Genomic DNA, 72,089 nt, shown 5'->3' with positions numbered 1-72,089 from the left:
TAATCAGTGCCCATTAAAGAGATTGTTAAGAGGTTTTCTAAAAAAAAAAACTTATGTTTATCGGGGACATTGATAGCATCAATTTGTACCATTCCAATTTTCAATCAGACGTCTGTTGTTTTGCGATATCACTAAAACTAATCTAAGGGCCCTATTTGATTACAAAAAGTGTCCCCAATACACATAACAAAATTAGAAAACCTCATTACAACTCTTGGAATTAATGAACTGGGCATGATAGCTTTGTAAGGTATGAAATTGAAATGAATGGAGTTTTACGTCCTACTTTTCTGCAGCATGTGAACTAATGAAGACGGGCAACACCATGCAGGGTGCAATAATGGAAATTTTGCCAGGACAGCGGTATTAGCGTCTATGTCGTACGGATGGGACAATAAATCGAGCCACTGTGTGCTACAGGCTGTGCACGTTAAAGATTTCTCGACAGTTGGAAATCGTAAAAGAGTAGACTAATCCCGCTGTCCTGGCATTTCCCTTATAAATTTGGTTGCCAGCACTCTTTCCTGGATCTTTGATTACCGCCAGACATACATGAGTTCCAGGGCAGAGGAATTCTTGGTCCAAATGCCATTCTTGTTGTTTCTGACCAACCGATTCCAACTGAAATAAAAGTTCAATTATACTACCTCTTAGTATGAGCAAAAAATTGAAATTTTTAAACTTGGTTAAAATGAGTCTTTGTTTATCAGTGGACTTACCTGGTGTCATAACTATACAACAGAATCTCTCTATAATCTAATAAATCTATAAAACTAAGTAATTATTCATTATACTAAGTAATTTTAAAACATGTTTAGAAGTGTTTTTCAATAATTATTTAGTTTAATAGATATATCATCTTATATAGAGATTCTATTCTTTAGTCTTGAGTCCTGGTAAGTCTAACTGATGAATATATACTCTCATTGACCAAGTTTAAGATTTTAAATTTTATGCCCATTCTAAGAGGTAGTATAACTTTAATAAGCTATAAATAACATGAAATATATTTCTTAATATCCTTTTGCTCTGTCAATGATAAAAACATTGAGAAATCTCACAATGGAACGCATTTAAAGGGAACAGTCGGCATTTTCGGGGATTGATTTGGGTCTTTATTGTGCTTTAATAGTCTTACGAAGTACTAAAATCGCATAATCCCTTCAAATATACCTCAAACTAGAAATTTCACTATCTATTCCTATATATGTGTTTTCTATATATGGCATATAATCTCACTAAAATTTAACTTTCAACCATGAATAATTCTGGACACACAAGGATTTGAAGGCTCAAAGTTCGGTGATAAGCTGTGAACACTATAACAGATTATATAGGCTAAAAATATTCCTGTTTCTGAAACTAAGGTATGATTGGTCAAACGGATAGTGAAGATGATCCTTTAAATACTATAGATAAACAAAACTTACCATATTGTTCCAAAGGGATAAGGCAGCGGCTCCGTGACCCTTTCCACTAAAATGGAAACAATCTTCGGAGAAGTAGGTCATATCAATATTTCCCTTGCTACCCTGAAACACAGAAGAAGTCCGTTATTCAGTGTGATCTCTACCCTTAAATGTCGCTAAAGGATTACAGAGATCTTTTTCGCCTCAGAAACCGGTTGGCATTAATTTAGTTCCTCCATTGTCCCACCCCTACTGACAGCAGAAGATCCCCCCCCCCCCTCCCAACCACATTTTTAGCAATAATTCCCCCTATATGGTCTTCCAATTTGTCCCTTGCGGAATCCGGTTTATAGAAGATGCGATTTGGAGCGGTTTCATTATACAGTACTTACAGCAGAAGGTGGTAGTGTATTTTTAAAGAATGGTTGAATAACAACTGTAAAGTCATCCCGGGTATCGTATATACCAGTAGCTACTAGATCCTCCAGTTGTATCACATACTGATCAGCTAAACTCTTCAAAACACCAGCATTATTCTTATTATGTCCACAGTCGCACACCATACTGTAATTGGATGAATGAACGAGTTTCATGAATGAATGAACCTACTGATCCATCGCAATGCCTAACAACAAATGAATGAACCTTACAACATGATTTCGAGAATTTCCTTTAAGCTTTTCGTTGTATAAACGAGTGGGAGGAGCCTAGCTGTGTTATAACTAGGTTTCTTTCGGAGGCCCATTTTCATTTTACTCTTTTTCTGAAGGGCGAATGGGTATCATGACCGGGGTCAAATTTTAGAAAAATGGTATAAAAAGACACACGGGCTGTATAGTTTACAATCTGTACTTACATATGGGCAAGACTACACAAGAAACCTGTACTGAGAGCAGCTACAGGTGCGATGTCGAATATTGGTACTAAATTAACAAAGGCTCGGGGTACTTCGTTATGTAACATATCAAGAGCTTGTTTAATATTATTACCGTAGTTAACTGGACTCCATTTATTCTGAAAACAAAAGCTTAATATATGATTGTGATTATTTTGAGAAAAAACCACATTCATTTTGTGAAAAATACTTTGCTACATTTCAGGTCGCTTATTATTAATTGAAATGGGGGCGTATTAAGAACCCAAGAGGGGACAAAAAATGAAAGGCGTCTGTCCGAGGTCAAAGCCTTTTGAGGTCAGGGGTCTGCCAGAGGCTCCCAGAATTTGAGCATTATGAGGGCTTAATTTTCACTTCGAAATAAGACAGATCACAGGCCCGAGGTGAAGGCCATGGCCTATTGGCCCTCCCCAAAACGCAACTGAATTGAGGCTGAATTCAAAAAGCTGTCCTGTCGCCAGTCTCTCATTGGGCGTATTAGATGGGTTCCCTCGAGAAAATTGTCGAAAAATCTATTTATAAAGTATAAAACACAAAAATTTATAAATAAAGTTGTAAAATTGGGGGTGCAAACCATTTTTCACCCCCCCCCCCCTCCCCCCGCTCTGTTCAACCGCTGGTGCCACCACTGGTGTCTATTACAGCCAAGGTATAAGAACTAAGTTCGTAATAGCTTTATATTGTGGAGATGACAATATGAATGAATTATTTATATAGAAAAATACATACCACATCGTGGCACGAGGCACAGAGATCATTTCCACCCACAAACAGCGTGATGACCTTCCAATCTTTTAAAAAGTTGATACTAGTATCTTTCCTCATTCTGTCGATTAACAAACGAGCTTGTTCTGGCATATCACTATAATAAACATAGAGGAATTGGTCGAGGTATTGTTAATTCCTTATTCAGATATCCTGGTCTCTCAAAATATGTTGCAATAAAAATATATTTGTAGCAGACCCGTAGCTAGTAATATACCCGGAAGTTATATATTCGGAAGGGCAAATCGATATTCCCTGAGGGGCAAAGTAATATACCCGGAAGTAATATTACCAGAGGGGCAAAGTAATATACCCGGAGGTAATATACCCAGAGGGGCAAAGTAATATACCCAGAGGGGCAAAGTAATATACCCGGAGGTAATATTCCCAGAGGGGCAAAGTAATATACCCGGAGGTAATATACCCAGAGGGGCAAAGTGATATACCCAGAGGGGCAAAGTGATATACCCAGAGGGGCAAAGTAATATACCCGGAGGTAATATTCCCAGAGGGGCAAAGTAATATACCCAGAGGGGCAAAGTAATATACCCAGAGGGGCAAAGTAATATACCCGGAGGTAATATTCTCAGAGGGGCAAAGTAATATACCCCGAGGGGCAAAGTAATATACCCGGAGGTAATATTCCCAGAGGGTCAAAGTAATATACCCAGAGGTAATATTCCCAGAGGGGCAAAGTAATATACCCAGAGGGGCAAAGTAATATACCCGGAGGGGCAAAGTAATGTACCCGGAGGTAATATTCTCAGAGGGGCAAAGTAATATACCCAGAGGGGCAAAGTAATATACCCGGAGATAATATTCCCAGAGGGGCAAAGTGGATGCGCCCCCCCCCCCCCTCCCCCACATAAAAAATGGTTTGCACTCCTATTGGTACCCCCCACTTCATTTCTCTGCAATATGAATTTCGTATGTTTTTGACCCAAAATATGTGTCAGATTGCCCCAAATCAATTTTGGAACACTTTCCACAAAGGTGCCTTATTTTGAATTCGACCTTGACAGTTGAACCTCCGCCCACTCCCCTCATTATGTCAGACTGCCCAATGTTTGTACCCTCAGTCTCAGGAGCCTCCCATCTAATCCCTCCATTCCCCGTCCCCAGGCAGCACAGTCATACACTTTTGCCGGTGAAGCCATGCAGTACTAAGCTGTTCACTCAATGTTGAAAGATGTTGCCTTACTATGAAGTATCTCCGGGGTCAGCAACGTTAAATTTAGATTTACTTCCGCCACGACCTCCAGTTCCAAGAGAATAGCCATATACCCCGTTAAATTTCTTCAATATGTCTGAAATGAAATGAATTGAGTTCAAGACCTAATGCCAAATGGCAAATTTTTCCAGGACAGTGGCATCAGCCTACTTTTTTTCGATTTTAAACAGAGCGTCCAGCTTTGCCAGGACGAACTAGGTTGAAAGAATCCGAAGGTATTATCTCGGCTCATTCCAGGATTAAACCCTGAACCCCCAGCAAAGATCCATCCAGCTTTACTGCCAAGACGGACTAGGTTGGAAAAATCCGAAGGTATTATCTCGGTTCATTCCAGGATTAAACCCTGAACCCCCAACAAAGATCCATCCAGCTTTACTGCCAGGACGGACTAGGTTGAAAAAATCCGAAAGTATTATCTCGGCTCATTCCAGAATTAAATCCTGAACCCCCAGCAAAGATCCATCCAGCTTCACTGCCAGGACGGACTAGGTTGAAAAAATCCGAAGGTATTATCTCGGCTCATTCCAGAATTAAACCCTGAACCCCCAGCAAAGATCCATCCAGCTTCACTGCCAGGACGAACTAGGTTGAAAAAATCCGAAGGTATTATCTCGGCTCATTCCAGAATTAAATCCTGAACCCCCAGCAAAGATCCATCCAGCTTCACTGCCAGGACGGACTAGGTTGAAAAAATCCGAAGGTATTATCTCGGCTCATTCCAGAATTAAACCCTGAACCCCCAGCAATGGTCTTACCACCGGGTCTATTTCAATCTTATTGAATATACATGTATAGTGTGTAGTCAGAAGAACTTACTAGGTAAAGTGAGCTCTCCGGTATCCAGTGAACCATCGCCTCCAATGCTGAAATATAAAATGGAATTAGAGTTTTATGGGCTATGAGGTTATTGGATATTAAAGGAACATATTAGCTATTTCAGGGGTTGATTTCGGGTCTTGAATATATGTAAATAGTCGTCAGAAGTACTAGAAATGTACGAAAAATAGCAAAATTCCTTCCAACTGAAGGAAATTTCTATATATGGCAGAAAGAAAAGACGAGTTGTTTTTTTAACTTTCAAACGCGGATAATTCTGGAAACACGTGGATTTGAAGGCCAAAAATTCAAAATGGCCGTGAACTACGGTCGTGTGTGTTATTTCCATGTAAGAATCCTACGTTGTTTTGTATACTGTAACTGTAAGACACATATAGAGATAGGGTTTCTTGTATTTAGATTGATGACAAAGAAGAAGACCTATATAATATGAGATACGATTTGCCTGAAAAAAAGGTTTTATAATGAATGGTTCAATTTTCTTTTCTTTCCGATTATAATCTATCATGTTCGGTATTAGCAGTTTAGCCTAGTGACTTATGTCTTTTACAATATTCCAGAATGTCTCACTTATAGTGAAAATTATCCTCTTAAAGGGACGACTCGTCATTTTAAGATACTCTGTGATATATAGAAAATACATATATATAGAAACAGTGAGTAAAATTCCTAGTTCGAGATAGTTTTGAAGGAATTATGAGATTCTCGTACATTTCTAGTACTTCTGAAGACTATTTTCATATATTCAAGACTAAAATCACCCCCTCAAAATGCCGCAACTGTCCCTTTAAAGAGATTGTAAAGAGATTTTCTGAAAAAATTATGTGTATTGGGGACACTGACAGCATCCATTTACAACATTCCAATTTTCAACCAGACGTCTGTGGTTCCTGCAATTCCATTAAAATTATGTATTTGGTGACGTCAAGCCAAGGGTCTCGAGTGATAAAGCATAATATTTTGCGATAAGTGACGTCATCAAAGACGTGGTTTTTATTGGAATTGCAGACGTCTGATCGAAAATGGGAACGGTGCACATTGAGGCTATCAAACCTCTTTACAATCCCTTTAATGTACTGAGTATTTTTTTGGTTGGTGTTTTGAATTAAAGAGATTCTAGGAGAGAATAACTAACCTCCACGATAGACCTCTATATTCTATCAGATCATCTAGAATAAATGTTGCGTCAATTCCATTACCAGCCTGAAATTAAAATCAGAAATCAGCCTCCTTTTATCGGTATCAGCTGTCAGTTGTCGACTGTTTAAAGGGATAATTTCGCCACCCGTTCGACCAATCGTTCCTTGTTATCAGAAACGTGAATTTTTGAGCTAAGCTAATCAGTAATAGTGTTCATAGCTCACCGTCGTAATTTGAGCCATCAAATCCACGTGTGTCAAGAATTAACCGCGTTTGAAAGTTAAAATAACGACTCGTCTTTCTTGAGACTGCCATGGAAATAGCATATTATTATACCAAATACGGGTTTTGACATGGTCTTATTAACCACAGGAATTATGACGAATGGGGTTGTGGTTTGGACACGATGATACCACCTATCTGAACTAAGAGTGTAATTATAGGTCAACGGAATTATAAGTTTTTACCGTTAGAGAGTCGCCAAGGGCGGCAACAACTTTAATATCTCCTGGGTGAAGCTGATGAACTGAAATATTCATAAAACTGAATTAACATTATAAACTATGTGAACTCTCTGAAATGATGTCAAGTTCGAGTTCGAGTGGTTAGCCATGCAGTACTTTTAAAGGGATATTAAGGCGGCGTTTTTTTAAAATTCTGTGTATCGGGGATAACATCAAGTTGCACCATTCCAAATTTCAGCCAGCCCAGACGTGCGTGGTTTCTGCAATTCCACAACTGAGTGTTTGATGACGTCACTAATTGCAAAATATTCTTTATCACATGAGGCGAATAGTGACGTCATCGATCACTTAGTTTTAGTGAAATTGCAGGAACCAGAGAAGTCTGATTAAAATAAAATGGTGTAAATTGATGATGGTATCGGTGTCCTTGATACACATAAAAGATTTAAAAAAAAAAAACATTACAATACCTTTACTTTGAAAAAGAAAACTGCTCATCGCATGAAATGGTGTATATGCACAAAGATTTGAAATTAAAAATATATACCCCAACCCCCGACTCCACCCATCCCAACTTACCCGAAGAAGCTTCTCGGCCACCCCATGGTGTGGTTGTATGACAGTTGAAGTTGGGTACAGGGTAACGGTGGATGGCTCGGGTTTTAGTGTTCTGAAAATTGAAAAAAAGATATGGCTTGTTATATTACGAAAACAACATAATATGTTCAGAATTATCGGTGGGTGTAAAATTATCAATTCATAGACGGCATCATTATAAATTAGATCTGTGTACACGAAAAATAAAGAAAAAAATTATGATTTGACCAAATGAAAGCTTTTAAAAATATTCTTTTTTTGATGTAAAATGTTATGATTCCTGAATTTGTGCACGACCTTTGGCGCAATTTTAGTTTCGATTTTTTTGTCTTTTCTGGTCCTTTTCTGACCCAATTCGGACGTCTCGTCTTTCGTTCATGAAATATGATATGACACAACTCTTTCATCTAATTCCACGAATCGCTTTGCTAGCTGAACTCAAAGAAATATCAAAGACCTCAAAATACTTTTTCTATCAGCAAGGAACAACTTTTGTCTGTCCATTTGAAGAATCTTATGATTCTGTGAATGTGTGTAGGCCTATTTGTATTTGACACCCACCTTATTTGCTGTTTCCACGGCTTTGGTGTAGTTTGCCCGATGTTCCTTCCATAGTTTCATCAGATACGGACTGTTTGGTAGAGTCTCGTTGAAAAACTTGACATATTTTTCATAAAATGGAGCTAAACACGAATAAGAAAGGTAAATACATGAAATTTTGACATCAAGAATTTTGTTCGCTTCACAAAGTCCCTGCGTTGAAGGGGGCAGAAATTTGATTGGCTGGCGGTATAATCAAACTGACGAATGTTTAAGAGGCCCGTCTTTAGACCCTATCTTAAGTGGTTAAATTTAAAATAAAATAAGACGGAACGAGCAGATGAGCTCTGTTCACTGTTCAAATAGCTTTTATAAACCAATTAGTCCCAAATCAACTGTCCTGATGAGGATATCATATCCAAAACAACGACACGAGATGAACTCTGGTGGTTATAAGGGTCATGATAGTCCGATACATCTGCTGCTATTCTAGCCTCTGATAGATATTTTGAAAGTTGAATATCAGCCGACAATTATTTTCAAAATATCTATCAAAGGCTGGACAATCTTAAAGGGCATATTCGCCATTTTCGGGGGTTGATTTGGTTCTTGAATATATGTATATGTAGTCTGCAGAAGTGCTAGAAATGTACGAAAATCGTATAATTCATTTAAAATTACTTCAAACTAGGAATTTCACTTTCTATTCCAATACATGTCTCACTTTTCTACACATGACAGAGTCTCAAGAAAAGACGAGTCGTCATTTTAACTTTTAAACGCGGATAATAATGGACATATTGTATTTCAAGGCTAGCGTTTCGACGGTGAACTGTGAACACTATTACACTTAAAGTGATACTACGTCTTAGAATGAACATAAAATTTAAGTTCTCGAAATGGTCAATAAGAGTATATATTCATCAGTTAGCTTACCTGGTGTCATAAAGTTACAACAGAATCCCTGTAAAATCTAGAAAATTGGAAAATTCATGAAACTAAGTAATTATTGAAAAACGCTTAATCTTGATATTAAGCGTTTTTCAATAGCTAATTGCATATTTATTAAGTTTTTTGGATTTATCGGATTATATAAGGATCCTGTTATGTTATTTATGACACCAGGTATATATAAGAATATATGCTCTTATTGGTCACGTTTAAAATTTTAAAATTTTATGTTCATTCTAAGACGTAGTATCCCTTTAAGTAAACACATTCTGGGGTTTCTGACATTAAGGTGCGATTATTCAAACGGATGGCGAACGCGTCCATGAATGTGCAGTGTGGCATACTTACAAACAGCGGCTGTCGTGGCAATGAAAACCCCTAAAACAATCAAAACCTTCATGTTGATTTGAGATCTAGACCAGAACTGATTGGTACATAAAATCTCGGTAAATTTTTAGGCGTGATGACAATCTTATTTATTTTTTTTTATCTTATCGAGTAATATTTGGTTCATTTGCTCTGAGAAATTTAACAGACGTCGGGGATTAAATTGGTCGAGATTTGTGTCAGGGAAATAGGGTTATATGACTCTATAATGTGTCAGGGTTAATTCTAACAAAACACACTGTAGCCTTGGACGGTTGAACAGCATTGCCTCTGTGCCCTACTTGTTTCAAATAGACAATCCTCATCAGTAAATAGTTTAGAAAACGGAGGTTAACCTTCAAAGATAGCACTTAAGGCAAGGTTTTCAACCTTTTTCTGTTACCTATTTCAGTTGTTGAGAAGCTTCTACAGAGCTGGGAAACTAAGATCAGGTATCTTTGGGATTTTTCGACACCTTTATAGATCCAGTCGAAGATATAAATGTCAGAATAATCTACAATGACTAATCGTTATGACCATACTTCGATCCATCCTATGTCGAATGAACTGTCCCTTTAAAAAGTCCATTCCCATATTTTAGACCCTATTTTGATTATCCAGTATGAACTAGGCCATCGAACCTAAAACTCTCTAAAATGGGAAAACACAAATGTACTTACTTCCGGGGTAAATAATTTACGAAAGAAAAACAAAAAATTAGTCATTATTTTACGAAAAGAAAGGTATTTTATGTCGACTTTTCTGATGAAATGAACTTTGCGACAGCCTGACATTACATTGTAGAAACTGTCAATCGTGTAGGACTCTATTACGACATTTTTTTACTATGATTTCTTTAGACCTCTGATTTTGTACAATAAATATTGTGAAACTGAAAGACAATTGCTTTAAATTAAACGGTTTTCCCATCGACTTAGGTCATACAAGCTGGTGAACGTGACCCCAGCAACTGTTTCTTGTTAGTAGGACTGACTGATAGGCTCTGTTACTGTTCTGTCTCTCCCACTACATAAATTAAAGATGGAAAGAAGCGTTTGAATTATTCAGGACATATAGAACTATAAGTGCCTCTCTGCCAAGTTTCACATTGACAACACAACAGGAAGGTGGGAGGAGCGAAACAGCAACAGTACACATTCGTAGCTAAGGGTGATATTCCCATGGTATCCAGTTAAAACAATAACAAGTCAAAACGGTAACAAATTTTAATAGTCAAAACAGCAACACAAATTTGGTTAAAACGGTTCCTATTCACCTGAAAATATCTTAAAAGTTCCATCTGTCATTCTTATAGTTAAACTACATAGTCATAATTTTTATTCACTATTTCAGCTGAACAGATAGTTACTTGGTGCCAAGTAGAAGTACATTCTACAAACATCAATAACCGACAGGAAGTGGATGACAGATAATGAGTGGTGACCCATATTCAGGGGTCAATGGGGTTATTGTCTCGGAGCTGGAGAAAGATGGGATATCAATGGCTAAACTGGCTGTTCAGTGTGATTTGGCTGGCAAATATGACACAGCTCTCTTTTATTATGTAGTATGTATTGTATTGACTAATTAAAGGGACAGGGTTGCAGATGTTTGACCGATCATTCCAAATCTTCTAAGAAACAGGAAATTTTTAAGCTAAGCTAATCAGTAATAATATAACCAGCAAACTGTATGGAGACAGAGCTTTTGAGGTATATGCACCTACACTGTGGAATAGTCTCCCGCCAAAATTGAGAGCCCCTTGCACATACAACTTTATTAAAGGGCAATTGAAAACATGGATTTTTAGAAATTATTTTAATTAAAAGCAATTATAACTAGATACCATATTATTTTATATAATTCTTAAGTCTTTTCATTTTTATCACTTATTTTTCTTATTAACCTAATCAATGTAAAGACTGTTGAGATATTTTTATGTAACGGTCTATGAAAAATAAACTATTATTATTTTAATAGTGTTCTCAGCTCATTTGAGCCTTGAAATTCATGTGTGTCCAGAATTATCCGTGTTGAATGTTAAAATGACAACTCATCACTTCTGCATTTGCATTTCTTGTACTTCTGAAGACTATCTACATATGTATATTCAAGTTCCAAATCAATCCCCGAAAATGGCAAATGGCGACCATGGCCAATGGGTAGGCTTTTACTCATACTTACAAAACCAAATATTATACTTGATTTATTCCAGGAGGCAGCACAAGCCTTGTTTTTAGCGTCTCAAGCCGGGTCTAAAATTCCCAACATTCTCGGTAAAGTACAGGAATATACCTCTAGAGCTGAACAGCTGAAACAAATGGGTAAGTCATCGTGTTTTATGAGAAATTCTTAGTTTTTTCACTCTCTCAAGCCTACCGGCCACAAAATTATGCAATATATATCTGAGGGGCTGGTCAACTGGTCATTTTTTGTAACATCACACAAAGTACACATCATACGCTTTTACTTATATTATTTGGAGTTTAGGGTATATGACGTTTTATTACATTTACACTCACGGTTCAAAGGGTTGATATTGACCAGATTTGAATTAAAATTTCATTGTTTGATCCTTTCTAGTGTTTTTGTTTTGTAAAATTGACGCCTAATTGTAGAAAATTATGTCTCCTAAGTTTTCTAACTAATGATATCGAGTCATTATAAAACCAAACACCAAAACTAGTCCAAACTGTAGTATTAGTACAAATTCAATTTAAAACAAATTCAGTTCAGATATATATATAGATATGAATAGCATACTTTAGAAATATTTTCAGGTATAATTTACCACGTTTTTGATAATGAAAATTTTGCATACTGCCCTTTTAAAAGAAAATTGCTGTTGTTTCAGTGAATAGTACTCAATCAGCAGCCAGACTCGAACCAGCAGCACCTTTTAAATCAGATGAACAGTTAAATGTAGACCGTGCCAAGTTTTTGTTGAATCAAGGTTTTGATGAAGATGAGGCTGGGAATACAGAAACCGCCATAGATCTTTACAAACAGGCTGTTGAATTGTTTATCAAAATTGTGAGTTTTTTAGCCTTTTTTTCCAGGAGATGAAATGAAACTAATGGAGTCCTACTTTTCTGTACCATGTGGGCTAATGAAGACGGGCAACGCCATGCAGGGTGCAATGAAGGCAATTTTGCCAGGACAGCAGCATTAGCCTGCTCTTTTTCGATTTCCAACTGTCGAGGGATCTTTAACGTGCACAGTCTGTAGCACACAGGACCTCGTTTTCTTGTCCCATCCGAAAGACTAGATGCTTTTTCCATGTCAGCCCCTCTTACCTGCATCACTGATAGGGTGAAACCGGGTTGAAAAATCCAGTGATATTATCTTCACCTATGCCGGGATTGAACCTTGGACCTTCAGGTTAGCGAGAAAGCGTCTTAACTGACTAAGCCACCGCGGTCACTCACATTGGAGTGCCTAATACTTATTGCATCATGTGTTTAGAAACGTCCTAAAAACTTCTAGTTCTGAGGCTCACTGGAAATTTGGTCACAGTAAAAAAGTCACACGGTAATTTGGTCACTTTAAAATGGTCACACAGTAATTTGGTCACAGTAATACAGTCACACAGTAATTTGGTTACAGTAATACAGTCACACGGTAATTTGGTCACTGTAATATGGTAATTTGGTCACAATGATAAGGTCTCAAGGTCACACAGTAATTTAGTGACCTTATTACTGTGACCAAATTAACATGGACCTTTTTACTGTGACCAAATTACCGGGTGACTTTTTTACTGTGACCAAAGTACCATGTGACCTTTTTACTGTGACCAAATTTCAGATGACCCTAGTTACGTCACATCTTTCCCAATGGTTCCAAGTTTGTTGAAATGTACACATGACCTTTTCTTTTCTCAGTATTTCAGTCCAACTGTTTTTTTTTTTCTTCAGAAAAATGGGACCACAGATTCCTCTCTACAGTCTAAAATGACAGAATTGGCCACTCAGGCTTTAGACAGGTGGGTAGGACTTCAGTCTAATTAAGATAAGGCCAAACTTTTGTTCGGTTTTTAATTAACTTTAATTTTTAATATAGCCACTTCAGTTAGAGTCTAATGACTGCCCTCTTGAATGTTCGTCAAATTAACCTTTGTTAAATTTTTTGGTTGGTCTCCATTGTAATCTAACAAGATTTTTACCTAGGTCTGGTACTGGTGATGTTTCAAGCTATTTATAGCAGACAATCACTCGCCACTCTCCCACCAATCAGAATCACATTTACAAGCGAGTATTGGTAGTCATATCGTTCTACTTTGGGTTTCGCTATCCCACAATTCATAGTCGATATTTAGACATGGATTCTGCATGACGCTCTGTGATTGGTTGAAATGAACCTCAACAGTTCACGACCTTGGTATAAATCTACGAAAAAATATTAATAAGATTTGGCCAGACACAAAATGGGATCAAATGCGACAAAAAGTGGCATTACTTGTTTGGCCCAAACCATGAAAAATTACATCCATATATCTTGGGTGACCGCTTGAAACCTTGTATAACGATATATGACGCAGAATTACTTTTCGAAAAAAATGCAAAAAACTATTTGTACGTGTATTTTGTTAACATCTTTTTTATTATTTTTTTTACCGCTATACGTGGTCTTCATTCTTTGAAAATATAAACCTTGTATAACAATTTGAGATCTCAGGCCTATTGAACCAAAAACTCGTATAATAATACAGTATATGAGGTTTTTCATTTTCATCTGCAGAAAAGGAACATTGAACCTCGTATAATAATATATTTTACGAGGTTTTAAATTTGACTGTTTATATACGTGTTATTTAATTAGTGCTTTTTGAGTTATTTACAATCAAGCAAAGAATACAAGGTTTTGATCACAAGATCCGCGCTTTTACAAGCTTTCAAACGGTATCAAAAAGTCAAAATGACCAAATATGGCATGTACGAGGTTTCAAGCGGTCACCCACGACATCACGTCTGAGGAACGAACATGATTGATCAATCTATTGACTCTAAATGTTAAAACTTTTTTTAAATTTTTGATTACCCATTTTAGGGCTGAAGAATTGAAAAAGAAGCCTGATTTAGTCTCTACTATGGCAGCAACAAAAATAAACCCCACCCCTCGTAGGGTCATTCCAGGGCCATTAGGGTTCCTTGACCCTGAGGATGACCCCTCCATATCTCACCCCAGATCTCCGTCCCAACCTAAACAGAGGAACTCAGGAAGTGGAGGCTATACTAAAGATGAAATAGCAGTTTTAAGGTGAGAGGGTTTTGGGTCTATTTCATAAAAACCCACTGAGAGATTCTAGTCTTAAAAGAATTATAAAGAAGTTTTCTTAAAGGGATTGTAAAGAAATTTTCTAAATTTTTTTATGTGTATTTGGAACACTGAAAGAATCAACTTGCACCATTCAAATTTTCAATCAGACATCTGTGGTTCTTGTAATTCCACTACAACTAAGTGGTAGATGACATCACTAATTACATAATATGCTGTATCTTTTGATTAGTGTTGTCATCAAACACTTAGTTTTAGTGGAATTACAAGAACCACAGATGTCTGATTGAAAATTGGAATGGTACAAATTGATGCTATCAGTGTCATGATACACATTAGAAAACAATCTTTACAATCCCTTTAACTTTCTATGTGTCTTGTTATTAAGCAATCAAATTTTTCCTGATTGACCACTGCATGACATTGCCTGTCTTCACAGCTTGGCAATGCAAATGATTTTTATACGCCCACATCTCTCTATGTGGACGTATATTGTCGGCACCCCCGTCCGTCCGTCAACATTTGCTTGTAAACGCTCTAAAAACTAGATTTTTTCATGGAATCAAATGAAATTTGCTTCTATCAACATCAATTACTCGTAAACACTCTAAAAACTAGAGTGTTTGAAGGAATCAAATGAAATTTGGTATGTGCATACATATTCATGAAACGAAGGTCCGTCCGTCAACATTTGCTTGTGAACGCTCTAAAAACTAGATTTTTTCATGGAATCAAATGAAATTAGGTATGTGTATATATATTCATAAAACGAAGATCAAGTTCTAATTTGAGCTATTTTCGACCGTAAGAAGCAGAGTTATTGCCCTTGCCCTAAAATCTTGAATATTTACCATCCAAATGCCGTGGTGGGCGTATATGGCTTGAAGTCTTAAGCAATCGAACACCGATTGATATAAAACACAAGACAGAATTATATTTATTTTAACATTTTATTTCAGAAATACATCTTTTATAAATGGGAGAGAATATGTGCCTTTTATGGATGTGGATACCAAAGATAGATTTGCTCTTCCAGTCACTTTCTCGTAAGTTTATTTGTGTAGTTCTTCTCTACCTGAGATAGGAAAGGGGAATGGTTAAATTTGTTTCTTTTTCATTTTTCGTCTGTTTGTCTCCATTGTAATCTAACAAGATTTATACCAAGGTCGTGTACTATTGATTGTCATTTCAACCAATCACAGCTTATCATGCAGATTCTGTGTCTAAATATTGACTATGAATTATGGGGTTTATTTGTTACTAGAGTAGAGATGTGCATTAAGATTTTTCAACCCAGTTAATTAGGAGAATCCTAGACCCCCTTTGCTACAGGCTGTGCAGGTTTAATAAACCTTGAAAGTTTAAAATGAAACGTAGTCCAAAGCTGAGATTCCATATACGCGTCATGCGGATGCGTCATGCGGACATAAATGGCCCTTGCGGATCCGTCATGTGTCAAATATGATTCCATATGTTGGTCAAACGTATGCGGTATCTTTCATTTGACACACGGACTTCTAGACAGAGGGATGCTTTGGTGCATAAAAAATACAGGGAATCCTCACAATATACGTCACATTAGGGAGATCTCCGCGCGGAAAGGCGTCCAGATGTGTCAAAAATCGCTACACCCGGCAATTTTTTTGACGCATGACGGATACCATTTGACGGATACCACTTCCACATATATGGAATCATACTCCTTAAACCAACCATTTCGATTTTTAACGCATGACGGATCCGCATGACGCGTATATGGAATCTTAGCTTTATGGTACTATCTTTGCTAACTCATGGTATTGCTTTTCTTAAGGGGCTAAACACTAAAATACACAACATCTTTCTTAGTTTTACGCTTCATGAATTTCTTGGCAATGGGGTAAACTTTTCAAGATTTCTTAGCTGATACAGCTAAATTTTGTTTGGGCTAATTTTCAATACCTTTTTTTTTTAGATAATTATGTTTGCAATGAGGTAAACTTTTCAAGACTTCTATGATATCAAAACCAGGTTGTCTGATTACTAATTGTCTTTTTACAGAGATAAAGACGGTAAACTAGCCTTATCACCCAAACAACATCGTGATTTTTCACGCTGGGTTCGACCAGATGAGTTTTGTGATGATCCAAAGATGATTTTTGCTGTTTCAAGTTTTAGTATAAAACAGGTTTGTAAGAAGCCATTTCTTTTTTATACGCCCATATATATATTGTCCCTGTCCGTTGGTCGGTCAACATTTGCTTGTAAACGCTCTAAAAACTAGATTTTTTGATGGAATCAAATGAAATTCGGTATGTGTATACATATTCATAAAACGAAGATCAAGTTCAAATTTGAGCTATTTTCGACCGTTAGAAGCAGAGTTATTGCCCTTGCCCCAAAATCTTGAATATTTACCATCCGCATGCCGTGGTGGGCGTGTATGGCTGTGGTCCATTATCTTTTTGTAATAATTCAGATCTTTTTTCTTAGCTTTTATTTTTAATATAGCCACTTCATTTAGGAATTTTGTGAGAAAGTGGAGGAATTTGATTGGATAAAGCAGAGATCATCTGGTTAGGTCAAAAGGTTATTGTGATGAATGTTGAAGTGGCTATATTAAATATAAAAACTGATAAAAACCGCAATAGAAAAGTAATATTATTAAGAATGTGGACTCTCTGGGAGTAATGTCAAGTTGGCATAATTAGAAAATAAAAAATATTAGCTATTGCTAAATAAAGAATGTCAAGTTATTAAAAATGTGGAGTCTCGGGGGTGTTGATTTGACAAAACCTATTACCAAATAAATGTTGTTAGCTATGTGGACTCTCTGAAAGGGATGCTGAGTTGACAAACCTAAACACCTTATAAGCAAAATAAGAGATATTTGATGGACGGAATTGTCTTGCTTGAACAGATTTTTTATTAAGAATATACTTATATTTATATTATAGACTGTGGTATCAGATTGTAGTTTTGTGGCTTCATTAGCCATTAGTGCTCAATATGAACGCAGATTTAAAAAGAAATTGATAACTAGGTAGGTTTAAAGGTATACTACCTCTTAGAATGAACATAAAATTAAAGTCTTAAACTTGGTCAATAAGTGTATATATTCATCAGTTAGACTTACCAGGTACCATGACTAAAGAATAAAATCTCTATATAAGATGATATATCTATTAAACTAAATAATTATTGAAAAACGCTTCTAAGCATGTTTCAAAATTACTTAGTTTAATGAATTATTACTTAGTTTTATAGATTTATTAGATTATAGAGAGATTCTGTTGTATAGTTATGACACCAGGAAAGTCCACTGATGAACAAAGGCTCATTTTAACAAAGTTTAAAAATTTCAATTATACGTAAGTATGGGTGTATATCGTGGTTGCCCCTGTCGGTTCACATTTACCTCATGCTCACTCTACAGGCTACAATTCTCTATAGATTCTTTTGATCTTTTATATTTGTGTCAATATCATTATGAAGATGTGCACTATTGAATTTGGTGATTTTCCGATGATTTTATCGCATAAAACTCTGATATCGTGTTTTTTCACTTTTTTGGCTCGTGCTCACTCTACAGGCTACAATATAGAGTTTGTTTTACAGTTCACATTTAGCTCTTTATCAAGCTGCTGGTGGGCGTATTCGCTTGCGAGACCTATGTTTTGGTCATCATAAGAGAAGGTCAAAACAAACTGTGTTTTATATTTTCAGCATCATTTACCCTCAAAACAAAAATGGAGAACCAATTTATAATCCATGTGGTAAATATATGGTCAAATTACATATCAATGGAGTTCCTAGAAAGGTGAGTAACTCCTTCCTCCTGTTCAGTGACTTGATGTTGACCTGTGGCGGACTATGCAGATCATGCTTACTCTTTTCCAAACACCTGACGATACTTGTCCTTGGAGGAGTCGACTACTATGCAACGTTTACTCTTGATTTTGACATACTTTGGACAAGATTTTGGTTAACGGAATTGTCTTGCTTGGATTCTTACTTTGTCCATACTTTATCCATACTTTCTTTATACTTTCTTTATACTTTCTCCATACTTTATCCATACTTTATCCATAATTTATCCATACTTTATCCATACTTTGTCAATATTTTGTCCATACTTTCTCCATACTTTCTCCATACTTTATCCATACTTTATCCATGCTTTATCCATACTTTATCCATACTTTATCCATGCTTTGTCCATGCTTTGTCCATACTTTATAAATCCTATCTGTTTAAGCATGTTCTCTTTAACTTCGTTTGTCTTGCTTGTAAGGTTTCTTACTTAATCCATACTTTATCCATACTTTATCCATACTTCATAAGTCCTATCACTTTAAGCATGTTTTCTTTTACTTGGTTGGTCTTGCTTGTATGGATTCTTTCTTTATCCATACTTTATCCATATACTTTATCCATACTTTGTCCATACTTTATCCATACTTTGTCCATACTTTGTCCATACTTTGTCCATACTTTATCCATACTTTGTCCATACTTTGTTCATACTTCATAAGTCCTATCTGTTTAAGCATGTTCTATTTTACTTGGTTGGTCTTGCTTGTATGGATTCTTACTTTATCCATACTTTATCCATATGCTTTATCCATACTTTGTCCATACTTTATCCATACTTTGTCCATACTTTATCCATGCTTTATTTATACTTTGTCCATACTTTGTCCATACTTTATCCATACATTGTCCATACTTTGTCCATACTTTGTCCATACTTTATCCATAATTTATCTCTACTTTATCCATAATTTATCCATAATTCATCCATACTTATCCATACTTGTCCATACTTTATCCATAATTTATCCATAATTTATCCATAATTTATCCGTACTTTGTTTGTACTTTGTCCATACTTTATCCATAATTTATCCATACTTTATCCATACTTTATCCATACTTTATCTGTACTTTATCCATACTTTATCCATACTTTGTTTATACTTTATCCATACTTTATAAGTCCTATCTGTTTAAGCATGTTCACTTTTACTTGGTTTGTGATATTTCTACATCTTTTTTTATTTCTACGAAATTTCACAATCTTTCTTAGTTAAAGGGATTGTAAAGAGAGTTTTTAATCGCAAAATATGCTTTATCACATAAGACCCTTGGCGATTAGTGACGTCACCAAACACTTAGTTTTAGTAGAATCGCAGGAACCACAGACGTTTGATTAAAAATTGGAATAATGAAAATTAATGCTATTAGTGTCCCCAATACACATACAAAATTTCGAAAACCTCTTTACAATCCCTTTAATTGTGCCCTCTTATTCCAATATTTTATAGATTATTTCTCTAAATAAATTTTAGGTTGTGATAGATGATTTTTTACCAATGGGAAAACGTGGAGAATTATTGTGCTCCTTCTCGAATAATAAAAATGAATTATGGGTATCGCTCCTAGAGAAGGCTTACATGAAAGTAATGGGAGGTTACGATTTTCCTGGTTCAAATTCTGTAAGTTATGCACAAATTTCTTCAGAGTCAGATACTAGACACTAGATGCATCTTTTGTTTGTGTCATAAAATCCCAGTGTTGAAGAGGGCAGGAATTCGATTGGCTGTATCATCAAACTGACGAATGTTCAAGAGGCCAGTCTTTAGACCCTAACTGAAGTGATTGAATTAGAAATAAAAGGTAAAAAAGGGGTGCACATTGTACATGGGTAAATGGATTTTTCCTGATTTTAATGGGAAAAGGAAGGAGTGCGCATTATACACAGGTGTGCATTATATTCGGAAATATACGGTAGTAAAAATGGAATTTTATCTTATTTTAATAAGACTGGGTCATGTTCTTATGTTGAATAATTTGAATGAACCAAAACCATAGAGATTGAACAGCCTTTAATTGTCAGACATTTTATTTTTAGAATATAGATCTGAATGCTTTAACGGGTTGGATTCCAGAACGTGTGGCTATTAGACTAAATTCACCAGAATTCGACAAAGAGAAGGAATTCAAGCGTCTGTTAGACAGATTCCATAAAGGACATTGCCTGGTTTCTGTGGCAACTGGTGAAATATCAGAAGCAGAAGGTGAAAGAGCTGGTCTAGTACCGACTCATGCGTACGCCATGTTGGATATACGAGAGGTCAAGGTACTGTTATTTCTTTAAAAATTTGAAATTAGTTTTCATAGAGTTTCATTTTATTTTTTGTAACTAAGGGCCGCTCGATTGATGGGTTCTGTATGTTCAAGATTTATGGAATCAACAGAACGTTAAGTAAAAGTTTGAACATGTGTGCTGAAAAATTAGTAGTTGTAGACAGAATTCAAAATGGCAGAGAAGGAAATAGTTGGAACATTTTGAAGGTGACGTATTCGCTCTCAAAAAGTTCGATTGTAGGCAGAATTGGAACAGATGGAACCTGTCCAGAACTCACCAATCGAGTGCCACCATTGAGAGTATATTTGTGCAAATTAGCTGTCATTTTGGCAATTCCAGTACTAACTTGCTGTTTGTTCCAGGGCAAGAAATTATTTATGTTAAAAAACCCTTGGAATCATTTACGATGGAAAGGAAGATACAGTGAAAACGATGATACAAGTTGGACACCAGAATTACAAAAAACTTTAAATTATGATCCCAAATCTGCCCAACTCTATGACAATGGTAGGTCCTTCATCTATATATATGCGACTTCTTTTCAGGTAGTGATGGTGCCAGCCTCCCGAGACATGGGGTACAAAAAGGGGGCAGACTGATTTATGGGGAGACAACTGGCGCGGTTGAAATTCAAAAGATGGCTACTCCGTGGAGGTGTCATAGTCACACACCTCTCCTGAAGTGTCTGAGAGAGTTCTCCAAAGAAAATTTGAACTGAATTGAATAAGGAATTGTGGGATATCAAAACCTAAAGTAGAGCGATATGACAGTCTCTTTGGGTTTTTGCTATCCCATAATTCCTTATTCTATCAAATGATCAAGATTTACATGACAACCTGTGTTGAAATGAACTTCAACAATATGTGACCTTTTAAGTTAACAATGGAGACAGCCCAAAAATAATGACCAAATGAAATTGTGATCTAATTTTGATTAGATTGGTCTTTACTAAAATGATTTATATTTTGTCTTGATACAGGTGTATTTTGGATAGATTATGAATCTATATGTCGGTTTTATGACGTATTTTATATTAACTGGAATCCAGATCTATTTTCACACACAACCTGTTTACACAAGTAAGCCATTTTGTTTTGTTTTTTTCTCAATGTCAACCTCAGTCGACCTTTGGCGTAGAAGTATTCACAGTGCAATCTTGCACAAAAAAATATTGTTTGGAAGTTAAAGATTGTAAAGAGTTTTCTAAATTCTTTATGTGCAAATTGATGCTATCAGTGTCTTCGATACACATAAAAAATTTAGAAAACTCTTTACAATCTCTTTAATATTAATTCGTTTATTTTTCAAGTACCTGGTCGGCGAAATCGGGACCTAAAAAAGATTCGTACAATATCAGTGACAATCCTCAATACAGACTTGAGATCAAATCACCTGAGTCTTCAGCTGTCTGGATATTATTGACTAGACATATTACAGATAAGGTAGAGTTATATTTCTTTAATCTCTAGAGTCGTAAGCAGTGTGGATAAAGACTTATGTTGCATTCGATACCTGCCGTGAAAATAGTGTTAACGACTTTCTTGCAATTCCGTAACTCAAGCACAAAAGTTTGGGCAATATTCACAACTTTATAAGTAAGGTGAAGGTTGTAGTAGTTGTGAAAATCAGTGTCCACAATTTTTCTCGATAACTAACATTAACCCTGTAAACACAGTAATCATGAAAGGTATCGAACAAGGTATATCAAAGCATTTTCAGTTATAACTGTTTCAAATTTAGTTGATCCTCTAAATAATCAGTGAATCTTTGTGGACACCACCTTAAAATGATACTACGTCTTAGAATGAACATAAAATTTATGTTCTCAAAATGGTCAATATGAGTATATATTCATCAGTTAGCTTACCTGGTGTCATAAAGTTACAACAGAATCCCTGTAAAATCTAGAAAATTCATAAAACTACCAGGTAAGTAATTATTGAAAAATGCTTAATCTTGATATCAAGCGTTTTTCAATAGTTTATTGAATATTTATGGATAATTACTAAGTTTTTTGGATTTATCGGATTATAAGAGGATCCTGTTATGTTATGTATGACACCAGGTATTTCTACTGGCTCTTATTGGCCAAGTTTAAAATTCTTAAATTTTATGTTAATTCTAAGACGTAGTATCACTTTAAGCTGCAAGCAAAGAAATAAATGATATAGTATTGAGTTATTGCCCTTGATCAGTCTGTGTACATGTACATGAGAAAATATTATGTTATATTTCAGGCTGATTTTGCTGACAATAAAGAATTCATTACAGTATTAGTTTATAAAACAGGCGGCAATCAGGTTTTTTATCCTTGTAAGTATCATTTTAATAATCTTTTCTTCCAATAGTTCATAGTGTTTTGAAAAGAGGGAATCAGAACAAAATTTTTAATTTTATTTGCACATATCTCTATGTTGACATTGTCTGCACTTGTGTCCCTGTGGGAGGCGCTCGATTAAAGTGTTCTGAACATATTCTGTTTGTTCCAATTTTGCGCCCAATTGAACAGTATGAAAACGGATTATGTCGCATTTTAAATTTTCCCATCTATTTCCTACTCCGCCATTTTGAATTCTGTCTTCGCCTACTATTTTTTTCGGCATACATGTAATGTGTTCTAAACTCTGTTCTAACTTGTTTTATTGAACGTCTGGTTGATTCTGTGAATCCTCGAACGTACAGAACTCACCAATCAAGCCCTCCCCCCTCTGTTCCTCCATCTGTTTTTTCATATTTCCAGAAACTCTCTAAAGATTTTTAATGATTTTTTTTAAAGTTTATCGTTTTACGAGCCACTACTGAAATGGTCATATTTGGATGTCATCAGCAATAGTAGCGCTCGATTGGAAAGTTCTGAACAGGTTCTGTGTGTTCACTTCTGCTTCCAATCTAATGGTATAAAAACAGATATGGCACATTCAAAATGTTCCCATCTATTCCCTCCTCCGCCATTTTGGAATCTCTCTGCACCTACTATTTGGCTCTCATGGAACTCTGTACTCTGTATTTCAGACGACCCACCACCGTATAAAGATGGAGTGAAAATAAATAGTCCACATTATTTATGTAAATTAGTTGAACCCAAGGGGACATCACTCTATACACTAGTGATATCACAGTATGAGAAGAACAATACAATAAGATACACGCTACGTGTTTACTCTACAGCTGAATTCAAACTCACCAAATTTACTGATCCTTATCTTACTCAGTTTGAGAAACATGTGGGTATTTTTAGATATTATTTGTAGGCTAAAGCTAAGATTCCATATACGTGTCATGCGGATCCGTCATGCGTCATCTGTCATGCGTTAAAAATCGAAATTGTTGGTTTAAGAGGGTATGATTCCATATATGCAGAAGCGGTATCCGTCAAATGATCTCCGTCATGCGTCAAAAAAAAAAAAATCGCCGGGTGTAGCAATTTTTTACGCATCCGGACGCCTTTCCGCGCGGAGATCTCCCAAATGTGACGTATTTTGTGGGGATTCCCTGTATTTTTTATGCACCAAAGCATCCATCTGTCTAGAAGTCCGTGCGTCAAAAGAAAGATAACGCATACGTTTAACACACATATGGAATGATATTTGACACATGACGGATCCGCAAGGGCAATTTATGTCGCAGCGCATCCGCATGACGCATATATGGAATCTTAGCTTAATGCTGTTAAATTTCCCTCAATATTGTGAGGTTCTATAGTTCAGTCGGTTCGAGTGTTGGTTCTTTACATGACGTCATTTGCATGGTTATCACAAGTGAATGGTGGCTGTGGGTTCCGATCTCGATCAGCGTGAAAATGTCTGATAACCTTAGATAAGTCATCTTAACTAATAATTCCAGTCCACCCAGCTGTCAATGGGTACCGATAATCCAGAAAAGATCAATGCCAAAAGGTTAAGCCAAGGCCCAGCTGGTAGAAAGAATTAATTGTGAACCTAAGTTGTTATCCTTGTAAAATATAGTTGTTTCTTTCTTTCAATGCATACTGCATGGTATTAACCGTCTTCGTCAGCAAATGAGGATGTGAAACTCTGAAATTCTTGTTGTTAGCAGTGGCTAAACCACCACAGGGACTGGTTGAACCAAGTCCAAGGGCCCCACCCCTAGAAAAAAATGCAGGAGAGCATATATTTAAAAAAAATCCTGGGGGCAAGGCCCCATTCCCTACAGGCCCCTACTCATCTATTTGAGTTCAAATGCACCATGCACTGATTTGTTTTCATAGAAGCAGTGAGTAAGTAATTTTCTGTTTGTATTTCAGATCAATGGAAAGTGGAGTACTAAAACTGCTGGGGGTTGTTCTAATTATCCAGATACACACAAAAACAACCCAATATACCAAATAAAGATAGACAATAATAGAACAGATAATTCTTTACTAATTGAACTCAGAGCTTACAAGTAAGTTTCTGTTCTTTAGACACACTCCTATGCTAGTCTATCTCCGAGGTCACAAGTAAGTTCCTTACACCTTTCACCCAAGTTCTGACTCTACCAGCCACATTATTAGCTGTTAAATACCTGATCAGCTGGTAAAGTGGCTGTTACCAGGTGATCTCACATAACGTTGGTGTATGCTTTAAGTTATATAACTTGGAGTTCATGGTATAGAATGTCTTGTTTTTTGTATGCTTAGTGTTCAAAAGGAAAAGTTGTCCTGATGAGGATTGTTTATCATAACCATGTCAGCAGCATGATATGAGTTCTGGTCAGTTATATAGCTGTCCTGATGAGGATTGTTTATCTAAAATAAATGTCATTTCGAGGAAATGGACCTATGCTATAACACCGCGGTCACGCCACCATTTGCGATTTTACAGCAACCGAAAATGTACTGAGTCTTAGCAACTCAATAAAGACGCCTTTCCAGTGTGACAGGTCTATAATTTATGATTTATAATCATATCATACTGCTTACATGTTTCTGGTATAAAATCCTCATCAGGACATTGAAGGAAAAAAGAAGTATGATATAACAGAATGATGTTGACTATTTTAGATCGTACAGTGTTGGTATTCAGGCTGTCTGTGTAACAGACAATGTACCTAATTCACCAGGATCTATTAAGAAAAAACCTTCGGGAGATTTCAGGTAAGATTTGTCATACTCAATCTAATTAAAATTAAATTATAATTTCGTATCTTTTTCATTTCCTGATATTTTTTATCTCAATGGTAATCTTACAAGTCTTCTGCCAAAGGTTCTTCCAAAAGGTAGTATTATTAACCAATCAAAGTGTGTCATGTAAAACCTTAATCTTGATTAGATAAAGAATTGTGGGATATTGAAATCTTAAGTAAAGCAATATGACAGCCTATTTTGGTTTCGCTATCCCATAATTCCTTATTTTATCAAGAAATAGGTTTTGATTGGATGAAAAAAAACATCCTTGGGACAAACCTTTGGAAGAAAACTGTTTAGATTACAATGTAGACTAAAATATCAGGAAACAAAAAAGATAAGGAATTGATATCTAACCTCATTTAAAGTTCCTGCTATCTTTGCATAGGGTCAAGGTGAAGGTCGTTAAGTTGTGAAGATCAATCTTGACAATTTTTCTCCATTTCCACCACTCTCCAAAGTAGTAGATACAAGAGAAACCCAATATCGAACAGAAATTCACAACATTGACCCTGTGAACACGATAATCACAAGAGGTATCGAATGAGGTATGAATAAGCCCTTGATTTTGGTATTTTCATTTCACCACAATAAATTGAAATTTGGAATGATTTATATAATTTCAGACCAGGATATTGTGTGTTACAGTTAAACAATCTACCAGGTGGTGTGTATAATATCATGCCCTGTACGTTCAGACCCGGGCAGGAGGGAGATTTCTTCCTAGATATCAGTAGCTCCGTCCCCTACTCTATATCCCACGTACAATAGTAATATTTATATAGTGTTTCTGTTTATATTTCAAACATATTTCATATATCTTAACTAAGTGTTTATATTATATGAAATTTAAGAAATGAGTTGCCAGATTTGATATTCCTCAAACCTTGGCGAATTGCATATTACACAAGCCTAATTAACCATGACCTAATTTGCATAGTTATTAACCTGTGCTATAGGTTCATCTCAGTTTTATTAACCTGTGTTATGAATTTCATATTACATTAGCCTAATTGACCATGACTTACCTTGCATTGTTGGTACGAGTTCATATCAGTTTTATTGACCTGTGTTATGAACCCAAGAACAGAACTGTTGTGTGATAAGTGCTATTCAGTATCCTACACAATCTGATGTGTAACTATAAAAGTGTGATATCTATCTTCCTTATGTAATAATTAGCTAAAGCAATAACTAATTTCTGTTCAAATTCTTGATATTTGATGCTTTTTACTATTGACTTGAACAAAAACAGTATATAATATATAGTACATAGCCAATAACAACATACCCTTGTATTTATTGTTGATGAAGTTGTTCTGATTTATTGTGATATACAATTATCAAATTTGACCGTATTGAACAACTTGGCCAATTCCAAACAAAGTTGATTGTAGTTTTGGAGAACTCCTTCATAAATACAATGCTACCTGCATTTTGGCTGACTTGTTTGGTAAGACATAAATTGATCTGGTTTTATCTCTTGGTGTTGACTATTATAGTAGTAGTAACTTGCTTGCTCTTTTAGAAGCACCTGATGGTACTTCTCTTTGGAGGAGTTCACTACTATACAACTTTTAGTCTTGATTTTGCCAAACTTGGGACAAGATTTTTGATTGACAGATATTGTAGGCATTTTTATCAAAGTGCTGCAATTCTTACAAATATAGATGTAGATTGTGAACTCAAGAGATTCTCAAATGGTTGTGAAAAAACAAATTGCCTTATTTGCTGTGTAAATTAAGATTTTCATCAAAACATGTTGGCCCCTAAATTATTTAATTTATATTTTGTTGCTGTGTAAATAATATCTGAAAGTGAAATATGAATATTTTATCTGTAAGTGAAATATTAATATTTTAATTGTAAATCAAATGTAAATATTTTATCTGAAAGTGAAATATTAATATTTTATAATGTAAATATTTTATCTGAAAGTGAAATGTAAATATTTTATAATGTATATGTTTTATCTGAAAGTGAAATGTAAATATTTTATAATGTAAATATTTTATCTGTAAGTGAAATGTAAATATTTTATATTGAAAATATTCAAACATGACTTTTAATTTATAATAAAAATTACTTGTCATTTGTTTGTATAAGGTTTTATAAGAGATACTCTCTTATAGAAGCACTGGCCTAGGTCACAAGCAAGTAGGGACTGTGAATTTCAGCATTGGAATACATCAATTTGATAGAAAATGACCTACTTCTAGAGAGATTTACAAGGTAAACAAATAATTCAAAAATGCAAAGCGATTGTTTCAGGTAGTTAATGAAAGGGAATCTAATCTACCATGGACAAGAACATTACTCAGATTTTTATTCCTTTTGTAAGCAGTCACCAAACGTTTAGTATAGATGTTAAGGGAAGGTCGACCTATATTATACGGCCTAGTGTGTGTTGATGTTCTACCCTTATCCTATCCATATTGCCATAGGTCTTGAATAGTCTTCTGAACTACTAGAACTGTGAATTGAACATAATCCCTTCAAATATACTTCAAAATAGAAATTTCTTTTCATATATATACATTATGTCTTTTCTATATTTAGCAGAGTCTCAAGAAAAGAAGATTCGTCATTTTAACTTTCAAATGCAGATAATTCTGAACACACATGGATTTAAAGGCTCAAGTTTAGACTGTGAGCTGTGAACACTATGGCATAGGCTACAGATTAGCTTAGCTGAACAATTCTATTTCTGAGACTAAGGTAGGTCTCACTCTGAATCAGTCTTGTCTCTTTGAATAAGGAAATTTTGTGTATAATATTACTGCTATGCCATTTCGTATTGTTTATTCGTATGCCATAAACGAAGAATCTAACAATTTCTTGATTATAATCAAGTTTTTGACTGGGATTTATTCGTTTTAAATTTATAAAAATTATGTGTAGTCTGAATCTTAAAATTATCTCCCCTGGCTTCTAATTTATTTTTAACCAAAACAATCTGCCACTCAATGATAAATGTCAAATTTAATGAGTGCTAATGGCTTAATCCCTTTAATCTTCATTAAAGGGGACAATTAGGCTTAATTAATGATTAGATTAGTGATTAAAACTCGCTGAAAGTAGAAGCGACTGGATAACGCAGCTTATAAAATAGAGTTGCGTCCCTTGAATTATGACGTCAGCCATTGTTAGCTTCCATGACGACGGCGTCGTTTTCATAGTTGTTGTCCATCGTTGATTATTCGCTTCATTTCTGATGATATAAACCGGCGAAGACTTGGTAGAACATCGCCAAATACAGCAAAAATGTCTTACAACACAGAAGGAACCATCTACGACCTTATTGCCGTAGAGGAACAGAAAAAAGCTAAGCCACCAAGGTAAACATTTCATTTGATAAAACCTTTTTTCAATCTCAAGTTCTTCTGGCCTAATAATAAAACTCAGGACGCTCTGGTAAACAAAATTTAATTCAAGTTACGCCACGGCATCGTAACAGAATGACTTGTTTAGGTAAGGTTAAGGATAATAGATTGGGGCCTAGATTTAGATCATTTCTGTGTACCGGGTACTGACTGTTCTGCGGTTTAACTCACTGGTTGAAAATAGAAAACTCATTTCAAGTTATGGCTGTCGCAACTCTATCTCGCTTGTGAATGATGTGTTCACACAGAAAAAAGGTCCAAAGATCTGGGACTGGATAGAACAGGAGACATTCCAAGAATATTATCAGTACTATTTTGAGGCTGATATTCAAATTCTCTTAAGAAATATCTAAAAAAATTTAAAAGACTTTTTAATTTGCTCAGACAATAATAAAATTTAGAAGATCAAGAGATTTTTATTTAATTCTATCTTGTTTGTTCTAGGTATGTGTCTAAATTTAAAGATACAGTTAAAACAGAAACAACATCTAAGAGAGATGATCACAAGACAATGGGTCAGGCTAAAGTTCCTGTCCCTACTACAGATAACTACCTAAAAAAACATTCTAAAGAACCTGTTTTACCTACCCCAGAACGTAAGTCAGCATATTGGTGTTAATTAATGAATCAATTAAGGGACTGGATAATTGGGAATGGGCTATCTCTTGAAAGCACTGGAATGTGAAATTTTGACTTCTCCAATGCTTGGATTTTGTGACTTAAACAAAAGGTGTATTCTGAGAAGCATTAGACACTGAAAGTACCTTTTGTTCGTGTCACAAAATCCAAGCATTGGAGAGGACAGAAATTTGATTCAAGAATACATGTTTAAGAAGGCTGTCTTTAGACCCTAACTCAAGTGGCTTTTAAAAACAGAATTTATCCAAAAAACAGTTTAGTTTGTCAAAATAAACACCAAGTGACCGAAGGAAAGACAAGAAAATGTTCAATGTTCATTTTATTTACCTTTTACAGAAGACAGCGGTAAATTTACCTATGGGGATGAAGATCACAGAAAACCTCCAATTCCATCTAAGGATGATAAACCCCTGATGGGACTCAAAACAACCAAAAATTTCATCACTACCAACGCTGTACAGAATATAACCTCCGTGCCTAAACGCCCTGAGAAAAAATACGTTGATACACGAAATGGTGATGCTCATAATTTGATACCATCAGGATTAGAACCTGTTTATGTTCAGAAAAAGGTAAGCTTAATTCAACTTCAACTAGCTTCTAAGCTTACTAATGCAGGGGCATTTAAGGGTTTATAAAGAGGTTTTCTAACATTTTATACAGGTGTATTGGGGACACGCATCAATTTGCAACATTCCAATTTTCGATCAGATGTATGCGGTTTCTGCATTTCCACTAAAACTTAGTGTTTGATGTCACTAATTATGAATGGCCTTGTGTGATAAAGCATCTTGTACTATTCCAATTCGATCAGATGTCTGTGGTTCCTGCAATTCCACAAAAACTAAGCCTTTGATGACATCACTAATCGAGAAGGACCATATGTGATAAAGCATATTTTGTTATTAGTTACGTCATCAAACACTTTGATTTAGTCAAATTGCAGGAACCATAGAACTTTAATCGAAAATGACTCTATTCTTGAGACTGTATGGAAGTAAAATTCTTAGTTTGAGGTGGTTTTGAAAGAATTATGCAATTTTTTTTACATATATATTCAAGACCCAAATCAACCCACGAAAATAGCGAATCTGTCTATTTAATCAAATCTACAATTTTGAATGAATGTAAATGTGTTATTTTTTCATTCATTTCAATTCCGAACGTGTGTAAAAGATTCTGTTTTGTCCAATTTTCAGGAATTTGGTGAGGTACCAGAATATATCGTAAAGAGAAAGGAAGAAATGATAAAAGCACAAGACGAGTATAACCAGTATGTAGCAGAATACATGAGGCGAGGTGCCATGCAGAAATTAACAGAAGATGAAAGAAGGGCTATATTAGATGGTTTAAAGACAAACTGGGAAGATATCCATGATCAATACCAAGGTCTATCTGTTGTCACGGATACCGCACCCAAAAAGAACCGAAAAGAAAGAATGGAAGCCCAAATGAAACAATTAGAACGAGATATAGAAATGTTCGAAAAACATAAAATTATCTATATTGCTAATTAAAAAGAAGTTTAAAATTTTAATTGTAAATATTTTGAAGTGAAGAGCTTTCACAAACATCTGTACATATATCTAGGATCTTGTCTTTTCAATCAGAAGCTGGAGTAAAAAGGAGATGAATTCAAAGGGTTACTGTAAAGAGGTGTTCTGGGACACTGATAGCATCAATTTGTACCATTTCAATTTTCAATTAGATGTCTGTGGTTCCTTTAATTCCACTAAGAATAGGCCTTTTATGACGTCACTTAAGCAAAATATGCTTTATCACTTAAGGCCCTTTGAGATTAATGGCTTCATCAAATACTTTGTTTTAGTGGAATTGCAGGAACAACAGACATCTGATTGAAAAAGGTGCAAATTGATGCTACCAGTGTTTAGAAAACCAATTTACAATACCTTTGATTTTAATTGCGAAAGAATGTCAAGTCATAAATCTTGATTTTTTATAACTCACTAAGTCCTAGAAAATGGATTTTAGATAATTTTAAGTTTGCTATTTATATCGTTAATATGGAATTATCAAGAACAAAAGAATTTGTGATACATTCCAAACATTTGTGTCAAAGGAATGGAAACACTTAAATTTATGGTCAGAATAGCTACCATTCTAGGACACATGATACCACTTGATATATTTAAGTTCTTCAACCTCATCAAATAGTTTGATTCATTTTTCCTGTAACATGTAATTGTGATAATATTAAATTATACTCTATATATTACTAATTGATTTTTACAGTACAGTTAAACTGCTTAATGAAGACATGGAAATGAAATGACCTGGTAGGGCTAATGAAGACAGGCAACACCATGCAGTGTGCAATGAGGAAAATTTTGCCAGGACAGCTGCGTTAGCTTACTCTTTTTCCATCTGTCAAGGGATCTTTAACGTACACAGCTTGTAGTACACGGGGCCTCAGTTTATTGTCCAATCAGAACGACTAGATACTTTTTCCTTGTCAGCCCCTCTGACCTGCATCACTGACAGGGGGAAATGAGGTTGAAGGTATCATCTTAAACTATGCCTGGATTAGTCATTATTTGTAAATTATAAGATAATTGCTGTATGTTAGGTGATAAGGGTGTCAGGCATCAGGATTTTTTCTTATCTTGAGCAGGATTTGAACCCATGGCACCTATTGCCTAGTATACTTATCTCTAATTATATAAATAATTCATTGAAAAATAAAGTCAAAATTTAAAATTTTTATTATAAAACATCATAAAAAAATAGTGTTGTTAAAACGTGCCTGGCAAAAAAACAATCTTGACAATATTCCTGATACCCATAAAATGTTGAAAAAAGTCACAAAAATCACATCTAAATTGTTCACAGAAATAATCTAATAAAAATACCTGTTACCTCTGAAATGAGAATGAGAAACTCATCCTTAAAGACACTATAGCAATTAGAAGTCATAAGTTTTGAACACAATTCTCATGTAACTGAGTTGTGAGATAGTCTCTGGTAATGGCTATGGTGGGAAAATTTTCTACTATGACCAGCAAAATATTAAAAAAACAACAATTATTCTGAAATTCTACTTATGAAAACTATAAACCAAAATCTAGAGATAAACAGGTATTTGAAGCAGCTAATGAGGAAGTATATCAATCATAAGTGAGTAAGTATTTCATAATGAATAATGGTATTAATTAGAAGAGTTATAATAACAAATAAATAACTAATGACATCTTTAATTTAAAGCCAAGCATGGCTGGCAAACATTATATAATATTAGAATTCAGCATGAGAGATTTGATACTATCTGGTAACATTGTTTTAGATCCAGGCTTCACTTTCTCTACAATTCTAAACTCAAATCCTTTCTTCCCTTCCAACAAATCTCTTTCATGTTCCCAGCTGAATAGAGCGCCATCAGTTGACACCATAAATGGGTTCACTTCAATCACCCAAATTCTATCTGGAATGAAAAAAAAACCCATCTTTTTTCACAATCAAAATATTCTAAACTTATACCATAAATAAGCTAACTTTTAGCATTGCGATTTGGAAAGGTCTGTGAGTTTTCTGGGTTGGCGCTCGATTGAAGAGTTCTGAACAGGTTCCATTAGTTCCAATTCTGCATTCAAAGGCTCAAAAGCATAATTTTACATTCAAGATCTTAAATTTTCTTCTCTGCCATTTGAATTCTGTCTGCACCTACAATATTTTCGGCACATGTGGAAAGCGTTCTTAATTCTGTTCCAACTTGTTTTATTAAATGCCTGGTTGATTCCATGAATCCTGAACGTGCAGAAGCTACCAATCGAGCGCCCCCATGTGATGAAGTAATAATCGTATCATACTTCATAATAGAAGAGGCAAATGATTAAGCAATTTCTTTACCTTTACATATAGCAAAGTCTATAATAAACTGTTGAGGGAACTTGGCTGATAATCTCGGTTTAACTTCTTCCTTGTAAAAATCTTGTAATCTAGTTTGTATGCGATCCTTGTCTTCCTGTAGTCTCGGTGAAAATATGAGGTAGTTGTACTGTGATATCGCTGTCATTTCAGAATCAAAAACATACGCCCGAAATTCCATGTCTACATCAATATGCACAAATTCACGCACCACAAAATTTTCGTGGTAACGCTCTTTAATTTCTAACGCTAAAAGTAGATCTTGATAAATTCTTTCGCTCGACAACATGAATTGCATCACTTCCTTTGACGTCGAAACCTTCATCGCTTCAAACGCTGCTTGAAGTAAAGCAACTATCTGATCATTTTCATTCTGTCGCTTTTCCTCAGGTAATTTATTCAAAAACATTTTATACACTTCTCCAAACCTTTTCATAGCCATCGGCGCATCTTTCGGACTACGGCTGGAAGTTTTAACAAATGCAAAACCTTCAGCAGAACGAGAAATAACGTCTTTTAAAACGACATCAAGACGTTGAGAAAGACTATCAATAATTTCATGTTCTTCAACTTCTAATTTCGACCACAAATCCACTTTTGCAATTTGTGCTGGATTTAAATTTCGAAATAATCTCTCAAAAATTTTTATAAATGTTTCAGCTTCCTTCATTTTGACTTCACAGAATTGTGAAGGGAATGTAATATCCTGAAGAAAATGCAGCCACATTTCTGTGTTCACATCCAAGCAGGTGTTTTGATAATCGGTAATTTCCTGTTTTGATATAAATCCTGCCAATTTGGGACTGGAATAATCTTTGATTTCATGGTCTGATTTCTTCAATTTTGCTGATTTGATTTCTTCCAAAAAGCTCGCCATGATTTATCTGAAAAATAAAATTAGTCTATTCTGTTCAAAAGAGTTTGCTTAAAATGAAAAAATAAGTGTTTCATAACTTCACAAATTGCAAAATTAATATGGCTCTTTGTGATAAGTGACATCATCTAAAGCATCAATTTTTTAAAAAAAAGGATTCCCAATAAATCCCACAGGGCAGGGCTTTTCAACCTAGAAATAATGACCCCCAGGGAGGTAATTTGGAAAAATTTTTGTGTGGCATAAAAACTTTGCACAATTATAATTTATAATTTTTTTTTTCAGTCAGGCTATATTCCCCGACATGAGAAAATTTGCAGGGAAAATCTGTGAGAAAATCACAAAGCAGTAAGGAATTATAGGGGAAAAGGGGGTTAATGCAATCAATCGAGGACCATGAAAGAGTTATCAGGAAACCTGCTGCCATAGGGTAAGAGGTAAGAATGTTAGTAGTAAGCAATTTGATTATTAGGTGAAAATAAGGGGGCTAACACAAGCTTATAAACAAATTAACACTAGCATGCATTCCATTATAAAACATGACACATTCATACCTTAAACTTCAATCCTTAAATCTGATCCATGTCCATCTCGTTTTTTCAATTTATCTTCATTTTTCAATTTGGTTTTTTCTGTTCGGGTATGCCAGACTATGACTTCATTACAATTTTTAGCTTTTGGTTCCAAGTCTTCCATTTTAATATTCATATTAGTTAATAACGTAGATTCTTGATACCCTCGCTCCACTTTTAAACTGAATTTTGCATCAGGATATTTAAAAAATAGACTTAGATTGATGGCAAACCCTGCCATGTCCATGGGAAATGGTCTATCTGGTTTCCAAGCCGTGAACCATCCAGTAACTTTCCCATTTTTAACGAGCGGACTTTCGTATCTCAAAGCTCCACTTAAACCAACCGGCCACACTGATACTTTGTTTGTGTTCCGCAATTCTTTAAAAACCTGTAAACTGTACGTATTGTCATCGTCCATAAAATACACAACACCTTTTGACTGGCTATCGAGATTTGTTCGCAACCATTCCAACGCCGCATTACGCTGTAACACCCCTCGAGGCTTTAACCAATTCGGATCTGTAGTTTTCAGTTTATAATTAGGGGGTGTTAATGCTAAAAGATGGGTGTATGGCAAACCACATGACTTCAAAAAGTTTGTCACAAGTTCCGTCTTTGAGGTTGCATCTTCCACTATTATCCAATGAAAATTGGGCACATGGAGAAGGGTGTGTGAAAGTCGAACAAGCTCTGCTTTCTGCTCAATTCTCGTATAAGTTGGCGTTATGCCATAAATGACAGGCAAATTTTTGATATAATGTCTAGTCTTCGTTTTTTGTGGATCTACGACTACATTGTTTAGTTCTAATTTGTATTTCTTCAACTCCAAATCTTTTTGCAAAACTTCACTTTGGTATTTCAAAACTAAATTTTCCAGACGAGATGTTTCATCTTTCGGACACCAGAAGATATAGAGACAAAGAATGAATTCAATTGTTAGTAAAATAAAGACTTGTGATCGTTTAAAGCGTAAAGGCAGCATACCTTTCAAGTTCGCTATTTTGGTGATGTGTTGAGCGGAAGTTGAGTAACAAGTTTATCTGAACGACGTCCTCCCTTTTCCCTGCCGATTTTACAACTTGACGTTCAAATAAGTACACAATAGGCTAGTAGCGCATAAAACTCTTATCTGCAGTCACTGTGGTGTTCCTTTCAATCTGTCCAGCGATAACTTAAATCAGGCTTTTGCATTTTTGCGGAAATTTAACATCTATAAAGATAAACGTGAAGTATTGAGATACATTTTAGGCTAAGTTGACCAATTTCAATCTGTCATGATTTTAAAGTTCTGTAAGATTATACAAATCCAAATTTAAGACGCCACTGATTTTATTTGAGAAAAGAAAATTAAAAATGTCGGGTGCACGCGATTTGCCAGCAAACAGCAGATTATTTGTAATCTGTGGTAAAGGTGCCGAAGATTCGGCTTTCAGGGAAGCATTTTCAAAATATGGAGAGGTTGAAGATGTATGGGTGGTCAAAGATAGACGTACAAACGAAGATAAAGGTGATTTTATTTTGTCTTGATTTTGCAATAAAAATGGCGTCTTTGTGATTTGTCTCTCTGTACCATGTACGACGACTGAAGTTTGTGTCGATTGTTAACCAAGACGCCACAAATAGTGGAAAGGCAACCCTTTGGTTGTCATTATCTTTACTTTGCAGCCAAAATCAGATAATCTGAGAAGTAATTTTAGTTTTCTGTTTATAATTAGGTGTGGTGTACGTCAAAATGTCAAAAACATCAGAAGCTGCCTTGGCTATGGAGAGTTTGAATGGTCAGAAAATCCCCAATCACCATGGTACATTAAAGGTATGCTAACTAAGGACATTCATTACTGGTCATTGAGAATCCATTAATCCAACAATGAATTTAAGTGTAAGCTTACAGACCCAAATCAAAACCAATGACATAATATATTGGTACCCATTCACTACGTTTGTGACGACTGTGTGTGAGAACTTCATTATGCTCATGAAATGCTTGTGTTGTAACTCAGATTTTCAAGAAATGCGATCTTCATACAACTGACCTATTTCAGCCTGCTTCCCAACTATTTAATGTATAGTAGAGATCCATTACAAAGCAACGTGGTCATGTCTAACATTCAGCCTATGTGTTGCAAGAATTCAATGTAGCTGAGTCAGTGGGCTTGTGAATAGTCTGATTAGTCCGAAACATCTGCCTCTATTCCAGCCTCTGATGGATATTTTGACAGTTGTCAGCTGGAGTAGAGTCAGAAGAAAAAGACCTCCAAAGATGCGTTTTCTCTAACATAATATTGAATTACCTTTAAGATGATTGTAAATTAGTGTTGGGCATCACCGTAACTTTTTTGTTAGTTTCATCTGACTCTGTGGCCTTTGACCTTTTGGCTGTGCACACAATTTTAATAGATCAGTTTTCTCAAAAAAAACTTTGATGGAACCAGAGACATAACATAAATGGTGAAGGGAGAAAATAATGGTATGACTGAACTACAAAAATATTCATCTTTTCAAATCTACCTGGGTTTCACAGATCCGAGGTATCTAAATAGGTTTAAAACCCCTGCTCCTTCGGAGATGCGGAATGTCCCCATTTAACAGGGCGTATTTTTCTGTCTCTACACCAACTGACATGGTGGAATAGAGACCGGTGTTTCGGTCTATAATCTGATATGAGATAAAGGTAACTGAACTCTGTCTATCTTGTGTTTATTCTAGGTAGTTGTAGCCAGTAATAAATCAGAAGGGTCAAGAAACGATGCCAGAGAAGAAGAAAAAACACTGAGATTGTTTGTGATCGTCCCAAAAACATACAATGAGGCAGACTTACGGAAAGAATTTGAGGTAAGACTGTGAGACATATGGAACTGGTATGTACCAAGTTGATGGTTGACAGCAGTTATTTTGGTTTTTGGTGAATCAGCTCTAGTCTTTTCATGTCAAAGATCATAATTCTCTGGCAGGTGGTTCAAAGATGTAATCTACTTAATGTGACGAAGGTTGTTTATCACCCTTATGGTTTTTTAAAACAGCAATTTCACAATAAAAATTGTGTTAAATTTGAGTTGAATTGTGATCTTCATTAAAGGGACTGTAAAGACGTTTTCTAAAATTTTTATGTGTATCGGGAAACTGATAGCATCAATTTGTACTGGCATTCCAATTTTCATTCCAACGTCTGTGGTTCTTGCAATTTCACTAAAACTATCACGTTTTATGATGTCACTAGAGGGGAACCTCATAAATATTAATAGTCGCTTCCAGTAGCTCCTCTCTTCGGACTGAAACTTGGAATAGTACAAATTGATGATATCAGTGTCCTAGATACACATAAAAAATTTAGAAAACCTCTTTACAATCTCTTTAACGCAACCTGAAGCAGAAAAATAGGACTGTGGATTGTGTTTATTACAGCAATTTGGTGATTTGGAACATGTTAATATTGTAACAGATCGTAACACTGGCAACAATAAGGGATTTGGTTATGTAAAATATAGAAGACCCTATCACGCTGCCCTGGCCTTTGAGGGCTGTGATCCCAGTAAGTATAGTTCAACATCCAGTTTTGTCGACACTCAGTTTTTTTTTCTTTAAGCATTTTGGATAGCAAATCCTCATCAGGACAATTTAGTTTGGAATTGTTGTTTATGACCTCATTTTATGCTGTTAACATATGTATGAGATATAAAATCCTCATCAAGACAGCATATGAATTGAGTGTTAAATTTCAATTTTCGATTCATCTAACGATCTGTGATCATCTCCTGCTGATGTTTAAGATATCAATCCTTATCCAGGTGTCAAATTTCAATATTTTGTTTTGGTTAAGCCTACACAAAAAGTTTGCAAGCTCTTTGTACAGGAGTGAGAAATCAACATGACAACATTTCCAAAATTTTGAAATTTTTGGCTGTGAACTTGGCCGGTGCTTCTATTGGAGAGTATCTCCAACACCAGAATAAAAAGATTATCTTATGGTTTATTTCAGGTTTTAAGCCCAAATTTGCAGACCCACCCCGATCAAAGAATGATCACGACAACAGTTTTAATGGTGGGGCAGGGGGATTTGGAGGGAATAGGGACAGGTCCAATGATCGATATGGGGGTGGTATGGGTATGGATAGGTCACCCAGAGGTGCCAGAGGTAGGTTACAATTTATAGGTTACTAATTTCTGATTTCCAAATTATTACTGTTACAATATCAGACTGGATTACTAACATTATACACTAACTCATTTATAACTTTTACTAATAATTAAAGGGACAGGTTTGCCAATTGCACCTAGGTCTCAGAAATTTTTCAGCTGAGTTAAGTGGTAATAGTGTTCACAGCTCACTGTAGAAATTTGAGTCTTCAAATCCACGTATGTCCAGAATTATCTGCGTTAGAAAGTTCAAAAGAGGACTCGTCTTTCCCTGAGACTCTATCATATATAGAAAAGACATCTATAGAAATAGGAAAAGAAATTCCTAGTTTGAGATATTTTTGATTTTTTACATTCTAGTACTTCTGAAGACTATTTACATATATACTAAATCAACCCCCAAATCGGCAAATCTGTCCCTTTATTATTTGTTAGCAGGGGTAGTTTATTTTTATTATTTGACTAATTAACCCCATATTAAGGCAACTTACCTAAAATTAGCAAAGTATTCAAAGCTGTACTTAGCCTACTTTGTTTCAAAATTCATGTAGTTTGTATTGACTAAACGTAAAAGGATATATAATAGGTTTTTTAGTATCAGGGACACTGATAGCATCAATTTACACCATTCCAATTTTCAATCAGATGTCTGTTGTTTCTGCAATTCCACTAAAACTAAGTGTTGAATAACGTCACAAATCGCAAAGATGGGTTTCCTTATTTTTTTAGAGTCAAATTAAGAAAACTATTTGATTAATAGGTGTTTCTAATGAATTATCATGTATTCTTAATCATGTCATTATGTTCTTATTGTATTTAAATAAGAATTTTAATCAATCATAATTGTCCATGTATGAACAGTCTGGATAAACAAAAAAGACTGTTTGACCTTTCTTGATTGGTCACTTATTGGAATTCTGCTGGTGATTCTCCTCCAATTTAACTAATTATGAATTAATTATAGACATGTGAGACAAACTGGTATTTTTGCAAGTCATTAGAACACCTCTTCTTTCTATTCATATAAGTATTACCATTTTCATTTTCATTTTCATAAATGAAAATAAGGGAACTCATCTTTGAATGTGATAAAGCATATTTTGGGATAAGTTACGTTATCAAACACTTATTTTACGTTGAATTTTTTGTCAGACTTGTGATTGAAAATTGGAATGGTGTAAATTGATGCTGTCAGTGTCCCCGATACACATAATTTTTTTTAGAAAAACCTTTTAACAATTCCTTTAAGAAATTAGCTAAGTATCTTAGGCTATAGTTGGCCTAGTTTGTTTTAAGATTCATATAGTTTATCTTGACTTACTAATTTACTAATCAATTATTCAGGCAACTCGAAACTATCTACATCTATTGATGTCAACACTGATTATACTTTTGATGGTATTTCTTATAAACTTAGTTAGATTTTCATGTTGAATTGTTCTGTTAGACCAGGGGTTTTCAATCTTTGGGTAATTCGAAATTTTTGCTGGGTAATGAGGCGCTTTGCAGTCAATTTTTGACAATTATTTTAAGTCGTTCTCATGTAAAAGTTTGCAGGGAAAACCTAAGAAAAAATAGCTAAATAGTAATGGTACAGGATAATGAAATCAATCAAGGAACCAGAAAAGGGTATTGGAAAGAAAAAGGTTGAGGACTCCTGATTTTACAGAAGCGTATTAGGGCCATTCATTTTTTTTTTTTTTTTTTGCAATTTTTAAGTTAGTATGTTGAATTTTCAAGTTAGTATCTTGAATTTTCAAGTTAGTATCTTGAATTTAGTCACTAACATAGATACTAACTTGAAAATTCAAGATACTAACTTGAAAATTCAAGATACTAACTTGAAAATTCAACATACTAACTTGAAAATTCAAGATACTAACTTGAAAATTCAAGATACTAACTTGAAAATTCAACATACTAACTTGAAAATTCAACATACTAACTTGAAAATTCAACATACTAACTTGAAAATTCAACATACTAACTTGAAAATTCAACATACTAACTTGAAAATTCAAGATACTAACACATGCTAACTCGAAAATTTAAAAAAAAAAAAATGAATGGCGCTAATACGCTTCCGTATGATTTTAAGCATGCTTGGATCCATTTTAGAAATTTTTAAGTTGAATTTATTCATAACTTTTTCTTGATAGTTAGAATGATAGATCCTAATTTAACTAACAGGTGTTTTACAACTATGTCATACTATCTTGATTATTTAAATGTGTTGATATTAAAACCAATGAACACTATTGAACACATTTTTATAATGTCCCTGAACACTATTGAACATATAGGGTCCCTGAACACTATATTGAACACTGTATTTACAGGAATGAAAAGAAGTTTTGATGATGATCTAGGTTATGGTTTCATGCATGAAAATAGAATGGATCGAGGTGGACGTGAGTTTATTTTTTTTCATTCAATGATTCTTGTTGAGTGAATATTTTGAAATTTGTCATTATTGGCATTGTTTTGCTGATGTCTATTGGGTCTAACAGTTATTCTTTTGTAAGCAATAATTTAGGTTAATGAAGTTTCCCTAATTGAACACTGCATGTCTGTCTCCATTAGTCCAGTTAAGACCTTATTTGCACGTCAGCCATATTGAATCCAGACCGAGGCTATGATGCAAACAATGAGGTTATCACTTTGTGGAAGTTGATCGTGTGTTCAGTGACGTCACATAGGTTATTTCTGAATATTATGATGTCACCATCTAATAATGATGTTATATGCCTTATGAACCTCGCTTTTAGTGTCTCAAAAACCAGGCATGAATAAGGTAGAAGCAAAGGCCTAGGTCACAAGTAGTCTTGCGTTATCAACCTTTTCTCTCTTTGTTTCAGCGCCACCTATAGGTGATATGATGGACATGATGGGAAATTACCCCAACCCCTCAAGTCAGACACGGCTTCAGATTGTAGCTTCACCTGGTCTATCTAACGCCTATCTTGCTAGACTGGCTAACCTGGTACCAGGATTAGAATATTGTGACTTGAACGAACAGACTGGTAGGTAATCTGACCTTAAAGGGATTGTAAATAGGTTTTTTTATAGGAATCACAGAACCCATTGGTTTTTCATTTTGCTTGTGGGTAACTACTGAAAGTGTAGTGGCGTTAAGTTAGTGGTCTGAGAAGTTGGTGAATGGAATCCCAAATAGTTTACTAAAATTGTTGGTTACTATTATGACAATAGACATTAACCACTCCTATCAACTACATAAACAAAGCTATGAATTTTTATATATATATTGAAACGATTAAAGTTAACAAGTATCGCATCGTGTATCGTGACTGTTGTATTGTGATACATATCATATTGTGACCCGTGTATTGTGATACATATCATATTGTGACCCTTGTATTGTGATACATATCATATTGTGACCCTTGTATTGTGATACATATCATATCCTGCCATGATTGGCGATACCCAGCTTTAGTCCAAAATACCGTTGGCAACTAATGTTTATAAGCGCAGACCTGGCTTAAAAATTTCTTCCTCTTTGTTAAACAGTATCCACATTATTTTCTCTGACAGGAATGGCGTACGTACGATATACTAGTCCACAATGTGCTGCCTACGCTAGAGATAAGCTGGATGGATTTGAATATCCAATAGGATCTAGATTAATGGTGAGGTATCCAGAGGAAGGCACAGAAGCTCGAGGATACGGATCCAAAAGGTATGTTTGTCTCCAGGTGGAGTGGTAGCCTTAAAAATTATGAACTTGTCAGTAGGTGTATTTCAAATTTATCAGAAAAATGATTTGAAATTTGAATGGATAGCAGAAAGAAAGAGATCTTAACATCGTCTCTCAAAAAACATTATCAGGAGTTGAGAATATCAAACTTATAGCAAACATTTTAACAACCTCTTAGGATGACCAACAAGTTGAAATTTTTAAACTAGGTTAAAATGAGTTTTCGTTCATCAGTGAACTTACCTGGTGTCATAACTATACAACAGAATCTCTCTATAATACAATAAATCTATAAAACTAAGTAATAATCCATTAAACTAAGTAATTTTAAAACATGCTTAGAAGAGTTTTTCAATAATTATTTAGTTTAATAGATATATCATCTTATATAGAGATTCTATTCTTTAGTCCTGACACCTGGTAAGTCTAACTGATGAATATATACTCTTATTAACCAAGTTTGAGACTATTTATGTCTATTCTAAGAGGTAGCATACCTTAAAGGAATAAAGACTGGATAATTCTGTTCAATAAGTCAAAGACCTCACCCTTATTTTGAAAATATATAGGGGTCGTTGAGTACAAATCAATCAGGCTTATACGTGTACTTAAAATTGAATCAAAAAATTTTCACTGGACAATTAATTGGTACAAGCCAAGTCGACACTCTGACAAAAGTTTCAACAGAAGATTTTCCTAATGATTTCAACAAAGATTGTTTCATCACAAACAAAACTGGTTGAGAAGACATGACAGTGAGTGAATGGTTGACGTTTGGTTCTGTTCGAGTTTTGAGTTTTGTTGTTGTTTACTGAATGTTTGTTTGTTTGTTGGTTCTTTGAACATTTAGTTCTGTTTCTGCAAATATTTCTTTAAAAAAGAAGAACAATCTTGAGAAATCCAAAAAGGTTAAATGGCTGACACTCTTTGCCATTGAGAATGTTTGAGACTTGATTACCAAGACAGAGAAAGCTATGACATTTAAGAGTGTCTTCTCTGAGCAAGACACAATATTAGCTCTCTACTGTCATTTTTGCACAAAATGACTAAAAATCACACATAGGTGGCACTTGATGGAGAATTCTGAACAGGCTCTGTCAGTTCCAATTCTTACCTCAATCAAACAGTACAGAAACAAATAATGTTACATTCAAAATTTTCCCTCCAATTTCCTTCTCAGCCATTTTGAATTCTTTCTGGAACTACTATTTTTTTCGGCAGATGTGGAATGCCTTATTGACTCTTTTGAATGTGCAGAACTCGCCATTCGAGCGACCCCCTTAGTACTTCTGCAAAATTTGAAATTTTGACCAAGTGTGGAAGAGTTCAAAAAAAAAGTGGATGACTGACACAGTGTAACCAACAGTATATAAGTATCAACAAGCCTTGCATAGTACCTTACTAAAAATGACTTACTTTTTCAGGACTATTTACAAACTTGTTTCATCTTTTGACCACTCTTCTTTCAGATTCCGATAAGCAACTTACCTGGACGACATTTTTAACAGACCCTGGAAGACAGGACGCAGATATCATTTGTAAATAGTTTCATAGACGTACCTTATATACAGAAAACTAGACAACTTTATTCTTCCATATAAGACGACAGACACCTTTTGGATGACAGACACCTTTTGGATGTAACGGAAACTTATTGACTGTGACACTTAGAAGACCAACTTATGGAAATAGAAACCTTCAGAAGACCACACTTCAGGAAATGATATCGACCTTTTGGATAATAAGACAGACCATGACCGTTGGAAGACCACGTTTTTGGAAAACTAAACAACTCTCAGACGATCATTGTACGTTTGGAAAATGAAAGTGACTTATGAGAATATGATAACGACAGCGAACATCTTGGATACAATATAATGAGACAGACCGCAAAGAATCAAAACTCTTAGATAGTGACCGTCAGAAGACCACGTTTTTGGAAAACTAAGCAACTCTTAGACGACAATTATAAGTTTGGAAATATATAGTAAGGGTGACAGCAAACAATTTGGATACAATACCAATTCTTAAGATCAGCATAGGACCTCTTGGAGGTTTTTGGATGACCTTTGACACCAGAAGAAGACAGTGGACAACAAGATGGACAACACAAGGACAATGGCTTATATATATATATATATATATGGGGGAAAGTGGTTGTGCCAGCTCATTAGATATAGATTTTTCTGTTGTAACATTTTCATTAGGTGACGCACACTGAATTCACTTTTTGTTGGCGTCAAACCCCAGCGTAAGGGAATGCAGGAATTTGATTGGCTGGCAATGTCATCAAACAGACATGTTCAAGAAGGCCGTCTTTAGAGCCTAACTAAAGTGGATATATTAACAAAAAAAACTAATAAAGAAGGAAAGCTTAAACTGGAATAATTCTAAATATTGACAAAGCTAAGCTCTGTAATTTTGATTTTTGGTTGTACGCACTTATCAAATACTTCTCAAACCTTCATGCTATTTTTAAAGTGCTATTGAATTTAAATGGTTTTATATAGTTTCTAAGAGGTTTCTATCAAATATACACACCCCTATCAAATTTCCTGAGTAATTTATAAAACAAACTTCAATTTTTGTAAGCTTCCATGATTCTTTTTAATTTTATTTTATAACATAAATCATGTAAATTGACGTAAATTATGTACAAGACATGATAAGGCCCGCAACAATTTCAGGTATATTGACGACAATTATGTTTGAACTGTAAATTATGTTAGAACTATTAACATAGACTTGTAGTCTGAATTGTAAAGTCTTATGTTGAAGACTTGATAAGGCCCGCAACAATTTAGACGTAAATTATGTTTGAACTATTATCATAGACTTGTAGTCTGAATTATTATTTTGTATGTAAGACCTGGTTTAGATTATGATGTATATTGAAGTAAATTATGTTTGAACCTTAACGTAAAATTGTAGTTTTGCATTCAAGAAATGATATAGTCCGCAACGATGTATAATGACATAAATTATGTTTGAACCTTTAACATACAACAATTTGATGTATTTTGACATTACTCATGATTGGACTTTTAATTATGTTTGAACTATTAACATAGACTTGTAGTTTTTGATTTGTAAAATCTTATATTCAAGACGTGATAAAGCCTGCAGCATTTTTATGTTTTTGGACTTAAATTATGTTTGAACCGTTACGTCAACTTATAGTTTGTAAACTGTACATTTTATATCTTAGGCTCATAACGTAAACAAAACGAAAGTAGCGTGTCATTAAATGTTTTGATTAATATGGACGATACAGAATTGAGTAAGATTTACGGTAAAGAAGGGAAGCTGACAGAAAATTAAACCCGTACTTAGGAATATTTAGGAAAGAATGTGTTCTTATCTCTTCAAACGGGTGGCTGCAAATCCATTTTATGTTTTGTTTACATGACCTTCTTTTTCGTTCTTCCTCAACCGCGATCTGATTTTTGGTCAGATATAAATAACACCAATCTCATATCCAAGCCCACAAACCAAAGTGTAATGGGCTTATTTTAATATGGGTAAATAAGACCAGGCCAAAACCCGTATTCAGGATACAATGTGTTGTGACGAAAATTATGTTTGAACCTTATTTCACTACTGTTGTTTGTAATTTGGTGTTCAATGTTCAATGACTATTTTAAAACTTTTTACATTCTTCCACCATGTTTTAGTTATAGACTTTGTAAGCTATTGTGTACTTTATTAACATTTGTTCTAGACTCTTTTTAGAAATAAATAGATCTAGACCTCAACTAGACACTTTTCTGACCCAATTATTTACTCATGGCCAAAATAAGGCGACTGTTGATTTTCAAGAATACCTGTAGTCTAAGCCTTCTGAGACAGGGCTGTTTATTCATTTTTTTTCAGTCGGAAATTTTTCAACGACCTGTTAAATTTGATCTCAATTCCCCCTTGGAGAGAAGGTCTATTATATCATAACCTACCGCACAGATATTGTCATGATGTTTGGCAAAAGAAAGGTCATCTGTATCTGATTTCAGAATCTGAGACCTTAAAGGGATTGTAAAGTGGTTTTCTGACTTCCTTATGTGTATCAAGGATACTGATAGCATCAATTTGCACCTTTCCAACTTTTAATCAGACGTCTGTGGTTCCTGCAATTTCACTGTCTTTGATCACCTTTGGGACAGGCCAAAAAGATACCAAATTGTTATCTAATTTAGATTAAGTTGGTGTCAAACAAAATCGTCTTTTGTATCATCCCCTCATGATAATAATTGTAACATGAGTATTAATAGCCCAAACACACTGTTCTTTATTTCAGTTCAAACAATGGTTTTCCTTCAGAGGAGAGAGTGAGTAGACTTTAGATTTTTGACCATTAGCCCTCAAAACATGTGTTTACATCCCATGAAATGTTAAACAAAGCAAAATCATTTTAACGGGAGAGATGCGCAATCTTCGGGGGTTTATTTGGGTCTTGAATATATAGGTCTTCAAAAATACTAGAAATGTACAAAAATGGCATAATAATTCCTTCAAAAATATCTCAAACTAGCAGTTTCATTGCCAGTTTCAATATATCACAGAGTATCTTAAAATGATGAGTCGTCTTTTTAACTTTCAAACGCAGATAATTCTGTACACGCATTGATTTGAAGGCTCAAATTTGGATAGTGAGCTATGAACACTATTACTGATTAGCTTAGCTAAAAAATTCCTGTTTCCGAGACCAAGGTACGATTAGTTAAAAAAAATGGGGCACGTGTCTCTTTAGAATGATTAAAAAATATTTTGATGCCAATGAAATACTGAGCATGATGAAACAATGGATGATTTATCAGGCTGCTTTATTGATGCCAGTCAAATACATTTTTGGCCTTATGTTTATTTATTTTGTGTTAATCTTCAGTTACCAGGTGGAAGTGAACCACGAGAACGTGTCCAGTACTGTAATATTCCCCTACCACTCCCTCAACCCCTGAGGACGGAGGATTCCCTGGTAGAACAGAGGTTATTTATAGTATGTCAACCTGCGGCCGTCCAGGAACAGATTTTACGTGATGCTTTCTGTAGATTTGGTAACTTGATAGATGTCTATTTATTGGCAGGTAAGATGAAAATTTCACAAAAAAAACAGGAAATTCATAAAAAGCAGACTTCACGCTCAAAGGAATTGTAGAGAGCTTATCTAAATTTTGTATTCGGTTTGGGGACACTGATAACAGCAATTTACACCATTCCAATTTTCATTCCGACGTCTGTGGTTCAAACTAAGTGTTTGATGACGTCACAAATTACGAATGGTCTTGCATGATAAAGCATATTTGTGATTAGTGATGTCATCAAACACAGTAGAATTGCAGGAACCACAGACATCTGATCGAAAATTAGAATGGTGTAAACTGACCTAAAATCTATGCTACAAACAAGAGGTTTTTGGAAGGACCCTCGTGCAATAGGCAACATGCCAAAACTGAGATGGGAAACTTATGTGATGTGCATGTTGAATATCCTTGGGCAGTTAGTTTTTAAAATGAAATGAAATGAATGGAGTTTTATGTCCTACTTTTCTGTACCATGCGGGCTACTGAAGACGGACAACGCCATGCAGAGTGCAATGAGGGAAGTTTTTCCCGGACAGCTGCATTTGCCTGCTATTTTTCGATTTCTAACTTTGGAGGGTTCTTTAACGTGCATAGGGGGAAATCGGGTTGAAACATCAGAGAGTATTATCTCAACTGGTTCTTTAATAATCTGCAGCAATCTGACAAAACTTCTTACATTGCACACTGCATGGCATTGCATGTATTGAATAGACTTTACAAATAAAAAAAATGTCTGTCTCCAGGTCGAAATTATGGCTATGCAAAATACGCAACAAAAGAAGATGCAATGAGAGCAATACAGAGTTTACATGGTCAGAATTTAGCTGGTCAGAGAATTAAAGTTTTAGAAGCTGAACCACCTAAATCTGGGGAAGGAGATGACCCTCATGATCATAATGGTATGAAAAAACTCAAATATGAGGAATCCAGGAGCATGGTAAGTGTTGGCATAGCTTTTTACATGTCAGCATTTATGGATTTTTTTTTTTTTTTTTAAATGTATATAGACCAATAGATCTTATTCAGGCCTCACCCATAAAGCATCAGCCATATTGCATTCAGAAGAAGGCTCATAACGCAGACACATAGATAAATCATATTTTGGTCTCAAAAACATAAGTTGTTCCTCTAAACTCAGTAATAATGATCACAGTTTACCATCAAAATTTGAGACTTCCAATCCATGGGAATCTATAATTATCAACGTGCGAGAAATGTCATTTTGACGTCATGTGTATACAGTAGACTCAATCATCCTTGTCTCACTTCGTTTATGCACAGCTGCATAGGATGATGATTTGGTGTTAAAAGACTTAACCAATTTTCTCGCTGTTGATCAGATGTTACATTTCCTTTTTCTTATTGGACATCACCATCTCTAATGATGTAATTTGTGGTATAAACCTCGCATTTGCTGGTTCCAAAAACACATCTTGAGACTGGCAAAGACCTTAGTAGCCCCTTTGTATTTTAAGACCAAGCCTGTTTTGTATTCTAAGACCAAGCCTGTTTTGTATTCTAAGACCAAGACTGTTTTGTATTCTAAGACCAAGCCTGTTTTGTATTCTAAGATTAAGCCTGTTTTGTATTCTAAGATCAAGTCTGTTTTGTATTCTAAGATCAAGCCTGTTTGTATTCTAAGACCAAGCCTGTTTTGTATTCTAAGACCAAGCCTGTTTTGTATTTTAAGACCAAGCTTGTTTTGTATTCTAAGATCAAGCCTGTTTTGTATTCTAAGACCAAGCCTGTTTTGTATTCTAAGACAAAGTCTGTTTTGTATTCAAAGACAAAGTCTGTTTTGTATTCTAAGACCAAGCCTGTTTTGTATTCTAAGACCAAGAATGTTTTGTATTCTAAGACCAAGTCTGTTTTGTATTCTAAGACTAAGCCTGTTTTGTATTCTAAGACCAAGCCTGTTTTGTATTCTAAGACAAAGTCTGTTTTGTATTCTAAGACAAAGTCTGTTTTGTATTCTAAGACAAAGTCTGTTTTGTATTCTAAGACCAAGTCTGTTTTGTATTCTAAGACCAAGTCTGTTTTGTATTCTAAGACAAAGTCTGTTTTGTATTCTAAGACAAAGTCTGTTTTGTATTCTAAGACCAAGTATGTTTTGTATTCTAAGACCAAACCTCTTTTGTATTCTAAGACGATGCCTCTTTTGTATTCTAAGACCCAGTCTGTTTTGTTTACAGCAAACCTCGAAAGGAAATAAACAATTCATGCCGAGATAGAAAAAAGATGGACTGACAACAGAAATATTCTGATAAATTACCAAGATAAATGTAGGATAGAGATGACTGCCATATTTTATGAATTAAACTCATATTTTTTAATTTTATTCATTAAAATTTTGACGTCTGTTTTCAAATTTACTGTTAGTTTTAATGTAATGAAACAGGGAGGGGAAGGGCAAAAAAACCCACCAAGCTTCGAAAGGAAACAGACAAGATACAAATATTTTTTGGTCCACCTTGCTTTGTTTAAAGAGGCAGTACGAAAAATTTTCATTATCCAAAACGTGGTAAATTATACCTGAAAGTATTTCTGAAAACTTCAACCTACAAAATAGTCCCTTTAAACATGTGTCACCAACTTTCAAATTACATCCAATGACTGTTGATAACATATAACAAGTCTGAAAACTTTGACAGAATGTTGTTGGTCTTTCACTATATCTAAAATAAGACCTGATGAAGACCGAACTACGAACGAAAAATACTATAGAATGACAGAAGACTGGCTTTTTACATTGAAACGAAACCGAAAAAAAAAAACACAGCAGGTAACTTGTTCTGTTGAATAACAGCATGTATTCTGTTTTGGTTTTTGTTTTTTTGAATTTGATTTAATTGACAAACATTTTTGTTAAAATACCAATGATGTAAGCTTATAAATATATGACCCTGGAATATTAACAATCAGATTAAAATGCAATCTTATTGACCTTTTGTTATTATTTTTTGTCAGTCTCCATTGTAATCTAAAAAGATTTATACCAAGGTTGTGTACTGTTGATGTTCATTTCAACCAATCAAAGCACATCATGTAGAATCAGTGTCTAAATATTGACTAAGAAATTGTGGGATAGCAAAACCCATAGTAGAGTGATACCACCAAATTAATCTTTTGACCTAACCTAACGACCCTTGCTTTAACCTATCAAATTTCTGCCCTCTGCAGGGCTGGGATTTTATGAGAGAGTGAATTGATTTGATTGGTTTAAGCAGGGGTCATTAGGTTAGGTCAAAAGGTTATTTTGATGACTGTTAAAGAGACCCGTCTGAAGTGGCTATATTAAAATTAAATAATAAAAACGGAACGAAAGTTTGGTCTTATTTTAATTAGACCGGAAAGAGGCCAATCTTAAGACCCCTACTAAAGTGGCTAATTAAAAATGAAAGCTAATAAAACAACGGAACAAAAGTTTGGTCTATTTTTAATTAGACTGCAAATATAGTAAGATTGTTAAGCATCTTCTCCTGTTTATTTCTAGGGTTGACTCCAGTATGGATCTGGATAATGGATGACACTTTCTGATACGTTTCAGATCAGGTCAGAAATAGAAGATGGTTTTTGGGCTTGACCTTGGCTGTAAACTGAAAACTCATTTTGGTAAGATTTGATGATAACACATGCCATGTGAAAGAGATTGTAAAGAGGTTTTCTTGATTTTTTTATGTGTATCAGAGAAACTGATAGCATCAATTTGTACCATTCCAATTTCCAATCAGACGTCTGTGGTTCCTGCAATTCTCACAAAACAAAGTGTCTGATGATGTCACTAAATGCAAAATATCCTTTACCACATAAGGCCCTTCACGTTAAGTGATGTCATCAAACACTTAGTTTTAGTGGAATGGCAGGAACCACAGACATCTTATTGAAAATTAGAATGGTGCAAATTGATGCTATTAGTGTCCCCTATACACATAAAAACTTAAAAACCTCTTTACAATCCCTTGTCTTTTGATTGTGGATCCTATTATTTCAAATTTATTCAGCAAACCATGTACACAACATAGCTCGTACAATGATGACCTTTTGTTATGTACAAACTGTGTACACACAGTGGCTCAACTACCATATGGACTGGTTGTATCAAGTCTCTGAGCCTCCGTCTCCAGAAATAGCATTAACGGCTTTAAATTGACTTACAGAGATATCTCAGAATGCAAGAGAGCATATTTTTAATAGAAATTTCGGGAGATGGGCCCCAACCCACTAAAGTCCACGGACCCCACACATCTAGTTGAGCCACTTTGATACACATAGTAACATCTTTTGGTTCCCTTAATCAATTACAGAACTGAATGGTGGTTTTAAAGAACTAGCTTTGAAGGGAGGTAAACTGGAGGTGAGACCAAAAAAGACCAGATAAACATTACTCCAATAGAAATCTGGAAAGCAAGGAGTTTGATCCACAGAAGGACCATCAAGTAGAAGAGGACTGAAAAATAACTACGAACTGTGATGTTTTACAATGAAATAAAACTTATATATAAAGGTATTATTTCTACATTTTCTTGAAAGTCTTGTGTCTATTGGATCCTATGGCATACACAGGAGGAGGGCCATACAGTATTGGCCCTCTCCTCAGGTCTGTGAGAGGTCGTATTTGAAGTGAAAATTTAGCCATCTAAATTCATCTCAGGCCATCTGAAATCCGTTGGCTTTTGTGGGCCTCTGCCATCTCTAAATCCATCTGGCTTCAGTCTTCACTCTCATATTTGGCCTCTCCCTCGGGCATTTTTCGGTCTGCCCCCATTTGGGCCTATGCTGCTATGACCTGTGTGTGCCTGTTGCAATATTTTAAAGCATGTCTTAAGTGAGATTTTCCAGACTTCATTAAAAATAACTAACAATAGAGACAGTAACTATTTATTTTCAAGATAAAAGAGTTAGATTATATAATCCTTCTCATTTTAAAATACATTAACATATTTTAGTCCATACCCTGTTGTGTCCAGGCATCTTTTCGTCAACTGAAATTGTTTGCAAAATTTTATTACTGACAGAGTCCTGAAAAGAGGCTTGTCAAACTCACTTGGAACCAAAGCACTTGTTTCAAACCAGCAAAAAAGCAACGGCACAATCCTAGAGAATTGCCTTGACTTCTGGCTATTCACAGATCGGCAAAAATGATTCACAGCTGAATATCAGCCCTGAATATCAGCCGCCATGTTTTACCCCAAAAAAATTAAGCATGCATCATAAATAAAATTCAATTTTTAACGACTTGTGTGTATCTGACAAATCTGTATTGAGGTTTGTATGGGGTAATTGCAATGCAGATGAAAGATATACAGAAAGATTGGAGGCAGGTTATTTTGTATGATTGACAACTGTATCTTAGTGGGCGGGGCCTAAGCTGTTTTCTTGGATTTGATAATATACCTAATATATTGTTATTCCACTGAACACATCTTAAAGAAACAAACTGGTGAATCTCTCAGAGATTATTATAATATATTCTACGTACACAACCAGTGAAAACAGTTTAACAGAAAATTCCCTGTCAAATTTGGAATGATTAGTATATTTTAATTAACAATAAATAGGCTCCATTTAATCAAAATAAAACATAAAGACAGCCATTTTTGGTTACAATTTGGTTTTCTTAAATTTTTAAATGTATTGGGGACACTGATAGCATCAATTTGCACCCTTTCCAATTTCACATCTGTGGTTCCTGCAATTTGACTAAAACTAAGTGTTTGATGACGTCACTAAATATGCTTTATCGGGTAAATCCCTTCGTGATTAGTGACGTCATCAAACACTTAGTTCTAGTGGAATTGCGGGAACCACAGATGTCTGATTGAAAATTGGAATGGTGCAAATTGATGCTATCAGTGTCCATGATACACATAAATATTTAGAAAACCTCTTTACAACCCCTTTAAACAAGACTTATCTTTAAAGGCCATGTTTGATTAAATCAAACCGTTTAACTATATATATTATAATAAATAGGTAATAAAACTAAAGATTGTCTTTTCTACCACAACCAAATACAGCCGATATAACTAACTACACTGTACATATTAATAAAAAAAGGAATATGTAAATTTGAAGGGGTTTTTATGGATTAATTACAAAGCTAATGATTGCACAAAGAGTCTAGATGTTCTTGTCTACCATCAATCTTTTGGTCTCCATTATAATCTAACAAGATTTATACCAAGGTGGTGTACTGTTGTTGTTTATTTCAACCTATCACAGCGCATCATGCAGAATCCGTTTCAAAATATCAACTATGAATGGGATAGCAAAACCCCAAGTAGAGCGTTATGACCAATCAGATAAGACTAAATTGAGCAAGAGAGTGACGCGTGATGGTTTGCCATAAATAGATTGTACCGTCACCAGTATGCAACTTTTGTATAAATCTCGCTAGAATACAACGGAGACCAAAACAAGATTGTAATCTGGCCTACCATTTACTGCAGATAATAACATAATATGACTATTGATGTAGAAATCTATTTTGACTGAAAATACAATCCAAATAGCCTTCATCTATGACATAGAGTAACATGTAAGTCATGCAGAAGAAATTGCTGATGAGATTATACATTGCAGAAACATAAACTGGAATTAAAAAGTTTATAGATCTATAATAATACTGTAAATATCACAGAAAAATACATAATGGAATTCTAAACATAAATAACAAGACTACATCAATCAATTAGAGGCCTTATTCTTAAAAACTTATAAGTACACTACCTCTTACACATAAAATTTAAAACTTCAAACTTGGTTAATAAGTGTATATATTTATCAGTTAGACTCACCAGGTACCATGACTAAAGAATAGAATCTCTATATAAAACAATAATATATCTATTAAACTAAATAATTATTGAAAAACTCTTCTAAGCATGTTTCAAAATTACTTAGTTTAATGAATTATTACTTAGTTTTATAGATTTATTAGATTATAGAGAGATTCTGTTGTATAGTTATGACACCAGGTAAGTCCACTGATGAACAAAGACTCATTTTAACAAAGTTTAAAAATTTCAACTTGTTGGGTCATTCAAAGAGGCAGTATACCTTTAAGATTAAATCCAGATTTTAGGAAATACAATAATCTGATTGGATGTCCTAAAATTGATTATTGTGATTGACCAATCAATTGACTGGAACACTAATACCATCTTAAGTTAAGTTTTTGAGAATAAGACCCCAGGAATGTCAGTTAAACGAAAAAAAACATAATACCAAAAAAGTATAACAAAATAATTAGACAAAACAAAGAAATTGGACATGGTGAGTTTTTTTTTTTTTTATAAATTAGAAAAGTAAAACACAACACAAAAATAATGATAATTTATGCACATATATTAAGACTCAAATGATTAACATATTTCAGAGGTTGTGAACAATTGTCAAGCTTAAATTGCTAAATTAATATAATTATAGGCGTTTTCATGAAATCCCCATAAAACAGGGTCTAATTTTTATGTCTATACACCAGCCAACAGATTTTAAAATAACTATCCCAGGCTGGAATAGAGGCAGATGTTTCAGTCTAATATTTGAGTTTTTGCAAGAAATTGGCTTAAATGACTAATATTTCTGAGAACTTGAAACCTCTGTGACAATATTCCAGATTTAAGATATTATGTCCTATTTGAGATAAATATAGCTCATAAAATTTGGGACTTTAAGCCTTTCATAGGCCAATGTTTATATCCCACAAATGTGCAGTAAATATTGCACTTGAAATAAATAAGCAATTTTAAATAGACAACAATATTATGCACAAAAATATTCCCCTTTCTTTAAAAGAACAAGAAAATTATAAACTTTTTTCATAATAATACCACATTTGATTGGTCAGTTATACTTTTAACTTGACCAATAGGAATGTTTCCAAATGGATTGTAAAGAAGTTTACTATATTTTTTATGTGTATCGAATACACTGATAGCATCATTTTGCAATATTCCAATTTTCATTCCAACACCTGTAATTCCTGCAATTCTACTAAAACAAAGTGCCTAATGATGTCACTAATCGCAAAGGGCCTTAATGTGATCAAGCATATTTTGCTATCAGTGAAGTCATGAAACATTTAGTTTTAGTGGAATTGCAGAAACCACGGACATCTAATTGAAAATTGGAATGGTGCAAATTGTTGCTATCAGTGTCCCCAAAATTTAGAAAAACTCTTTACAATCCTTTTAAATTATGATATCATACCCCTCTTGTAGATTGATCAGTTACATTTAGATTGACCAATCAGAACATTTTAAACCATCCAATTATGATATCCACAGTGGATTAAACCATGTTAAGTTTTATATAAGTATAATCTTTCTTCTGGGTGGCGCTCGATTGGAGAGTACTGAACAGGTTCTGTCAGTTCCAATTCTACCTTCAATTGTGCTGTACTGGAGCAGAATGTGTCACATTCAAAATTGTCCATCTATTGCCTTTTCCGCCATTTTGAATTCTGTCAAACACGTGGACCGCATTCTGATCTCTGTTCTAACTTGTTTTATTGAACATCCAGTTGATTCCAATCCAGAACGTGCAGAACTCACCAATCGAGTGGCCCCCTGTTTTTAAGAAAGTCAAATTATACAGTTGACCATTTTATTTAGGAGACTGCTATTTACATCTCTGCCATGTCGTTTTGTTTTCGACCAATTGCGTCAGGGTTAGATAGAGGGTCAAGGTCAGCAAATAAGTTAAACCATGCCGACATGTCGGATTTTGGATTCTGAAATAAGGAAGACAATTTAAAATTACTAACTGACAAAGGATAAATAAATTAATTTTAGCGACAAGCGAGTCAACAGCTCAGCCATTCATCACAAGCAACTGACATCTTGCTGTGTGCAGTATCTTTCGCTGCATCATTTGTCATGCGACAGAAAGCTACCCTGTTTGATATTTTTGGCACGAATGATGTTGTGTTTGCTCGACATAAGACGATAGTTAGGTCAAGATTTTCTTCTCAATGGCCAATCAAATGCCTTTTAAGCTGTCAGGTAATATTTTACAGCTGTTATCAAAAATGGCGTCGGAATCAGTCGCGACGGCTTTATCCACCTCTCTTCCTTTCTGAATTTTTTGTCATAACCAATATGCTTCCGAGAAAAGAGAAAAAAAACCTAACCTTTTTGGAAGGTTGTTGCGTTTGAGATTTTGATTTTGTCGTCTGCTGTGGTTGAGATGTAGGGGTAGATAATCCTGTGTGTGAACTGCCACCAACTGCCCCAAATAAATCAGCAGGCAAACCAGACATTGTAGCAGCCATTCCTGGATCTACATGAAAAAATATGATGGGTTACATTTAACATTTCTGCTTTTTTTCCAGCACCTTCATGGAATAATGAAATAAAATGCAGTTTTACACAAATTTGTATTGTCCGAATCAGGATTTTGCAACAGAGACTTGAAAAACCCTGGTCAAAAAAATAAGCCATACCTGGTTGCTGTAATCCCATCAAAGAAGACATGTCTAATAGACTAGATGGCATAAATTCTTTCGATTGGTCAGTTTCTGCAGGCACCAGGCTACTTGTAGGTGTACTGACTTGATTGATGCCGAACACCGCCTGCCATTCTTGAGTGAACTCGTCCCCGCCAGTGGACGGAGCGTTCATAATCTCATTGAGCAACGTCATGTCATCTTTATCATTATCTTCTTCCATATCTAGGTCTTCTGCTAGCAGATCTTTATTTACTAAAAAAAACAAAATGGAGGCTTAAATAGCTAGAAATGTCAGTTTTCAGAATCATAGGGGTCACTTGATTGGTGAGTTTTGCACGTTTGGATTAGAGTTTAGACACGTTCCATGTCGGCCGAAAAAATAGTAAGTCCAGAACAGAATGCAAACTGGAGGAGAAATAAATAGGTGGAAAATGTTGAATGTGACACATTTTGTTCCTGTACCATTGGATTGAGGACAGAAGTGAAACAGACGAAACCTGTTCAGCAAACACCAATCGAGCACTACCCATGCTTTCACAATGGTGCTATTGGTTAATCTCTGGCTCGTATGTCGTATCGCGAAAAGGACCATTCCATTTGATGAAGCTAAAATTGCTTACCTTCTTTGAGTTTTTCTTTATTTTTAGAACTTAAAATTGTTTTGCCACTAAAATCAAAATTTTCTATTTGTTTTTCTATGTCCTCAGTTTGTTTGTCTTCATCTCCAAAATCTATAAATGGTCCAAATTCATCATCATCAACTTTTTTGGTACCTGAAACAATTGTATAATTCACATATTTTTTAACTTTTCAATAGAACCATCCAGTTTGAAGAATAATAACATAAGTGAATGGAAAATAGACCTTATTCACACGTCGGCCATATTGAATCTAGATCGAGGCTCTCAAACAAACATAGGTAATCTGTCTCTGCAGTTTGGTGTCCTCCTCTTCCAATCTCACTAACTCAAAACTAATCATATTTTACATCATCAAATTCGGAATTGATTAGGCTATTTTATGATACTTTCATAACCTTCACACATTTCTGAGAAAAGTCTATTTTAAGCTAATTTTCTTGCTGTTGATCAGGTGTTTAGTGACATCACATAGGCTATTCATTCATATGACGTAATTTGCATTATGAACCTTGCGCGAGTCGCTTTCAGTGTCAAAGTGATTAAGGTTATTAATGACAGAAATTAATGAATGATGACCTACCATTCTGTGTATGACTAGTAAGACTTAATAATTGATTAGTTTTATCTTCATCTTCTAACGATAATAATCTATAATTAATACACATAGTAATTACATCACTATTACTACATTGATAATATATCTATTTGAAAGTACTAAGAGTTTGTAGATTTTACACGAATCCCATTGGTACATCTGATCCAAATTAAGTTGTACATACAACCAGAGACGTTTTTAGGAAATATCAGGTGAGGGGCTAAGCAGGGACCACATATAGAAAAAACATCTGTAAAAATAGGAAAAGAAATTCCTACTTTGAGGAATTATGTGTACATTTCTAGTACTTCTGAGGACTATTTACATATATTCAAGATTTATGTCAACCCCCCAAAATGGCCCACTTGTCCCTTTCGGGAAAGAATGGTTGTATATAAAAAAAAAAACATAAAAATTTCAAAAACACAGACCCTGGAGGATTTAACTCATCTGCATCAATACATTTGATTGCATAACAATGGAATAAATAAACACATACAAGAAAGAAGACACCAGACAGACAGACATCAAATATTAAGACACAACATGCATACCAGTGCCACCCTTCAAAATACAATCCTAGAGTGATCAAGAACCTTTCCCCTCATGCCATAAAAACCATTTTCATAAAATACAGCTCTTCATGTTTATTTTTAGTTTGCTACTTCAATCAAGACCTCCGAGACTAGGGGCAGACTGACTAAATGGACTGAATTCAAAATGCAGCAGCTCTTTGAGGCATCTTTGTCGCAAACCTCTCATGGAGGGAGCACCAGAGACGGTTCTCCCAAAATTTGCTTTGAAAATTTTTTTATTATTTGATCTATTCTGACTCATATTTTGGGTTAAAAAACGTATATAAATAATATTTTATAAATTTGTTAAAAATAAAGTGGGGATGCAGACCATTTTTCTCAAGGGCCAGAAGAGCAGGTGATAATGTCTAGAGCTGTATTTTAATCAAATTGAATCTTCAGTATATATATACCTATCAACTTCCTCTGGGTTATTTGGCTTGCTTGGCCTCATAGGCTTGGCATGAGATTGAGTCTTTGCTTGCGATTGGTCAGCTTTTTCTTTGTCACTTAGCAACGAACTACTCTTTTCCTCATAATCCTCGTAAAAGTTTGTATCTATTAAATTTTCATCAGCAGATTCTTCTGTGCTCTCACTTCATCAGGTAAACAAACAAACAACATTTTTACAAACAAAAATACAAAACCACATCGTTACACATAACTAGTGCTGGCACGATATCGGTGAATCAATGTATTGCAATACAACATGTCACAATACGCGTATCACTAGGTCTTGTACCTGTACTTGATGATATATCCATAAGTGGGGATTTTTACAAGTCAACGAATGGAATCACAAATATTTTTTTACTGACTTAGAACTATTTATAAGACTGTGGATGTTAACCACTTCTATCAACTATATTACCAAATATCTCAGTTATAAAGTTATAAATTAATATATATAGAAACTATTTATTAGACAGTGGATGTTATACCACTTCTATCAACTATATTACCAAATATCTCAGTTATAAAGTTATAAATTAATATATATAGAAACTATTTATTAGACAATGGATGTTATACCACTTCTATCAACTATATTACCAAATATCACAGTTATAAAGTTATAAATTAATATATATAGAAACTATTTATTAGACAATGGATGTTAACCACTTCTATCAACTATATTACCAAATATCTCAGTTATAAAGTTATAAATTAATATATATAGAAACTATTTATTAGACAGTGGATGTTATACCACTTCTATCAACTATATTACCAAATATCTCAGTTATAAAGTTATAAATTAATATATATAGAAACTATTTATTAGACAGTGGATGTTATACCACTCCTATCAACTATATTACCAAATATCACAGTTATAAATTAATATATATAGAAACTATTTATAAGACAGTGGATGTTAACCACTTCTATCAACTATATTACCAAATATCACAGTTATAAAGTTATAAATTAATATATATAGAAACTATTTATTAGACAGTGGGCGTTAACCACTTCTATCAACTATATTACCAAATATCACAGTTATAAAGTTATAAATTAACATATATAGAAATTATTCATTAAACAGTGGATGTTAACCACTCCTATCATCAACATTACCAAATATCACAGTTATAAATTAATATATATAGAAACTTTGAAGGTAAAATGTTAACTTTTATCCCATTACCCAATATCGTGATACATATCGTATTGTGATACATATCGTATTGTGATACAAATCGTATTGTGAAACATATCGTATTGTGACATGATTGGTGATACCCAGCACGAGCATGAATATCTTTGACTATAGCGTAAAATTTGATTTGAAAAAATAAGCATGACAAATATAATTCACCCCACAGCTTGGTTTGTCTAAAAATGGGATGGAAAACATAGACACTACTAATAAAACAAAAAATTACAACAATCACACATCTAGACAAATGAGTTGGGTCTGTTAATGGGGTACAAAACCAAGACATGGTTGCTAAGGAGAAATTGGCTACTTACGTTTCATCACCAGTATTATCTGTATCTTTTTCTGCTGGTTGTCTTTGACTAGTTTTCTCTGATAATTCTCTACATGGTTCAGCTAATTCCTGTCATAAAACAAAACAATTACAAATCTTATCCTAGTTTTGAATACTGCCTCTTAGAACGGACATAAAATTCAAGTCAATAACGAAATTGATCTATTTGTAGCAGACAATCACCTGCCACTCTCCTGCCAAATCAGAATCACTTTTACAAGCGAGTATCGACAGTCTCATTATCTCATTGGTTATATCATTCAACTGTTGGTTTCGCTATCCTACAATTCATAGTCAATATCTAGACACAGATTTTGCATGACGAGCTGTGATTGATTGAAATGAACATCAACAGTACACAACCTTGGTATAAATCTTTTTAGATTACAAAGGAGATCGACAAAAAAAAAAAAAAAAAATTGTTATCTTGTGCATAAGTCAATCCCTTCTATATAATATAAGAACTGTAGTCAACGTACCTTTAACAAGTTAAATTCATAATACTGATATCCTTTAAAACTTTCAGCTACAGCCGACATGGTGCGTGAAGTTTTCTCCCAGAAATGTAACAAGGTAGTTTGATAGTTGGCTAGTACATGTGAAAACATATTACATCTACTAGCAGCTAATAAATCTACCTTCTGCATCACATCTAGTTTCAATTTGTCAAATTTAGCTTTCGTTTTACGTACTTGGGTTTGAACCTACAAAGGAAGCAATAGATGTTTAGAACAATCAGTGAGTAAGCTGGTACAATAAGATAAACTCCATTTAAAGGGATTGTAAAGAGGTTTTCTTAATTTCCTATGTGCATCCGGGACACTGATAGCATTAATTTGCACCTTCCAAATTTCAATCAGACGTCTATGGTTCCTGCAATTCCTCTCAAACTAAGGCTAAGTTCCCATTCATGCGTTTGTCAATCTCAACTCGGTTAAGCAATGCAGCACTTATGCAGACAATGTTATAACCTAGTGCATTTCTGAAACACAACCATTGTCAATGATTCTAAAAACTGCATCAATAATATCTTTAGCAGAAATCAATGTTTTGCGAATATGATGTTTTATATTTCGTGTTTGTTTTACGGTTCCGATCATTAGTACTTTATTAGTATTAAAAATTTCATGTAATAATAGCTAAAAGAAAATCCCACCTTTCGAAACTTTTCTAACTGCTTATACATATCAGGATCAAGCTCTTCCGAGACTTTTTTCATCCACAAGAGGGCGCCTCTATATTCTGTACGAGCTCCTTCCATTTTGTTAATAGTTAGTAAGGTGTCTGAGATAGCACGATAACGAAATGTTTCAACTTCTTGATACAGTCTAACTAATGGCACTCGTAAAGCTAATCTGAAATACAGCAGCAATAATTTGTTAGGTAATGGTGCAGTCACACGAACAGTCTTGGTCGCTGATTTTTATTGCAGACTCAACAGACTCACACGTGCCTGCGCTTCCACAACAAGATTATATCGAATTTATGATATTAAACTCGTTTGATATTTGTCGCTGGTTGTTTTATCATCTGCAAGACAGACCGTCATCATCCAATCAGATTCATTTGCCTCGCAATGTTGTCTTACACAAGAACATTCAGTTAGAGCATCATTTCTGTACATGACGTCATTTGCTTGGTTTTGACAAGCAAATGGCGGCTGTGTGTTCTGATCTCAATCAGCATGTGGGAGTCTGAAGACCTTGAATAAGTCATCTTCACTCATAATTCCAGTCAACCCAGCTGTAAATGGAATCCCGAAAGATCAATGCCAAGCAGATTGACCTAGGACCAGCTGGTAGAAAGGATCCTTATTTGTGAGCCTGTTGTTGTTATCCTTGTAAAAGATAGTTGTTTTTTCCTTCCTTCCCAACTCACCTCTGTTGTGCTGAGAAACTCTGTGATTTGCCGACTGCTGCCATCATCTTACCAGCTCGTGTTTTATCAGAATTACTGTGTGATTTTAAAAATCGTCCCATTGCATTTTCTTCCATTGATATGGCTAAAAAGAATTTATAGAAAGGTGAATGTGAACAACAAAACACAGGACCGTTCTTTACCGTAAATCTTACTCAATTCTGTATTGTCCATATTAATCAAAACATTTAATGACATGCTGCTTTCGTTCTGTTTACGTTCACGAACAAAGCGTCTGGATCAAGTAATTTGATTGGCTGATATTTCACTAAAAAGATTTCAGGGCCAATTTTGATTGGACAATATATAGCTATGAATACATCATTTGTATTACTACAGTCTTGAGGAAGTATGACAACTGGGGACGTGGTTTGGACAGGATGCACTTCAAGTTAGCTTGTCGTTTATCAACAAAGCTTTTCAGTACATCCTCCAGACTGGCTTACTGTCATAGTTATGTTTTTAAATACCACATACCACACAGTCTATCTTGATATCTTTCTATGACTCGTAATAATTCCATACTAGATCTCTGGATTGCTTTAAATACCTACATTCAGAGAATACGAAATACAATGAAAGACTTGCAGGATCATTGATACAGTTATATTGCCAGTAATGTTTGACTAGAGCTTAAAAATTGTCTAATGATTACTCTTACAAAAAAATTGCTCTCCAAATCTATAGGCAATGGAGCTCACCATACATTCTTAATGAAAAGAAATAAATGGATTTTTATGCTCTACTTTTCTGCACCTAACTAGGCTAATGAAGACTAGCAAAGCCATGCAGTGTACAATGAGGGTAATTTTGATTTCCAGTTGTCGAAGGATATTTAACAGGTACAACCTATTATCTCAAATTATGCCAGGAAGCTCAAGAAAGAAAATATAACTTACCTCTAACTTGGCATCTAATTGTGAGTCAGAAGCTACCACATGTTCATCTTCCTTCTTGCCTAGTTTTTTAATAACAGCCTGTTTTGTTGTCCAATATGTTTCTTTCATTCTGTGTAGAGTAGAGGTGTTGGTATTCTCAACATGACGGTCATAGTTTGACCCTGAATACCCACGATTCCTAATAAAACACCAAATATTAATTAATAAGAACAAGTGGTTTTGGCAGCCTCCTGAGATTAGGGGTACAGATTGAATCATGGGGGGACAACTGTGGAAACTGAATTAAAAATGCTGCAATTCTGTGGAAGAGGCATAGTTGCAAACCCTCTCATTGAACTTTGGATTGACTTGGTGCATTCTGGCTCATATTTTGCAGTGAAAACATATGAAAATCGTTTTTTAAAATAAAGTGGGGGTACAATTGGGAGTGTTTTGTGATTACACTTATTGCAGGAACCACAGACATCTGATTGAAAATTAAAATGGTGCAAATTGATGCTATAAGTGTCCCAAAAATGAAATGAAATGAATGGAGTTTTATGTCCTACTTTTTGCACCATGTGGGCTAATTAAGACAGGCAACGCCATGTAGGATGCAATGAGGGAAAATTTGCCAGAACAGCAGCATTAGTCTGCTCTTTTTTGATTTCAACTGTTTGGGGAGCACAGCCTGTTGCAAACAAGGCCTCGGTTTATTGTCCCATCCGGACGACTAGACGCAATTGTCCCCAATACAAGAATTTAGAAAACCTCTCTAAAAGCCATTTAATAGGCAAGATGATTGCAGTAAGACAAGAAAGTTGGGAACTTACATTTTGAAAAGTGTTTTCCAGACTTCAGGGAATGAAACAAAAACAAAACAATAATGGATAAAGATTTCGGGTGACCTGGAAGACAAATAATATTGTATTGTATTGTGTCTCAATACACATTGTATCTATGGCTGGGTAAAATGATTGAAATAATTGACTATCATTGCTAAGAATTTATAATTTTGATTATTGATTTTCAAATATCATAATCAATTATATGTCAAAGTTATATGTACCCGTTAACAAGTAGTAATCTCTTTCACATAGGTTCCCTTCAGCACATAACTTACCCACAATAAACTATCATAACCAATCAAAGCAAGAATATACTCATATATTCTATGATGCAAAAATAACCCATGAAATTAAGAATTTCAATTTTTTTTAATTTAGTATTTACAGGGTTTCTCAATTGAATTATTTTGATTATTAATTGATTATTGATCTGCCATCGATAATCAATCTCAATTTAGTAATCGATACCAAGCCTAGCACTAATCTATCTTGGCATGATTGACGATACCACTGGTACACAAATGGGCTGACATCTTTTCTATATTTTGGCATGTTTATTTACTCATAATCAATGAATCAAATGAGCAAGCTATGTTAATTGAAATTATTTATAGAAAAAATCTTCCATAGAAAAACAAGCTGTTACATTAGGTCTGTAATTATCATTCTGTTAGTTACTATATTTAGTAACAAACAGTATTGAAATTTAGGCTGTCATATTTCTGCAACAAATAAATTTCAGTGCATAGTTCACCATTTTCAGTGATTGATTTGGGTCTTTATTTATAATATGTTTTAAATAGTCTTCAGAAGTATTACCAACATCTTCGATAAATCTGGACACACATAGATTTCAAGACTTAAATTTTAAGGTGAGCTGTGAACACTATTACAGAATAGCTTAGCTAAAAATAATCATGTTTCTGAGACTAAGGTATGATTGGTCAAACTGATGGAGAACTTGTCCCTTTAAGTCAATGCTCAGGTACGGTACTGAAATCGTGCTTTATTAATAATATTTTCCCAGATTTTTTATCAAACTATTAACAAATTTAAATGTAAAATCAGACTTCATGTCATGTTTGATTCACTGAACTTCAATTGTGTTTTTTTGGTCAAAGCTTGCGAACTAACCTGCAACAATTGAAGCATGGCAAATCTTAAGCCCCATGCTTCAATGCAGTCAGAGACTTAGTTTAGGTTTAAAGACATAAAAAAGTGTACTGTCTTCGCAAGTTCATTGGAATAACCAATGATGCCAATTTTCATCATATATTGAATTTGATTATTAGGAGCAAAACACTACTTATGGCAAATTTTGACTGAAATTTGACATTGTCCATTCAAATTATAATAGGTTTCAAAGTAATAACATCATGTGCATATATGTTTATGACGTTAATATTTTCATCAACGCGAATTCATTTTACAATAATCTGTACTTGTTAGAAGCTGATATTCCAATTGTTATGAAAATAATTGGTGAAATGCTAGCCTATATACCGACGAAATTGCGAAGACAATAATTTGTACATCTATCAGCAGAGTAGACAGAACCAACTGCTCAACTGTCAATCTTTTGATTCTCGCAGCCTACCAACGAAACATACAAGAATTTGGACGCTATTAAGCGTCAGAGACAAAATTTCATCGATAGGGATTGAAATGATTGAAGAAATCAATGATTTATTACCCAAATATTGCAGAAATAATTAAAATATTCAGAAATTTGTTGTCATCAGTCCTCCATCTTGAATCCGAATTGTTACGGAATATGACGGAGATGAACGAATTACGTCCCTTGGATGAAACTCAGACCACAATGACTTTGAGTTATATAAAGTTTAAACGTTTATAGAAATAAAAGAAAATCTCTTTTATCTTTTATCTCTTATTTGAACTGATTCTTTTCATTTTTGAATTTTTTTCTTATCTTATTTTGAATAGTTACTTTTTTTTTTAACAATATCGCATCATTATTCCATTAAAGACCTTATTGAATTCTAAACGCTCAATTGCAAAACAAGACCATCGTTTAACTTTCATTTGATTGTCAATGTTTCTTCCACCATGCATAATCGGCAAGCAGAGTGGCGCAGTGGAAGCGTGCTGGGCCCATAACCCAGAGGTCCGTAGATCGAAACTACGCTCTGCTAGATATATTTTTTACTTTATTTTGTTTTCCTGTATCATTTGACTCAAAATTTTCGCAGAATTTGGCAAATTAAAAATAGGGCCCAAATGTTTAAATTTCCAAGTCCGCAAAATTCTAATTGAGCAGCAAATCCAGAACAAAATTTGTGAAATATCTGGAAATCTATTGAGACAATAAATAGAGCGAAACAAAAATCTGATGCAAGACAAGATAGATTTCATTCGATCGATAAAAGGTGTAAGGGAGATAACTACATTTTACTTTCTTCTTTTCAAGAACACAGTTATGTGTATAACTTTGTGTTACGGATTGTACATTAGCTGTGGTCTGAAAATGTAGTTTCCCCCATTAATCATAGGCCTTATCACAGAATTGTAACGTTTTGAATTTTTTTCGAGCAGAAAGCCGTACAAGAGCTCTACATAAGAATCGAATTAATATAGTGTACAGGTTTTTATGTTTCTGCACAGCTTTAAAGATGGGTTCCCTTATTTGTTATTTATTATAAAATGAAAATGCTAATTTATATCAAAAGGAAGGAGAGGTGTTCTAATGACTTGGAAAAAATACCAGTTTGTCTCACATGTCCATAAATAATTCATAATTATCTAAATTAGACGAGAATTTCAAGCAGAATTCCAATGAGTGACTGATCAAAAAAGGTCAAAAAGTCTTTTTTTTTTGTTTATCCAGACTGTACATAGATGGACAATTATGATTGGTAAAAGCTCTTAATCATATGCAATAAGAACATAATGATATGATTAAGAATACATGATTATTTACCAATTAATCAAATAGTTTGCTTAAGTTGACACTAAAAAAATAAGGAAACCCATCTTTAATGATTTACAAAACTACACACTGAACACATAGTCACAAATATACTAACAATCAACTCAAATCTGTTCACCATGTTCTATCTTCTTTATACTTTATCCATTGGTGAGCTTCTGTTCAACTCACCAATGTGATCTCATCACTCTGAAATTCCTACTTTCTATATTTTTGTCATTAAGCCTTTGGTTTTCGTGTTAAAAGAACTGTTTCAGTTCTTTCCTGTATCAGGTTTAGGCGGGAAAGTTTATTATATTCATATTTCATGGATTGTGTTGTTTATGTGAGGAGTATTTAAATCAGTTCTGGATTTTAAAAGTATGTTTTATACTATAATAGTCTGTATATTGTGCTCTGTAAGGTTTTGCAAGGTCATTAATAGGCATAAGCAAAGTGTATGGCAGCCATTTTGCATTCTCAAGTATTTTGCATATAGTTCAGTTGTGGAAATTGTTGTAAATATTTAGTATTTTAGTAATTGCGCATTATTATGGTAAAAATATAGTTTTTAATAAGAGCATTGATATTTCTAGGTTAACTAAGGTATTTCACCTTATTATTTGCCATTTTGATATTTTTTTTTTATTTTGTAAAGACCAGTTTGATAGTTAGTTTAAACCCCCAACTTCTGGGTATGTATTTTTGTATTTAATATATATAATATTTCATTATTTATATTCATCATGTGTGACTCAAGTGGCATTAGAAATATAGTTTGTGTTTTATTTATTAGCAAAGTTATATTATTTTAATCTATTCATTTCTCTGATTGTTATATAATCATATTTATTGTACTTTCAAGGGTTTTGTTTAGTTTTGTAATAATAAAGTTTTGAAATGTCCCCCACCGTGTGGTCATTCATTTGCCTTGACCCCCACACGATAACATTTTTTCTTGTAAACAATACAAATTATTTCTGTGGTTTGAAGCAATTTTTTATTGTAACAAAATAGACGATTAATACCGAATGGAGTTTCGATCACGTGAGCGTCATATGATCAAACGTCATAAATTGGCATCGTCTGCAGATTTCATTTTGTCAACAAGACAAGAAAAGTAGAGTTTTTAGAACTTTTTAGATACCCTTTCTCCTTTTCCCATCAGCCCTAATGAAATACTTTTATCATTGTCTGTGTTTGAAGCCAAGTCATCAATAGCTCTTTGAAAATCATTTCATTTCTCATCTTACCCTCTCCAGATTGTTAGTTCTTATACCTTGACTGCAATAGTCACCTTTCTTGTATCATGGAATGCAGTGATTTGATTTGATTGTATCCTATGCTAGCATATACAGCCAATCAATTCGTCACAAAGACTGCAAACATTATATATGGCATTATGAATTTTTTGTCAATGACTCTGATTGGCTGTAGGGTAGGAGACTGTAGGCCTGTAGGCCTATTCACATTGATTAAGTTCGACTATACTATGTGATATGAAAAGGTGGTCATTGCAGTCAAGGTATAAGACGAAATTCTTTTTACCATGACATTGTGATGGAAGATGACAGGCATAATGTTGTGTAGGTCTATTCTCATTCTCAAGCAAGGCTCAATTTATCCCACTCACCTCAAAATCAAAACTCACCAAGCCTAATTTCAGTACCGGTATGCCCTACATATTTTCAGACTATTTTCTGTAAGCCTGCATTTATCTTTCAGTAAACCTTGCTAGAAATAAGTTTATATATGAATCAAATCAAGATGAGATTGCTCTAGTTTATTGAGTTATTGAAACTTAGTCCAGTGTCCAGCACCAACCAGAAACATGGCTACCAGACATTTTACCAGAAGTCGAAAACAACAAAGTAAGCTTACTGTAGGGAATTGTTATTTAAGTTCAGTTATATAAAAGATTCAAGTTGCAAAAATACCCATATGCAAGCTACAGGGGCCATGGCCTCAAGGCTCTGATCGTGGTTATTTTAGGACAGATTTAATCAAAGGCATAATTGATATTTACAAATGTTTCATAAAAATATCATGGACCTTTTTTTGTAGGCTTACACTGAGCCTCTGCATCCTTAAGCTTGTAATAAACCTATAACTATTAGTCTATTAATGGCACCCAACACTTATGTAGCCATATAAGATATAACAATATGCTTCTCATATTTAACTTTGACTTTTGACCTTGATTTCAGTTTTGGCTGATCCAACATTGGTTGAAAAAGATGAGGATCTTCAGAAACAGCTGAAAGAAGTGAATGAAAAGGATTGTAGATCAATCTCAGAATGTAGCACTTGTATCAGATTCTACACAGAGCATGCTACCTATCGACAGTACATGGCAAAAAAACGTAAGAGAAAAACATCAGAATTAGATGAGCTGAAGAGAGAGGTAGGCCATGTAGCATAATTTATTGTTCACAATGAATAAATAAAACTGTTAATAAAATGTTATAAAATCCTGTTAAAATAGTGCAAAAAAGTGTCTAGTCGTTCAGATGGGACAATAAACCAAGGTTCTTGTGCTACAGGCAGTGCATGTTTAAGATCCCTCAACAGTTGGAAATCGAAAAAGAGTAGGCTAGTGCTGCTTTCCTTGCGAAATTGCCCTCATTGCACCCTGCATGGCATTGTCCATCTTCATTAGCCCACATGATGCAGAAAAGTAGCACGTAAAACTCCATTCATTTCATTTCATTTCTTACTATTATAAATTTTCATGCATGTGTGTTTTCCAGACACAAAAAGTAACTTAAAATTGTCATCTATGTTTCAGATAGAATCAACAGCTTGGATCCAGTGTGACAACCTAGACTGTAGAAAATGGAGGAGAGTTCCAACAAGTGAAGTTGATCAGCTTGCTGACAAGGACTGGTTTTGTACCCTGAATAAAGACCCTAAATTTAATAATTGTGAAGTACCAGAGGAAGACACAGAGAAATATGACCAGCTAGCCATTAACTGTGGTCTGAATTATGTCAAGTCTGAATTTTGGGAAGGTTGTTTGGTCTGGGCGAAAATGCCAGGTTATTGCAGGTTAGACATTTTACCTTTCTTTCCATCTATAGAAATATGATGATTTAGGGTCATTTATGTTATGAAATCCAAACCTAGCTGCCCTGATGAGGATTGTTTAACCGAAACACATATCTGTAGCATAAGCTCTCTTCGCCACAAATTGCGAAATATACTTTATCACATAAGGCCCTTGGCAATTAGTGATGCCATCAAAGACTTAAGTTTTAGTGGAATTGCAGGAACCACAGACGTCTGATTGAAAATTTGAATGGTGCAAATTGATGCTATCAGTGTCCGTGATCGATATAAAATTTAGTTAATTTCTTTCACTCAATGACTCTATTTGTCTACAGCTGGCCAGCAGTAGTAACTAGAAGTCTAGAAACTGATGATATATGTGAAAGAGATGCTGATGACAACCCTGTCTTGTACCATGTGGAATATCTGGGAAAAACTCATTCACGAGGATGGATCAAAAAGTCAGCTTTGAAAATGTTCTCTGCAGAAAGGATAGAAGATGACCCAACTGTAAGTAAAACATTGAGATTTTTTCCAAATGGTTTGTGTATCCAAAACAGCAGCATGTGGTATTACCAGCTAGTGTCCTGACAAGGTTTTTATATCCGTAACATGCAAGGGCAGCATTAGGTGAGTTCTTAAACAAGAATGCTGTCAAGACTGGCAACAGATGCATATCAAACTTAATATTATTTAATTTTTCGGGGGAAAAAATTCCCCCACTCCCCAACTCTCAATGGAGTGGATGGCACTCAAGTTTTTTTTTGTAAGTTTCTTTAGTGTCAAATGAGCAAAAATATTTCATTTAAAGGTCTAAAATTTCCCTAATTTAGTTATTAAATTCTTAGTTTTAGCCTTAAATTAGACCCTAAAATTTTTTGTGAATGATTGCTGGACAATCAATTGTTCCAGATTATATCAAAGAAGGGAAAGAAAAGCAACTGTAGTAAGACAACATTTAGAAAGAATGGAACTGTAGAACATGCAACCAGTGAGGCAGTGATACTATCTCACTTAACTCCCTTTCAACGTCTAGACAAATGTGTCTTTAAATTTACTTATACTTATGAAGGTAAGCAAAAACATTGTTAGACTTGACTCTATTGTGGGCAATATGACCACTCACCACTACTTAAAGGGACAGTTTCACCATCGTTTGACCAATTATAGGCTTACTTTACTCTCAGGAACAGGAAT

General features: G+C 34.6%; 8 protein-coding genes across 8 annotated transcripts in view; 5 read left to right on the top strand and 3 right to left on the bottom strand.

The window, feature by feature from the left end:
• Positions 1 to 9,293, bottom strand: part of LOTGIDRAFT_225036 (hypothetical protein) — a 9,970-nt gene extending 677 nt beyond the window's left edge. The window contains exons 1-12 of the mRNA XM_009049167.1: positions 9,178 to 9,293; positions 7,900 to 8,021; positions 7,321 to 7,411; positions 6,745 to 6,803; positions 6,273 to 6,340; positions 5,117 to 5,163; positions 4,271 to 4,376; positions 3,034 to 3,166; positions 2,266 to 2,423; positions 1,802 to 1,973; positions 1,431 to 1,532; positions 541 to 621 (exon numbers count right to left, since the gene is read on the bottom strand). Of these exons, the coding sequence (XP_009047415.1) occupies positions 541 to 621; positions 1,431 to 1,532; positions 1,802 to 1,973; positions 2,266 to 2,423; positions 3,034 to 3,166; positions 4,271 to 4,376; positions 5,117 to 5,163; positions 6,273 to 6,340; positions 6,745 to 6,803; positions 7,321 to 7,411; positions 7,900 to 8,021; positions 9,178 to 9,229 (1,191 nt within the window). The 5' untranslated portion in view covers positions 9,230 to 9,293. The remainder of the gene's footprint in view (positions 1 to 540; positions 622 to 1,430; positions 1,533 to 1,801; positions 1,974 to 2,265; positions 2,424 to 3,033; positions 3,167 to 4,270; positions 4,377 to 5,116; positions 5,164 to 6,272; positions 6,341 to 6,744; positions 6,804 to 7,320; positions 7,412 to 7,899; positions 8,022 to 9,177) is intronic.
• A 1,334-nt stretch (positions 9,294 to 10,627) lies between these two features.
• LOTGIDRAFT_138889 (hypothetical protein) lies at positions 10,628 to 26,498 on the top strand (the record flags this gene model as incomplete). Its single annotated transcript, XM_009049166.1, has 19 exons — positions 10,628 to 10,762; positions 11,411 to 11,531; positions 12,089 to 12,228; positions 13,113 to 13,180; positions 14,245 to 14,454; positions 15,432 to 15,518; positions 16,513 to 16,639; positions 17,409 to 17,494; positions 18,178 to 18,271; positions 19,803 to 19,949; positions 20,366 to 20,593; positions 20,965 to 21,109; positions 21,582 to 21,681; positions 21,912 to 22,044; positions 22,840 to 22,915; positions 23,615 to 23,826; positions 24,867 to 25,006; positions 25,605 to 25,697; positions 26,354 to 26,498. The coding sequence occupies 19 exons, from the start codon at positions 10,628 to 10,630 to the stop codon at positions 26,496 to 26,498; spliced, it is 2,487 nt and encodes an 828-aa protein (XP_009047414.1).
• A 2,378-nt stretch (positions 26,499 to 28,876) lies between these two features.
• On the top strand, positions 28,877 to 31,985 carry LOTGIDRAFT_199949 (hypothetical protein). The gene is made up of 4 exons (XM_009049165.1): positions 28,877 to 29,065; positions 29,555 to 29,706; positions 30,086 to 30,321; positions 30,949 to 31,985. The coding sequence occupies exons 1-4, from the start codon at positions 28,992 to 28,994 to the stop codon at positions 31,264 to 31,266; spliced, it is 780 nt and encodes a 259-aa protein (XP_009047413.1). The 5' UTR covers positions 28,877 to 28,991; the 3' UTR covers positions 31,267 to 31,985.
• Positions 31,986 to 35,060: 3,075 nt separating this feature from the next.
• LOTGIDRAFT_138821 (hypothetical protein) lies at positions 35,061 to 36,062 on the bottom strand (the record flags this gene model as incomplete). Its single annotated transcript, XM_009049164.1, has 1 exon — positions 35,061 to 36,062. One exon carries the CDS (start codon positions 36,060 to 36,062, stop codon positions 35,061 to 35,063), a length of 1,002 nt encoding a protein of 333 aa, XP_009047412.1.
• Positions 36,063 to 36,448: 386 nt separating this feature from the next.
• On the top strand, positions 36,449 to 48,875 carry LOTGIDRAFT_92684 (hypothetical protein; the record flags this gene model as incomplete). Its single annotated transcript, XM_009049163.1, has 10 exons — positions 36,449 to 36,587; positions 36,796 to 36,893; positions 37,787 to 37,912; positions 38,483 to 38,609; positions 39,057 to 39,216; positions 41,914 to 41,953; positions 42,132 to 42,237; positions 42,770 to 42,922; positions 47,819 to 48,010; positions 48,751 to 48,875. Coding segments are annotated over 10 exons (1,266 nt in total), but the record flags the coding sequence as incomplete, so codon positions are not given.
• A 766-nt stretch (positions 48,876 to 49,641) lies between these two features.
• Positions 49,642 to 50,238, top strand: LOTGIDRAFT_138845 (hypothetical protein; the record flags this gene model as incomplete). The annotated part of the gene is made up of 1 exon (XM_009049162.1): positions 49,642 to 50,238. A coding segment is annotated over one exon (597 nt), but the record flags the coding sequence as incomplete, so codon positions are not given.
• A 4,639-nt stretch (positions 50,239 to 54,877) lies between these two features.
• Positions 54,878 to 66,667, bottom strand: LOTGIDRAFT_225030 (hypothetical protein). Its single transcript, XM_009049161.1, has 12 exons — positions 66,609 to 66,667; positions 64,901 to 64,975; positions 64,089 to 64,266; positions 63,667 to 63,739; positions 63,151 to 63,274; positions 62,429 to 62,627; positions 61,752 to 61,976; positions 61,253 to 61,341; positions 59,381 to 59,526; positions 57,453 to 57,692; positions 57,141 to 57,235; positions 54,878 to 56,741 (listed from the first exon to the last, which is right to left on the bottom strand). Coding segments are annotated over exons 2-12 (1,479 nt in total). The 5' UTR covers positions 64,903 to 64,975; positions 66,609 to 66,667; the 3' UTR covers positions 54,878 to 56,633.
• Positions 66,668 to 69,675: 3,008 nt separating this feature from the next.
• LOTGIDRAFT_238097 (hypothetical protein) overlaps positions 69,676 to 72,089 on the top strand; it is a gene marked incomplete at its 5' end in the record, with an annotated part of 9,909 nt that continues 7,495 nt past the window's right edge. The window contains 5 exons of the mRNA XM_009049160.1: positions 69,676 to 69,715; positions 70,052 to 70,248; positions 70,633 to 70,892; positions 71,228 to 71,402; positions 71,805 to 71,964. Coding sequence (XP_009047408.1) covers positions 69,676 to 69,715; positions 70,052 to 70,248; positions 70,633 to 70,892; positions 71,228 to 71,402; positions 71,805 to 71,964 — 832 coding nt within the window. The remainder of the gene's footprint in view (positions 69,716 to 70,051; positions 70,249 to 70,632; positions 70,893 to 71,227; positions 71,403 to 71,804; positions 71,965 to 72,089) is intronic.

This window comes from Lottia gigantea (genome assembly GCF_000327385.1).
Source record: "Lottia gigantea unplaced genomic scaffold LOTGIsca_130, whole genome shotgun sequence".
In the NCBI taxonomy this organism is placed as follows: domain Eukaryota; kingdom Metazoa; phylum Mollusca; class Gastropoda; family Lottiidae; genus Lottia; species Lottia gigantea.
The sequence above is the reverse complement of the archived record's forward strand: the minus strand, read 5'-3'. Positions and strand labels throughout refer to the sequence as shown.

Bases quoted from the DNA above. Each gene is read 5' to 3' on its own strand.
- LOTGIDRAFT_199949 (XM_009049165.1), top strand. From the start codon at position 28,992: ATGTCTTACAACACAGAAGGAACCATCTACGACCTTATTGCCGTAGAG. The intron at 29,066-29,554 runs GTAAACATTTCA...TGTTTGTTCTAG, and splicing joins AAAAAAGCTAAGCCACCAAG to GTATGTGTCTAAATTTAAAG. The intron at 30,322-30,948 runs GTAAGCTTAATT...TCCAATTTTCAG, and splicing joins CTGTTTATGTTCAGAAAAAG to GAATTTGGTGAGGTACCAGA.
- LOTGIDRAFT_225030 (XM_009049161.1), bottom strand. The intron at 63,275-63,666 runs GTATGTGGTATT...AATTCTTTTTAG, and splicing joins ATATCAAGATAGACTGTGTG to CCATATCAATGGAAGAAAAT. The intron at 57,693-59,380 runs GTCTCGGAGGTC...AAGATCTGCTAG, and splicing joins ATTTAGTCAGTCTGCCCCTA to CAGAAGACCTAGATATGGAA.